Below are 71,806 nucleotides of genomic sequence, written 5' to 3' on the forward strand. Positions count from 1 at the left end.
ACAGGGCAGGCTGCATAAACAATTAAGATTAATGGTTTCAACTGACAATGAAACATGTGAATTGTAACAATTAAATTTAAATATGGAATGAATACGTACTGTAAACTGTAGGAACCAGGTCTTCGAAGGACCTGCTGCTCACGGGTGCGGGTTGATCGGACCTGCTTCTTCCACGCGGTCAACCAGGGCAAAACGGGCCTCCAGGTCATCCTTCCACGAGGCCGCCACCACACGCGGACCTACAGCCTCCCCGACGATAGGGAGGCCGAGGAGGTAGGCCACGTCCTGCAGCGTAGGAGTCATCTCCCCACACAAGAGGTGGAACGTGTGTGTCTCCGGCCTCCATCTGTCAACGAGCGCCGTCAGGAGGGATAGGTCGAGCTGAATAGGCCCAACCTCGACAAGACGGCTCAGAGTCAGTAGACCGGACTCACGTAACCTGCAAAAAAACAAAATTGTCGAAACAAAGGAATACCGACGAATACATAAGTGATAAACAATAATATTTCATTACATACCGGTCACACCAATCGTGGTGTATAGAGATCGCCTCTCCGGGTGGACGATGACGTAGCACCTCTAGGGCTCGGTGCTCAACAGCTGCAAAGTAAGACCTGTGGCTCGAGTCGATAACTGGGTCTAGCAAGGAGTCCATCTCCATACCTGCATTCAAAAATATATGAGAACACATAGGTAAATATATATTTCATACAAATTGGACACATAGGTACAATAATCTTTCATTACATACCTGCAATATTTCATTACTACATATTACAAATAATGAAATACAATTGTGGATCAAGACACCGAATGCCTTCCACGAGCAATTCTCGCCGATGCTCGTCTGAACGTAGGAGGTGCTCCATCTCTGGGATTTCCGGAAGGACCGACGTCAGTAGCATCGTGAAGTGCATTCTGAGGACACTTCTTGTAGTTGTGACCCAATGCTCCACATTGGCTGCAATGCTTTTGTGCCTTGCTTGCTTCCGACTCGTCCATACCATTCCGAATACGACATGTCTGACTGCGGCCTTTGCCTTTCTTAGTGGCTGGATCAGAAATAAACATCTTATTCTCATTATCCTGAGTGAAAGGCCCTACAATTCCAATCCCGTATACCTCATGTCCCCAAGTGGATACAGCTGCTTCCTTGCTGAAGTACGGTGAAACAAATACTCCTGGCTGCAACGCAAACTCTGCACATGGCGCAATGAGATGGGAGCATGGCATATGCAATAACTTTGTCTTCATGCAGGAGCAGAAGGCTTTGCCATCAACTGTAATCAAACTCTCCTATACCACCCTATCTCTACGGATAGCACGACCACTTCTATCCTTGCATAGAACCTCAAATCTATGCTCCATTGTACCTGTCGATATGACGCGGTGCAGTTTGCCCTTTTCAATCTTCTCTTGCATATATTGCGTCACTCTTTTGCAAAACTGAATTTGGGGGTTGCTGATGTTTATGCTTGCAGCCGTGTAACGCTCTCTGAAATACTTCATGCACCCATACATGATGAACTCAACAATTCCCACAAGAGGAAAGGCACGACAAGAACGCATAACCATATTGAAACACTCTGCATGGTTCGTTGTCTGAATACCATACCGTATTCAGTTGGTATCATAAAGGAATGACCATTTCTCCTTAGGTGCACCTCGAATCCAGTGTGAAAATGGCTTCTCAATTGAATCCCTAGCCTCTGCAGCCTGACTCGTGCCTGCTCCTGATGCCCTTACCTTCACTAGCTCTGCAGTCCACTGATCAAGCATCTGTCATAATGCATTGAATTTTCTCTGTTGATTTTGGGTGCACAACCTCTTAAACAGGTTCTTAAGATCCTTGTTCTTGAAGTGGTCATAGAAGTTTGCACCCATATGCCTAATGCACCACCTGTTTTGGACATCGGGCCATAATGGAGGCGTTGTCGCAGTTCCACGTTGCAATTTCAGTATCGATTGCAGGATACCTGCATGCCTATCACTAATAAGGCACACATCTGGACGTGCAGCAACAACATGAATCTTCACTCGTTCAAGGAACCAATACCAACTGTCTATGTTCTCATTCTCAACAAATACAAATGCGAGCGGAACTATTTGGTTGTTGCAATCTACACCGATTGCGGTGAGTATCTGACCTTTATACCTTCCAGTCAAAAATGTGCCATCAATGCAGATCACCGGAAGACAAAACTGAAATGATCTAACACAAGTACCTATGCAAAAGAAGGCTCGTTGCATAATTCTTTGTCCCCTAGTCAAGGCTGGTACAAGGTATGTGTCATAAAAGCTTCCAGGATTTCTAGCAGCAACCTGGGATAACATACGAGGTAGGTTATCATATGATACCTCGTATGTGCCGAACCGCATCTCGAACACCCTTTGTTTAGCCCGCCATGCCTTCAAATAACTGATGGTGTACTGGTAAGTCTGTTCAATGTGTCGAACAATCATTTTTGGCTCATAATTTAGGTTGTCCATAATAAACCCATACATTTTCTTTGCAACAAAGTCGCATGATATATTGCGATGCGAGGGAAGAACTTCTGACAGCAAACAAGTGTGCTCTGTGACAATGGAACATTTCCAGTTTGACTTCCATTTTCCTTTGAATGCATGTACTCGCCATGGACATCCAGCATTCACACACTTCACCTCATATTCTTTACTGCCAGACTTTACGACTATGAATTCTCGTTTCAATGAGATTGCCCATAGTCTCACAGCATCTTTTACAGCTTCAATGTTTGGATATGTTGCACCTTACACTACCTCATTCCCTCTGTACTCCCACTCCTGATTTCGTACATCTTCTGCGACATGACTGCCAAAACCATACTCCTTCCACTCTTTTGGCAATGAGTACTGCTCATCATCAGATGAGCCCTCATATTCTTCCATCTCTATTGCGGTTTGATCTTCTGCCTCCATCTCGTCCACAATGCTATGTAACCTCTCTCCCTCATCAGCAAGGCCTTGTGGTCCCATGTTTTGGTTCTGTCTCTTCTGACTCATCTTGCTCAACATAATTGGTCTCTCTTCGAATACTCGGAGTTCCTTGATCTGCACAATATTGTATTTCATTTTGTGTCTTCTCCCGGATTTGAACAAGAATGGCCAGAGGCCACCCACGCTCTAGAGTTGCTTGCATGTATTTCTGCCAGTCATCTGTGCTGTGTATCATCATCAATTCCCATAATTCACTTTCTACCTCCCAATTAACAAGAGACTGGACAGTGATCACATGTGTCAACGGATCAACACGGAACCCACGCTGCAGCCACTTACATATGGAACCAAAACTCCTTTCCAGAGGTTTATCTATGCCGCTAGATGTGCACTTAAAGGCAGAAAGATCTACTCCATTTGGCCCATACATAATATTGTATTCACCATAAAATACTTGAAATTGCATCTTGCTCGACATATCTGTATATCACATAATACTTATCGAGTTATACTCTTTACTTCACTACCTTATTCAATAATCCATAAAAACTAAGTATGAAATTCAACTACAACGTATAAGTATTCATAACTACGTGATGAGACTCAAATTCTATACTGCATATGCCAAATTCTATTCTAAATCATAATTAATTTATAAACACGTCTCTAATAGTACTGCAATTGTAATAATAAATGTGTAGTACTAATTTTCTAAACTAATTTACTACTACGTAACTACAAACTAAAGTATCATTAAACTCCTACTTAAATGGTTCTACTATACCACTAATTAAATTAAATTACTCACCCCTACTTAAATTACTCATACTTAAATACGTAGTACTTAAATATAACAATATATAAACTAAATGTACTAACCTGTAGATCACAAGTGCTGAATCTGACAGGGCTTCGCCGCTTTCCTTCTCCTCACTCCTCTCTTTTTTTCTGGATTTTTGGTGGAATTTTCGGGCTCAAATGAGGAGGGAAGGGGAGGGTTGGAGCTTATATAGAGGGGCTTACCCCGGTCGCCCGCGGGGGGGGGGGGGGGGGGGGGGGGGGGGGGGGGCGACAGGCCCCCCCTTTTTTTTTACTCCAGGGACTTCGTTGCAAATTTGAAAAAAAATTATATTTGAACCCTGTCGCCCCCATAGGGCGACCGGGGTATATTTTTGAAATTTTAATTTTTTTTAAATATAAAAAAGAAAAAACCACAAGTTGATTGTGATTGACAAATGCTACTGTTGGCTGGCCTGCCCTCCCTCTCTGGACTCTCATCATCCGCAAAGCTTTCCACCATTTAACTGAAACTGTTGGGTTAAACTATAGCAAGGTTGTTGCTTCAACAACACATTGCCACACCGACCGTCGTCGCAAGAATCCTGCGTTATCCCAACTGAACACAATGCGATGAGATAGGCTATTGCCACCTAGGTATATGCGACGCTCATATTCTTTTCCCAACGACCCTAAATTTGTTGATTTTCCTTGATATTGCAATGAAAATGGGCTTGTTGCGATGATTTTGGGGCGTTGCCCAACATGCATTTCCTGGTAGTGTAGTGAGCCTGTTATTTTCTGTTGAAATGACTGCTCTAACACGTGACGGTGCATGGAGCCATGGCATGGTGCCATGGCGATCAACACAAAGAAACAAAAGGTGGTGGTTCGTGGAGAGCGAGCCCTTGACGGAGCGAGCCACCTTCCGCGTACAGCGACCGGATGTACGATCAGGACCGTCACACTAGATTTACGATCGAAACCGTCACACCGGATTTACGATCAAGACCATCACACCAGCCTTTGCTGCAGTGAGCCAAAGATGTCGAATCCAGTCGACGAGCTCTCCTCCCCGCCGAGCCAGCACCTTTGCCCCCCCAAGGCTAGGGATGACTGGGCACCGCCACATGGCCCGGCGAGGGATGTCCGGAGCGGCGCGTAGATGAACCCGCGTCTCTCGCTCGATCTTCACGGTGTGGTACTAATTAAACTATGATGATGCAGTGCATGCGGTGGTTCTGCAGGCGAGGCGAAGGATTGGAGTGGGAGTCCGATCGGAGAGACTGTATTGCGTGCGCGGTACGCGAGAAGAGATGAGTGGCGCGCGTCGGGCGGGGGGCTTCCTTGCTAGCAGGAGCCAGCTGAGATGAGCGCGCGTCGGCACCGCGTGGTTATATACTCATCTGCATAAGCGTTCAAGACCGTAGCCAACGCATGCATGCTTTGTGCTGCCTGCACACGTGATGATCACACACACGTATACGTTTGCATGCATGACCTAAGCTAGCTCTGCTGGGGTTTCAGATCACCGGTCAAAGACAAGATGTAGCATGCATGTAATTAGCTCTGGTCTGTTGGTAGCCGGCCGGCCGGCTCGCGGAATCCAAGTCGGGGCGTGTCCGCCGATCCCATCACCGCATGCCGGCGAGGATGATGCTTTTGCTTTACCACCACTTGTCTCTCCCGACGCGTTCGAGTACGTAGTTGGCAGTCAGCGGGAGCAGAGCCGGCAGCCGGGAGGTTTACCTGCGCACACTGCACAGTGACAGTTAGCCGGCAGCTATACATGAGTGCATGACTTGACGAGCCACCGAACTGCGCATGTGGGCTTAATACAGTTGGGATCCAGCAGGACGCGCATCTTTGTTCGGTCCCGAGACATGCCACGACGTAAAAATTCATCAGGCCCATATTATGAAGTCCGGGAAAGTTCTTATTTGGGTCACTGACGGTGGCAAATTGGGCCCACTTATGTCACTGACGGTGGCAAATTAAATAAGGGTCTGACAGATTTACAATGGTAGGAAAGGAATTTCTTCTATAATTTCTTAGAGTAAGTATAAAGCACAGTCGGCCGGCGAAATGACTGACCACGTCATCCAAATCTGAGGTGGAGGAAAGAGAAAGCTAAAGAGAGAGTAGGATAGGCGACTGGCGAGGCGCTCGCTTGAAGCAGCAGAACCGAGGAAAAGCTCCCTCCCAGCCTGTTGCATGCGCACTGAGCCAGCGGCTCCTCCTCTCCCATTCGCTACTAAGGGTGTGTTTAGATTCGCGAAAATCTGGTAGAAAAAAACACATCGGACATTATATCATACTGTAACACTTTTCGTTTGTTTATGGTAAATATTGTTTATTATAGGCTAACTAGGCTCAAAAGATCCGTCTCGCAACGTATATCAAAACTATGCAATTAGTTTTTTTATTTACCTATATTTAGTACTCCATGCATGGGTCATTTGCTATATTTAATATTTCGATGTGATGAAAAATTTGGAGGAGTTTGAGAGAAGTGAACACAGGCTAAGACATGTAAGCATTAACTCTTATAGCCAACCTCCACACCAATCCACTATATGGAATAACTTTCTCAAAGACTGAAAGCGACATGGCACCTCGTTGCGCGAGCAGCTGTCGAAACCACTAGCAATGCTCTTAGTGCTACAATACATTAATTACTCTTACATGCTAAACGACGAATGCATTCATCACTTGTCACATGTGAAAACCTTAGGGATTTACATAGTTAAAAAATTGTATATCTTAGCACCGAATTTTCTTAGAACTCCATGGCCAAAATATTTTTATGTTGTACATTCGAAATGATTTTGAATCTCATGAAACTTTTGACAATATGGGAACTTTAGTTAATGCATGTAGTAGTTTTTTAAGTAACATATATAGTTAAGATAAATCCGTCGCTTCGTTATTTTCACATAGGTGTCATGGTCTGCAGCTCGATGTTGCACTTGGTATATATTTTGGGCATTCTATTATCGTGACGCTATTGTTATATTATTTCGAGTATTGAAATGGAGCTATGGCATTTGTTGATGTACTTATTGTAGTGAAAGAAGAAGTAAAGTAATTTATTAGGGAGAGAGGAGCATAATTAGTTGGAAACTTAATTTATTTGCGAAAGCATGTTGCAACTGATAGACATGTTATTTTTTTAAGGAAGTAGTGGTTATATTAAAATATGAGCGTTATTGTGGAGGTAGTATGAGAAGCCATAGAAGAATGGTGGTACAATATTATTTTTTAGCAAAATAAGATGTTATGTAACGATTTAGGAAAGTAATTTGAATTTACAAAACTTTGCTATATAATAAAGTTGTAGATTTTAAAATTCTAAGCAACTTTTATGTTGATTATTATTTTTATTTGAAAACATTTTGATGTCCAAATTGCAGGTATAACGAGTCGCATGTAAGCGTTTGTGCAAACAAATTGCGAAAGTGTATTGAATTTTAAAATTTACTCTATGAAAAAGTTGTATTTTTTGAATTCCTCGATCAAAGTCTATGTTGCGCAACTTTTGATTCCAATGTGTTTTAGTGTTCGAATTGTACGTATAATGTTGCTCGTGTAGAAGTAACGGATTGGATGGGTTGTAGTTTGATTTAACTAAAATTAGAGGGTTTTTCTAAAAAATTATAAGAGAGGATCAGGACGGCGAGTTGATTTTATAAAATTTAAGATTTTATTTATAATTTTTTCTAAACCTGGACTGTTGGGTTGATTTTGAGAAAAGTTGAGAACTTTTTCATAAAATTTTCTGAAAGAGGGGGCCGGACCGCAGGTCAATTTCACTAAACTTTGAGGGCTTTGTTGCAAAATGACTGGAAGATGCAGAAATGTCCACCTGGTCGATCCAATGGTCGAGAATTGCGGGCGACGTCCACCTGGCCGATCCGATGGCCGAGAATTGCCGGCGACGTGGCCACGCTCCCTGACCCTCATATAGAGATGTGGATCAAAGAGTGCCGCTCGATCAGGGAACAATAGTACCATCTATTCCATGTGTCCCGTCCAAACCAGAGCTCGCGCCAAGCAAGCTAAGGATTCACCAAAGTGAGCGCGACGAGGTTCTAGTTCGACAAGGTGTAGGAGTCTAGCTCCTGTCGTAGCCCAGTAGCCTGCACCGCTGCGCGCTTTCGCCTGGGCATCGCCTGCTCTATAAATACCGTGCGTGTGACCTGACACCTGAGCCAAGAGCGACCATGCATTCAAGCCGCAGGTAGCTTTTTTGTTTTGAAATAAAAGCCAGGAGCATTGCCGGATTATATATATATATATATATATATATATATATATATATATATATATATATATATATAAGAAGGAGCAGAATGCTGGTGATTACATAGGTTTCGATTACATAAAAAACAAAGACACTCACTCTGTGGAAGCTAAGATACATGATTAAACTAATTCACATCACGGGGCTCACACGCACGCCTTCTTACTTTCATTTCAGATTGAATCATGTCCAGCAACCGTGTTGGCGAAATCGAAATCCCAGTGAAAATGCGTCGGTTTCTTTCATTCCAAACATTCCAAGCCGTGTAGATGAGGATGGCCGCCACCTTGTTCCTGTCCTGAGGCCCAGCTTCTTGAATGGCGAAATTCCACCAGTTTTGCAATGTAAGACCTGGTTCTGGGATAGCAACAAGGCCCTCTGTCCAAATGTGAATCAGCCACCAGACTTCACGAGCATAGCAGCAATGCAGGCACAGATGGGCTGCCGTTTCCTGCTCCTGATCACATAATGAACAAACCGGATTACAATGGACTCCTTTGATCAACAGGACATCCGCCGTGTGTATCTTTTTCTGAACAAGAAGCCATGCAAAGAAGCGGTGTTTGCCTTCATCCTTGGCCTTCCGGATTGCACGACAATTGAACGTGCAATATCTTCCTGCAAACTGGATATTATATGCCGATTGTGAGGAGTACAATCCATTTGCCGTCCATTTCCAAGCAATTTCATCAGACGATTCAGAGAACTGAATCTCCTGCACTGCCTCCCAGAGTAACACAAATTCAGCCATCTCAGTAGCATTGGACATCCGCGATAACCCTCGTGTCCAAGTCTGGTTCTCAATTTCCTCCCGAACCGTAGGGCGTTTTCTCCAGGCAAGCCGCAGGTAGCATTTTCTACTACTAGTTCGCGACGATGGCTTCAGCGGTGGTGCATGTGTTCGGGCAGCCGGCGTCGACGGACGTGGCCAGGGTCACGGCATGCCCTCCTCGAGCGGAAGCTCGAGTTCGAGCTCGTCTGCACCGACGCGTTCAGGCGCGGCCACAACTGCACAAGCTCCCCGATCGAACTCGTCAAGATGAGGGCACGTTCAACAATAGTGCTTCGAACATAATTCTTCAGAACTCTGATCATGTTCTGCTCCTGATCGATCGATATCCTGATCTGTCCCTGCGTGCTGGATCCCAGCGGCAAGGTGATGCTCAAGCACGGCGACACCACCCTCACCTGTCAGGAAGGTTTTGAATTCTGAGAACCGGCCAGCTTATCGATGCTGCCCAGCTAGCGATTAGTGCCTCATCATCACTGTTCCTGCCAACTCTTCTCTCCTCCGTGCTTGTACATTCCAGGGACATTTGCCGGTACGTGTGCACCGAGTTCCCGTGGTGGTGCACCAGGGTCCTGTACGGCGCGGTCGCTCTGGAGCGCGCGTCCGTCGAGAAGTGGCTGCAGGCGGAGGCGCAGAGCTTCGACGCGCCGAGCGCGGCTCTGGCGTTCCACCTCGCGTTCGCGCCGCGGGTGGTCGGGGCGCCGTCATCATCTCCGGCCGCCACGCCGGGCGGCGTCGTCGGCGAGGAGGAGGAGGAGGCACGGCGCCGGCGCGCCGTCGCGCGCGGAGAGCGAGCGTCTGCTGTTGCGCGTGCTGGACGTACGTGTACTATACGAGACCACTCGCTCGCTCGGAGCGCGTACACTATTAGAAAAGAGGCCATCGTTCCACCTCAAAGGTACTAAAACCAAAATGACCCGGTACCAAAGCTTCTTTTGAGGTGCATGAAAAGATCCAGGGATCCTTTAGTACCGGATGGTAACACCACCCGGTACCAAAGGCTAGACATTGATACCGGGTGGTGTTAATGGATCCTTTCACATTAGTATCGGGTGAAAACATCACCCGGTACCTATGTCTAGCCTTTGATACCGGGTGGTGGCTACCACTCGGTACTAAAAATACTTCACATGTTACTTCAAAAGAAAAATATCTTCGCCTCGAACCGGTACCAAAGGCCATCCATGACCGGTGCCAAAGCAATTTTTCCAGTAGTGGTACCTGACCGGCGGCGAGTTCACGCTTGTCCCACCTCCCGAACGCGCACAACGTGGCGTGCTCCGCGCGGGGCAGGGCGCTGCTGGCCTCCAGGGAAAAAACGTGCCGCGGTGGTGGTACGCGCCTACGCGGCCATCTCGGCGCCCCCGCGCGTGGAGGCAGGTGATCGGGGTACAGGGCCGGAGCGTGCACTGCCCGTACGCGTTCGGGAGGCCACAGCGCCCAGTGTTGTTGTGTGTGCCGTGTGCCGTGTGCGTGCTAACGTTGTCGTGTCGGTTACAATAACCATGCGATCGATGCATGGAAACGGAGCCTTTGGGTGCGTACGTATAGCGTGTGCGTGGAGTACGTCCCTGTTAACATGGGCTTCAACTGCTTCAAGTTTCAATCCCCATGGGCTGCGGTCCGCTGCCAGTTGTGTTACATAAACCCAGATACAAGATAGTTTTTAGAAAAGCTGTCCAGATGATTTGTTAGAAATTTGTTATTTTTATATCTCACAAACGAAGTCGAGTTTGAACAAAATATTTTTACAAGATTGTGTATCATCATATCATCTACATGTGTGATTTTTTGGTGAATTTAGACGACTTTTTTGCCGTGGTTTTCACGGATTTTCATGAACGTTGCGGTTTCCACCAAATATGTTCCCTCTGAAGTATGGGCTGAGTTTACGTTTCCACCTTGAAACTCGAAAACGAGGTATTTTGGCTCCTCAAACTCGCAAAACCGGATAGATGACCTATCTGGGGGGGTTTTTCTTAGTGGTTTTTCTCCTTTTCTTTTATGTTTATTTTGTATAAATATTAAAAAATCATAGTGAATCACAAAAAAATATAAAATGGAAAATTTAATTTTGTTGGACTCCAAAAGAGTATATATATGCATTGAACATATTGTATGATACAATTTAGTAAAAATTATTTTTTAGTTTTAAATATATAATTTTTTGTAATTAATTCGTATATACATCTTCCTTAATCCAATTATGGTGAAATTTTTATAGTGAGCTAATTATTATATTCTTAAGTTGCAGTAAAAATTTTTTGGTCATTGGATCATTTATTCTTGACAAACTAAAGAGTTTGGTATATCTTGGATTTAAACTCCTGAATCTATAACTCAGGCATACATGATCCAATGAGTATGAAATTTTTACTACAACTCGATCATTTAATTATTAGACCACCATAAAATTTTCACCATACTTAGACCACGGAAAATATAGATATGAATTAATTATAGAAATATATATAGAGAGCTAAAAATATAATTTTTACTAAATTATATCATATCATATGTTTACTGCATGGACCTACCCATGCAGAGTCCAACAAAATTTAATTTTTAATTTTATAATTTTTTTGTGATTTACTATAATTTTCCAAAGATTTATCCAAAATAAACATAAAAGAAAAAGAGAAAAACCACTATATCCAGGGAGGTCATATGTCCGGTTTCGCGAGTTCAAGAAGGCAAATGCCTGGTTTTCGAGTTTAAGGTGGAAATGTAAACTACTCGACGTTTAGGGAGGTAAATAGGATTTTTTTTCTAATTTTTATTGTAATACCCAATCGAAGCCACCGGAAGCCCATGTGCTCTAACTTAAGGCCCATGTCACCTGGAGAACGACAGCCCAACATGTTCATGCTGCACAACCTTGTTAATTTAGACGTTAGAGGCTTTCTTCGTATTTTGGGCTGGGCTCAAACCTCGGTCACATGGTATGAATATCGCAGGCTTTCTTCGTGTATAAAGGTGTCGAACTAGAATTGGCTCGTAGTCCAATGATAGGACGTTACAGTGGGACGCTACCCACTAAGATTCAAATTCTGGTGCTCGCACTTTTTCATGAGATTTTCCTAGGATTTACTGGTGTTATGCATTAAGTGGTAAGCGACGTTCTCCTCGACAACGAGGCGCCAGTGGTGACTTCGGGAATCTTCTGCCGGTGCTCAGTCCTTCTTAGGTGCTCATAGGTGTAGAGTAGAGTTTGCGTACGTGTGTTCATAGGGGTGAGTGCACATGCGTGTTGTTGGCGTCTACGTTGTACTGTGTAATTCTAAAAAAAGTTAAGCTCTATAATTTTTATTGAAAAATTGATATTATTTTGAGCTTGTATGGAAAATTATGAACAAGCTGACTTAGAGGGATCTATATCCCATCACATTTTCAGAATATACAATTTTGTAGCTGATGAATTTTTCTTTCGGAGCCATGTGGATACTAAAATAGTCGATAAAATTCAGACATATAAATAAATATCTGAATATTGTCTATTTCAGTAGCAAGATGACTTCAAATGAAAAGTGATGAAGTTATGGATTCTAGATCTTATTGAGCTTTATAATTTATACGAATTTTATTTCCATTCGAGCTTATAAATAATAAAGTTATGATTTTCGAAGCTGCGCTATACAATGGAGGAATAATTGGCTCCTCACAGAGGAGACTCATATAAATCGCCACTTGTATTGCTGACTTATTAATTGGTGATACATTGTTTCATTTATGGCAACATTGGTGGATGATTTGTATATAGATGCCCCGGAGACAAGAAGGCGTGTTTGATGTTCTTTGGAAGTGTTATATAATTTTGCTAAAATTGAAATAAAAAACAGAGGGCCCTCTTTTGACAATGAACAGGGAAACATATCCGTGAAAATCATATGTAGAACTTATTAGTTGATACTTTACCTCGAAATAAAGACAAAACTGTCTGATGCTGCAGAGTTGGTAGCAAGGCGAGGGAAAAGAACATGTCCTGAACTTCCAGCGGGAAACAGGCTAATCGATAGCTAGTTAGCTACAAGCATATGGGATTTCTAGTTTATTCGATGGCCGTGCATGACATGCTCTAAGTTAAGGGTAGGTTCACACGTGCCGTCGAGTTTAACCAGCCGTGTGGCATGGCCCTAAAAGGAAAAGAGTTTAACAAGTAGTTATGGTCTTCGACGATCACAAAGGCAGTCAACCAGTCAACAATGAAAATTCCATGCACGCGGCTAGATCACTGCCGGTGCCAGCCCTGCTTCGTTCGATCTGTGTTTCTCATCAGTTGTTTCCTTTGTTCAAAGGTAAAAGCTTTAGTTTGATTTGATAGTATCTGTTTCTTTGGCACAGATTAATTAATGTATGTAATGAAATGAAAAGAAAATTCTTGACTCGATTGCTTGCGGACGCCATGATACGCAGACGACAGCATCGCGGCAAACCTGAGGCCGCCTCTTTGAATCGGCGCTTTGCCTCTTTATCTCCCTTTCGCTTTTGCCCGTATGGACCTGCTGGGAAGCAAGCTGCTGAGGCATTCTGATCAATCTGATCCCCCTTCTCGCTCTCGGATGCGTATATATAGCCACCAGAACTTGCAGACCCAGCACCAAGCAGCAGGTTCGTTCTTGATCTTTTGGCAAACCTCTGCGGCTGCGGCAGATCGATCCACCGGCGCCGGGGAAGATGCCGGTGAAGGTGTTCGGGTCGCCGGCGTCGGCGGAGGTCGCGCGCGTCCTGACCTGCCTGTTCGAGAAGGACGTCGAGTTCCAGCTCATCCGCGTCGACTCCTTCCGCGGGCCCAAGCGCTTGCCTCAGTACCTCAAGCTCCAGGTATGATTTAGCTCTGCAATCATCTGCTGCTCCAACGCACATGCAGGATCGAACGTGCTCACTTCTGACGAACGAGCTCGAAATTCTGCAGCCGCACGGCGAGGCGATCACCTTCGAGGACGGCAACGTCACCCTCGTCGGTACGTACGGGATCAATCCAATGCAGGAGCAAGTAATTTCTGAAAGCTCTACGCATCGATTGGCTTTCTGAGATCTGAGTACAATGCGTGGATGATTGTAGAGTCGAGGAAGATCCTGCGCCACATCGCGGACAAGTACAAGCAGCAGGGGTACAAGGACCTGTTCGGCCCGGGCGCGCTGGAGCGGGCCTCCATCGAGCAGTGGCTGCAGACGGAGGCGCACAGCTTCGACATCCCCAGCGCCGACATGGTCTACAGCCTCGCCTACCTGCCGCCGGACATGCCGCTCGACGGCAGGGGCGCCGGCGGCGGCCTCCTGCCCGCGGCCGGGATGCACCCGTCGCACCGGCAGAAGATGGAGGAGATGCTGCAGCTCTTCGAGAAGAGCCGCAAGGACCTGGGCAAGCTGCTGGACATCTACGACCAGCGCCTCGGCGAGGAGGAGTACCTGGCGGGGAGCAAGTTCACGCTCGCCGACCTGTCGCACCTGCCCAACGCCGACAGCCTCGCCGCGGACCCGCGCTCGGCGCGCCTCATCGAGTCGCGCAAGAACGTCAGCAGGTGGTGGTACACCATCTCCTCCCACGACTCCTGGAAGAGGGTCAAGGAGCTGCAGCGCCCGCCGTCCGCGGAGGCGCCGTTCTGAGCCGCCTGGCCCTGCCCAGTGGCCATTGTTCATCGTGTTTCTGTTGTTCCTGGTTTCTGCAAATTTCCACTGTTCTGAATGAATAAACACCGCCCGGCCAATATAATGCAATTTATTTACAGGGTATACTGCTGGAGCTCGGGCTCGATCTTGGGTTAAAATCAAAAGAAAAACAATGTAAACTGTCGTGCAGCTCACAGGAACAAGTTTCCCGTGTTCACTAGCACCTCTAATCCAGATGGCCAATCCGTTCCGAGTTCGCCTTCACCCTGATCGACCCGGGTTTTGCGCAGTTGATCTCTGCACGTGCACCTCCATGACTCATCTGCGAGACGGCATCAACCGTGTCTCCATGACTCATCTGCACGTGTCACACATGCAGTGTCCTAAGCCTCTTGGCCAGCACCTCGGCAGCATCGTCGGCATGCCGGCAGCTGATCTCCTGAGCACGGCGGCCGCGCTTCTGGCCTACGTGCAGCGTGGTACTTAGCCTCTTCGCCAGCGCGTCTTCGTCGTCATACGCCCGAGCCCGATCCACCACATCCGGACGGGAGGCGACCTCTTCTTGGATGAGCGGGCGGAGCATCTGGCAGCGCCGCCTCCTGCGCATGATCGCGTCGAGGTTCACCGCCGCCCTCATCTTCTCCAGCGCCACGCCCACCTCGGCGATCTCCCTGAGCTTGGGGATCGGCGGCTGGCATCCGCTGTCCCTCGCCATCCTGAGCAGCGAGGACCCCAGACGGATCGGTGCGCCCACGCGCGCCCTTATCGTCTCCAGCACCCCGAGCAATCCCCTGTTGGAGACGTCCGGCCGGACGTCGGCGCACGTCCAGTGGTCCCGCCCCGCGCCGCCGGCGGCGGCGGCGGCGACTCGGCGGGCCAGGTGAAGCGTGCCAGGCGAGGCGGTGATGGTCGCCCGGGGCAGGCGGTACCGCTGCGCCCTGCCCTCCTGCTCCGGCGAGGCGGCGTAGCAGTAATCCGGGGCGCTGGCGCCGCCGTGTAGGCCGTCGATCAGGCGGATGCAGCAGTGCGTGGCGCTGGCGCTGACGCTGAGCAGCGGCGAGGCGGGGTCGGCGGGGTCGACAGGCCTGGTGACCTGGACGTGCCCGTCGCCGGAGCGCGGCGCCTCGGGCCCGAGGATCTCGAGCAAGGCATGGTACGTCTGGTGCATGATGATCAAGGCCATGTTGTCCACCATCTCCCGTGGGCGGTGGTCGTCGAGGAGCTGCCGGACGCGCGAAGCCGGTGGCACCGTCGCCGGCGCCGACGTCCCTGCTGCACTCCCCACTGTCGTAAAGGTCATGGTGAACCGAGCAGCCATTTTTTGCAACGATAGATCAACCAAACAGTTTTATGGCGAACCAATCACAGTATACTTAGTACCATCATACTACGCTCATATTCAACACAGGTGGCAATAATCGAATCCTAATCGAGACCGGCCGGATTCGACTCCGACTCGCTTCGCCGTGCGGGCCCGCACGCGTGTCTGTCTCCTCCCGTTTTGGGCCGTAAGCGGTAATAAGCCCGTAACACGCTTGTGTTCTGCCTGCTACCATCACCATCCGGCCGTGTTGTTATTTAAAACTTGTAACACTAGACACAAAAACAAGATACAAAAATAAACAAAAAACAAAACAAACCAAGACACACAGACCAATTTTGGACGGAATCCAACGGTCCACGTTGGTGACTTACACAAATACAAGATCTAAATCATTTTAAAAGAAATAAATCTCGTTATTTAAACCCCTTTCTTTTCCTGTGGAATACTTCTTATTTCTTGTATCTATACTATAAAGTTGAAAGAATTGAAATCCTTTCTCATCTAGATTAGATCCATGTATCTTTCACGGAGACCCCACTCGCCAGCTTGGAAGGTTCGACAAAATAGGATGAAGTTTCATTTTTTAGTAGAAGAAAAATGTTTCCACCCAAAAGATAATTTTTTTTCACCAACGGCTGGAAGGTCACAAATCGCCAATCCGATACGCATCCGACACGGATACGTGTCAATGGAGTATTGGGAAAAAAATTAAATCACGATTAACGATATGTGGGCTGGACACGTATCTGTACATTTTTTTGGATACAGCCCAGCCCAGATAGAACTCCAGTCTCCTATCCATGCCCCTTACCGGAAAATCCATTCGTGCCATCGCGCGCTAGTTATATTGCCAACAATCGATCCTGGGAGAGAACTTAATCAATTTGAATCTGCGTGACAGACACGGCCCACAATGGCCTCCATTCCGCTCTCCAGCCACTCTCGTGATACCCCCGACGTATGCCGTTGTTCTCTCTTTTTATTTTTTACTTTTCACATTACGTTGTGCAAGTGCTACTATTTCTTTTCCTTTCTAGATTTTTTCCTTTTTACATTCTATTATGTATTGAAGTTCTCTTGACAATTATTTCATAAAAAATATACTATGAATTTGTACTAAAAAATTGTATGATAAACTTGTGCGTAAAAGATTGTACGAGGAATCTTCCCAATAAAGATAATAACGTCACACAAGTTGTGCTAAAAAGTTGTCCTCCAAAATTATTTTAGAAAAAAATTATGCACTAAAATTATATATATCGTAAAATTTATGCTAAAAATATTTTTCAAAAAGTTGTTAAGAAAAAATTGTACGTAAAAGTTATACGCATCGTAAAAGTTATGATGCAAATTTATCTCTCAGAAGATCTATGTAAAAAGTTATACATAAAATTTATACTTAGAAGTTATAAGTTTCCAAAAAAGAAAATTATGAAGACATGCAGACCCGCTGTCGGAAAGCGTTTGCCAGAAACCCTTCTAGCGCGCGCTCTGATTAGCAAATCCCCCTGACCTCCTCTCAAAAAAGAAGAAAAAAAATCCATGCCCCTGACCTCCCCGACGCACAGCTCGCTCGCACTCGGACACACGCCCGCAGGCGCCGCCGGCACAAGCGCCCGTCCGCACGAGCGTCGCCGCTCGCCGGCGCCGGCTCCGGCGACGAACCGCCGCCCACCGATAAGGAGGAGCTCCGGCTGCAGCATCCGGTGAGTTTCCCGTTCCCGTCGTCCTCTGAATTGATTTCTTCCTTCCGTTTCTTTTCCTCCCTAATTTCCTCCTCCCCGATCCACGTTTCGGTTCTAGTGGCCTGTTCTTGGAGCAATGCTAGTGCTGGTGCTCGCGCAAGTGCTAGTGGTAGTGTAGGATCTGCAACCACGACTGATATAAAATCCAAATGGCTGAACTCATTGAACATGATGATTTGGTCTTTGTGCGCTCAAATCTGAGACACGTCAAGCAAAAATAAAAGCATAGAGACTAGGAGAAACAAGAATGTGGGATGTAGGCGATCCATTCGACCTATTTCTTATTGTTGCGAACTTTGCTATGTATTGTTTCTTATTTATTTATTTTTAAAAAAATTTGAAACGTATCCACGTATCGGTGGTTTTGGGGGAAATGTCGTATCGTATCGGCCTCATACTGATACGCGTATCCGTATCCGTGTAACATACCATTTTTTAAATGGTTAAAATAAAATGTTTCAATTGTTGTATTTCAGTATACTTAAATAATGAGGTATTGATTATGTTTAATTGTATATAGACATCGAACAGAAGATTATATTTTGGTATTTTGGCAATATAGATATCAAAGAATAAAAATCAATGCTTCACTATCCATTATGCATTGGGCTGTATTTAGGATGTTGTGGCCTTGTTTGATCCCTTTTCCATTCCAATTTGTTCAGTTACCTTATGATCTAAAATGCTGTAATGAGACCGACATTTGAAAGGATTACTTTGATCCCTAGGTGACGTGGATATTTAGCTCCTTCTGTACTTCCCTTTATTCAAAAAATGGAAATCTAAAGCTCGACTGTATTTTATCTTCAATCCTTCACCTGATAACATTTTGTAGTGTTCTTGCAAGAAGAAAAAATATTATAGAATGTCGCAGATATATAGAATGTATTTTGCACTTCAGTCCTCTGGTAGGATCAAGACTTTGAAAGGTGTGAGTAGCATGTTCAACAAATGTTAAATCTTTGGCACATGGAATTTAAATATGACGGTGGAAGGTTTTATAGAACATCTCTTGTACAGTTGGGCTCAGCTTTAGTAGAAATTGTATATTAGCGTATCACTAGCTGTGTTAACTGTTAAGTATTGTGGCCTTTTCTTTTTATATATCTTTTTAGGTGATAGGCACTACAGTCTTATGCTTTGCTTGTTGCACACCAGGTAGTGCAATGAAGGTCAAGATTCTTCAGTGGCATACGGTAGCTTTTTGGACGTGGGATGCACAAGATGAGACATGTGGCATATGCAGGATGGCATTTGATGGCTGCTGCCCTGACTGTGAGTTCCCTGGTGACGATTGCCCGCTGATCTGGGGTGCCTGCAACCATGCTTATCATCTTCACTGCATACTGAAGTGGGTCAATTCTCAAACATCTACACCCCTTTGCCCCATGTGCCGTAGAGAGTGGCAGTTTAAGGGCTAAGGCACAAGGACACATCTGGAGCTGTATTATCACCAAGTGGCTTCCATTTCTCATTGGAGAATGCTGTATTATTTATTTATTTTCTGAAAAGTAGAAATCCTGATTGTCAGCACCTTCATAAGTGACCCTGTGTATGCCTTTGACTTTGTGACGAAGCAAGTGAACCACAGCTAGGCACCTGCTGAAGTGACACAGTACGCTCCCTGATTTTTTCAAAAGTTTGTTTGTTCTTATTGTTTAACTTCTGAAGGATTCTAAGTGTCAGCCATAGCTATGCAGTTGATTGAATTATCGCTAGATGAAAGTAAATGTATGGTTTTTCTTTGCAGAATCTACCCCAGATTTGTTTTCCTTTTCTAGAGTGAGCAAGCTGTCACAGAGTTTAAGTTGTTGGGTGGGGGGGATGCTAATTTAGAAACAATTTATGTCTGTCTATTTCTCTCAAAATATATGAAGTTCTCCCTTTTCAATATAGCCCAAAGTACTCAATACTTGTGGCATCAGCAAGCCTTGTGTTTGTGTGCCGATGATCTGGGACATCCAGACTGGATCTTGACCTTTTCAGGGTCCTTCGAACTGAATCTATTTCATGTAGCTGCTCAGGGTGGCAAAAAAACAAGTATCAATGGTTTTTTCTCTCTCTCGTATAGCAGTATAGCACCTCTAAATTGATGCCTAAATCGGTCACAAATTGTTGTGATGTATATCTGGAAATAATCTAACAGTTTCAGGATTTGGCATATCGGCATATCAGTATATTATTTGTGCAACTTTGTTGCTTCAAGTGTTCAATCTGATAATGTTCTTTCTTAAAAGCATTGCAGGTCATGGCGTGGCCAGGAAGGGAAGCAAATATGCATTTTTCCTCTAATGTTATTTGCTTGTATATTTACTCTAATGTTATTTCTAATCAATCTGTTTTATTTTGTTTGTACATTTATTCTAAATTGCTTTAGAGTTTATTATGTTATGCTTTCAACTTTTAATAAAAGTGTTTTTGGAACTGCATGATAAAAATATCATCGAAATATACTGAAGTGAGATCTTGTTTTGATGTTTTTATTGAGGGCAACTCAATGGTGCAATCAGATTTTAATTTCGATGCTCAGGCGTAAAATTACAACTTTTAAACTTGAGATTAATTTTGCATGTGCTGACATCATCTTTTTTGTCCTTATCCTGCTCCGATAACGCAGTTGCTAAAAAGGGAAAACCTGATACCCAGTTTGCCAAAAAAAGGGCTGCATCCTGAAAAATATAGCTCATCTTCTATGTGCCATCACAAATTAGCATATTCCTTATATATTATCATTTAAATTTCTCATCTCTTACGTGTCCTTACTGATGGCAAATAGGGGATGAGAAAATATAAACGATGACATATAGGGGATGAGAAACGATGGCATAGAAGAGATATGTGCTATGTGTAGCTAGGATTTTTGCATGGGGTATGCCAAACCAAAATATTTTGTATGCAAACTGGTAATTTCATTTATTAATTTGGTAAAATTTCATAAAAATTACTCAACAATTCCATAAACTACTACGAAATAGCATAACAAGAATTAAATTACAATCTTGATAGTTTAAAATTGCACAATAATAGTTTAGAATATAAACGACACAACCTTAAATAACAAATAGAATTACAACACTATTTTTCAAGCTATGATTTCTAATAGCCATGAAAGTCTTGACTACACCATCTTCATCCACATTTTCGAAAATGTCTCTCAATTAAGGTGCCTTGCATCCAAGAGATTCACTCATCCAATTAGTGTGTAATAGACCAATGCAATACATCCCTAATTTCTACTATATGCAAATTCAAATTAGATCGACCAATCTAACAAGTAACAACAACTACCTAACAAATCAGATCACAATAACAAGAAATTAGAGTTAAGGATTTGTCAGATCTGGGATTGCGGGATTACTTACAGATGTGGAATATTGTAGAATAAGGGATAGCGCATGGTATGTACCTTATTCTGGTGTAACTACTCATATAGAAGTAGAATTAGTCAAATAAAAGAAAGCTACCTGAAAAGTAAACTACCGGATATACATTGGGAAGGACTTCTTGAGTAGTATTCGGCTAGGATTTCTATGTAACCTTGTCATTCCAGACTATAAAAGGGCGGGCAGGGTTCCCCTCAAAATATATCGATCATCTAAGGCAATATAAACAAAACACAGGACGTAGGGTTTTAGGGATGCCACTATCCATCCCTTCGGGGTGCCTCTCTCATCTCGCGGCTCAAACCTGTTTAAAGCTTTGTGTTCCTTGCACCATCGGTTTCAGACTTGTCGATTCCCTACCTACAATTCTACTGCTTGGGGTATCTTTGAGCAGACTTGGCGGCTAAACACCGACAGCTGGCACGCCAAGTAGGGGAATTCGTCAAGATCAACACCGACAACTGTGCGGTGCCTGATCGTGGCACCACCTTCATCTTCATCTCCTGAGTCTGCGTCGCCAATGGCTCGGATGGGTTTGACAGCCACCTAGCCAGCCCCAGGGAGAAGGAGGCATCCCCGGCAAAAAAAGAGCGACACCACCGACGAACGCCCCGGCGATCTTGGCGAGATGCTACTTCCTGACCTCGCCAAGGAGATCGAGGAAAAACTCGTTCTCAACACGAGTTCTACTCGCTCTCCGATCAATCTTAGATCGGAATCTACCCAATCTAAGATTCATTGCGTCCAACCCACTTTCGGGTTATGCAACGTATCTTCTGTCAACCAGAAGATGCTAAGATCCATCTACTCCACACAGGAGGCAGACCTAGACGACCAACGCCACGTCGAGGACGATGGCACCACCACTGGCCGGGAGGCTCTTGTTTTCGACGTCTACTCAGACTCAAATGATGGCACCGAATCACCTTCGGACAACAATCTGGATCTGATCTTTGCTGCCATGTCCCAACTCAACGCTAAGTTCTGGAGCCCAGACCACAGAACTACCCACAGAACTACCTGACTGCTCGCGAGTAGTGGCCAACATCGAGGATCTACCATACCAACATAGTAGGCCTCTCTCTTCTATTCAGGAGGGAAGATCAGGAGAAATTGTCCTAGTTGACTCCAGCTCAGAATTTGGGGACAACTTGAGAAGAGAATGGAAACATAGAGGGGGAAAGCTCACCAGGTCTAGAACTGGGCGCCGTGGCCGGCCTTCTCCCCACGGCTGAACGCTGTCGCTGGTGCTGGCAGCCGGCGGGAGTGCCGAGCCGGGGTGGCGCGGTCAGGACGCAAGGCCCTGGGCGCCTGGCGCCGGCCAGCAGGAGCCAGGGAGGGGGAGTGCCGAGCCTGGGTGGCGCGGTCGGGACGCAAGGTCCTGGGCGCCTGGTGCCGGCCAGCAGGAGCCAGGGAGGGGGAGCACCTGAGCAAAGCACTAGGGTAGGGAGCCGAGGCGGCTGGGGACAGGGCGCGCCGCACGCCGGGGGCCGGCGCCGAGGCGCAAAGGCATAGCGCCGCCGCTGGCCGCCATTGCGCAGCCGATGGGAGAGGCAGAGAGCGGCATTCCTGGAGAGCGGACAGGGTCACGGGTAGGACTGGTCACGGAATCAGAACATGAGAGTCGGCGAGGCTGGAGTCCGGAGACAAGGGAGTTTTTTCTTTAACCTAAGGAGCTTATTGGACTGGGCTGCATGGGTATGCCGTGCCATACCCATGCAGCTCTCTAGCTCCGCCCCTATGCCATCACGTGACTTGCGACGTGCGATCGTGTGGCTGCAATTCAACACATATTTTGCCACTTGTGTTTCTCACATTTAAACCGTTGTGCATTGATTAAGTGTTAATCAATGTCCGGTTAATTCCATATTACCCAGTTAATTGTCATGATCATCCTGGATGAGTTTTAATATTTTTTATGGGCGACAAGAAAAGATAACGGCTCCTTGAGAGCAGCCACGCCTATATAAACGGACTGAAAGCATTCAGATGACTCATACTCTTAATTTCTTGCTATTTTTCCACCTCTCGCTATGTTGTGTCATTGAGCTGCTGAATCTCGTCGGCCCTTCCCGTGGCGTGCACTCAGGAGGAGGGTAAGAGGTATCTCTGAGTCCTTGTCATCATAAAACCTGCACGAGGGGCAGCAATAAGGTTTCTAAGTAGCGTATTTGCGCGACTACAGGTGTATCCATCAAATTGGAGCAATTATAGACAGTACAGTTTGTTTTAGAGCAGGTAGGTAAAATTCAATATGACCCAACACCACATATTACATTTTTCTTCAAATGGTTTTGTATATATAGTACTCCCTCCGTCTTCAAAAGAATGCAACTCTTGCTTTCCGAGAAGTTAAAAAAAAAATCAAATTTGAGTAAATTTATACAAAAAAATTACTAACTTTATATATCCAAATAGGTTTAGTATAAAAGTATATTACATGATTAAATTAATGGTACTTATTTTGTAACATAAATTTTATTCATATTTTGTAAAAAAATTAATCTAGCTTGAATTTTTTTGACTCAGAAGCGAGAGTTGTATTCTTTTAGGAATTGAGGGAATTCCTATGAATACACATACGCAAACCCTACCCCTATGAATACACGTACGCAAACCCTACCCCTATGAGCACCTTCGAAGAACTGGACCGGCAGATCTGGAGATTCCTGAAGTCACCATTGGCGCCTCGTTGTCGACGGGAACATCGCTTACCACTTAACGCATAACGCCGGAAAATCCTGGAATAAATCCAGGAAAGTGCGAGCACCCGTGCCAAGTTGAGGACTTGAACCCGGGTGGGTAGGTTCCACCACAAGAGACCTAACCAACTTATCTATGATCAATTCGCAGGAATGGAGGGAGTGTATATGTACTAAAAAAATCAAAAAATACACAATATAACAGGCCTGCCCCTCCATACCCGACGGCCCAACATGACCCAACAGCCCAACTTTAGGACTCGGAAGAAGCCCGCTTCCCTCAATCCAATCCCTCCCCGAGACCCCGATGCCCGACTCCCTTCCCTTCGTCGTTCCTGTTCCGAAGTCCGAACCCTAGCTAGGTGGCCGGCAGCTGCAAGAGGCAAGCACGATGGCGAAGCTTACGAGGCAGTAGAGTGCGGTCAGCAACGCGCCACGGCGCCAGTGCGTGCCCCCGATGCTGCATAGGGCGGGGCCGCAGGGGGCTCCGCGGCGGGCAGCGGTGGCCGAGCACCAGAGCCGAAGCAACTGAGTTACTAAGGTGAACATGTAAATGTTTTGTAAATTTGTGATTTATGATTGCAATTTGCGAACGCTTGTGTATTTGTGACAATGTGGTAGTGACAATGATGCTAGTTAGGATCAATTTTATGAATCTATAATTTTATCTGTCAAAATTGTCATTTCAAATTTTGAATATTCATGCTCCATATCCTGAGACCTGAGCCATGCCTGTAGGTGATGGCATATAGGGGATGAGAAACGATGTCATAGAAGATATATGTGCCATCGCGTGACTTGTGACCTGCTACGTGCGTCCGTGTAACTTCAATTCAACATATATTTTGCCACTTATGGCTCTTATATTTAAACTGTTGTGTACTGATTAAGTGCTAATCAATATCCGGTTAATTCCATATTATCCAATTAATTGTCATGATCATCCTAAATGAGTTTTAATATTTTTTATGGGAGTCATCAAAGAGATAACAGTGATTTTGCGAGCGCACGGGCATGTGGATATTTCTTATTACAGACCCAGTCCTCGACGTCCTCAGTTCCCCACCCGGCACGCACACCCCCCGGACCTGCCCGTTGGTGCACCCTGTTGACAGCCACCCGCCGGCGCAGTCGGACGTGAGGTCCTCCGAGTTCGGGAGCCGCCCCTCACCGCCTCACAACACGCTTCGCTGCGCTCCAGCAAGCACCTCGTGCCGCAGCGCGGACGCGTCGGGCCCGTACAAGTACTCCGACGGCACTGACACCGGTGAAAAGTCGTTGGTGCTGTACAGCGCGACGGCGAGCGCCACGGGCGCCAGGATCAACACTACGATCTTTAGATAAATCGAGCCCAGCTGTGGCAATGTTTTCTTGGTCCGTTAATCGGAATTTTAATCGGAGTCTAGATAAATTAATTTGAATTCTAATTGCAATCCGGACAAATCAATTGAAATCTCAATCGGAACACAGACAATCAATGTCTTGTATCATCATGGCACGGTTTGTACAATTACTCATAGCAAAGTACATGTACTATATATTTTTTTTGGTGGAAAAGGACTTTCCATTAACAAAGAAATGCAGCACGATCGCTGGCCACTAGGTCCTCGACAAAAGTCGGAGTGCTCTCCCAACGGAGGCCGGCACTCGGAGGACACTTAAAGACACTTACAACCCAAAGCCGCTAGGGCATGTGCCACCCTATTACATAATCTAGGGACTCAACAACAAAAGAATTGAAACTTGTAGCTAACCGGTACTATACTAGTTTAGTTTAAAAAAGGAAAGAAAAAGGTAGCATTTTTTGGCAGAGGTGTTACATCCCGTCCGGCGCGATATATGTATGTATCAGAGTTCTCTTTGTTCAGAAACTGAGAAACGGTTGGACAGTCAACCGTCCATGTATATTTAGGAAAAGGCATCAGCAAGAAGACTTTGTGGTACTGGTTTGAACGGGTCGTGGAAGACTAAACATTTTGGTGATGGTGAACGGCTGTTGTTTGAGAGGGTGTTGGATTGGATGTCCACATGGTACATGAGTACGCCGCTGTTTAACGGTGGCATTTCTGTACTCACTTTGTGCACAACGTCCTTGGCTCCTTGCCGCCCAAGAGCACCGCACTGTTCTGTTTTTTTTTTTTTGGGCACAATCTTGGAACCTTGGAATTGAATTCCATTCTAATAATTATAATTTAAATACGAATCTGTTAATCTAATATGATTACTATTGTTGGTTATACAAAGAAGATACTTATGTGATATGTTTCTACTATAGAGGAGTGAGCCAAAAAGTGTGTTATAAGTTACGAAATAAAAACATTGCTTGGTTATGTAAAGAATCAATTTCCATCTCCCACCCTATGAATTTATGATAGGCTTATATCTAAACTTTGAAAAGTTGTTGGAAAGTGGGGATGTCAAATTCTTTATTAAGTAGATTTCAATTCCTCCAAAATGAGAGGATCCAAAGGGTAACTTAATGAAAAGGTTGCGGCTTCAGACCCTTCAGGGAGGGTATCAAACTATCAGTCCACAATTATTACAGGCACATTCAAAATTCAAATCATGTTGGGTTTAACATTATCAACCAATCTGTAGAGTAAAATTAAGACATCTGTGAGGCATGAAGAACTTCATAATCAAAATTTTAATCATTCTTCCTCGACTAGCTGCGCCTTTGGGTTGTTTTTTTTTGGGAAGGGGAGATCTTCGGACTCCTTTGTAATTTTACTTTTCTTCAGGGTCCTGTTTGTAAAACGGAGGCTGTTTGGGTTGTTAATGCGCTGCACAGAGTCTAGAACAGAAGCCAAATATATCCCTTGAATAGTATTGACAAAGAGGTTTTCTGTCTGCACAAGTACGACAGACAAGTTAGAAAACTTGGACTGACTTTTCTTTTACTTTTTTGATATATCTTCTATATTTTAATGAGAATGTGAAATCAAATTTATTACTAGACTCTGCCCATCCTTTAGCCTAAGCATAATAGGAAGATGAATTGGCAACCTAATAATCTTGTAACATTCGTCATATTCAAATACCCGGCTTAAGACAAATGAAGTACCTTGATCTATGGCTAAAGGTTGTGGTATGCCTAATGTATGAATGATATGCTCTATATCCTTGTTTTTCATGTTTTTGAGATGAACAGTTCCGAGATTCACCGAGCCATCAACATGAAGCAATGTATGAATGGCCGCCTAATTATTCATCTTCTCAGCGGATGATCACTCGTGGAGTTCAGCTGATGATTTAGTGAGGTCGATCCTGCTGAGGAATGTCTCCGTCAGTGAGCCGTAGTACAGATGCTTGCCGACCTTGAGCCAGCCGGTGGTGAGGGCCAGCCGCGGGTCGGTGTACATGGACACCGGCTCCCCGTCCGGCGTCACGCTCACCGTCCCCGAGTTCTTCAGCCCGTGGGGAACCGCCACGAACTTCTCGATGAGGTAAACCAGCTTCCGGACGAACGGATACTTCGTCAGCAAGTCCCACTGAAGAGTTCTCCCCTGCAGATTTCAAACGATTATAGTCTAGGCTCCTCGAGATTTTTTTTTAGCAGATGCAAAAAAAAGTTCTTTTTTCCTGATGATGACACATAAGAAGATGAGATTTACCGCAGACAAGGCAATCCAGTACCGGCCTTCTCCGTCGTACCGGATGTTGTCAGGGAATCCCGGCAGGTTGTCGATGAATTTCTCCACCGTGCCTTTCTTGTCGCCGGTGATGTGGTACCTCGAGCACCGCCTCCTGCGGCAGAACGTGAATGGCAGGTCAGGTCACATGCCGTAGTGAACATCCAGGCACGCAGCGAGAGGCTTCATCACAGTATACAACTGATTCGCTAGCTGCTGAACTGCAAGGTAACGTGCGTGAACAGTCGGGCACTCACACCACCGTCTCGCAGTAGATAAGGGAGGCCTGGTCCGGCGAGACCGCGACGCCGTTGGCGAAGTAGAGGCCGCGCGCGAGCACGGCCGTGCGCCCAGTGGCCGAGTCGAAGCTCATGAGCCGCCCGTGGGGCCGCGCCTCGAGGATGTCCGTCATGTGGTTGGCGAGGTTGTACTTGTACGACGCGTCCGTGAAGTAGACGGTGCCGTCGGCGGCGACGTCCACGCCGTCGGTCAGCTTGAACTTGAGGCCCTCCGCCGTGTCGGTCAGCAGCTCCACCTTCCTCTCCGGGCTCACCTTCAGCAATCCCTGTCATGCCAAGGGCATCAGATCAGATGTGATGTTTTCTCAAAAAAAAAAAAGAAGATCAGATGTGATGTTCCATACGAATCCTAGAGCGGTTATGATGAATGGAAGTAGAGCTGTTTAACTAACGATGTCCGCGTCGGCCACGATCAGGTCGCCGTCCGCGGTGAGCACGACGCCGAGCGGGCGGCCGCCGGTGCGTGCCCAGTCCTCGACGTCCCCGCCGGGCACGCTGACCCTCCTGACCCACCCGTCGGCGCACCCGGTGTAAAGCCACCCGCCGGCGGCGTCGTACGCCAGGTCCTCCGGCCCAGGGAGCCGCCCCTCGCCCACCCGCTCGCTCCGCGCCAGCGCGCGGGCCTCGTGCCGCGGCGCGGACACGACGGGCCCGTACGAGTACTCCGGCGGCATCGGCGCCGGCGAGAAGCCCGTCGGGCTGTACAGCGCGGCAGCGAGCACCACCGGCGCCAGCACCAGCGCCACGGCCTTCAAGAAACCGAGCCCCGCCGCCATGGTTGGACCGGAGACTGGACACGGCGGCGCCGCAGCTCGCACGGCGGCGGCAACCGGATCACAACTCGAGCGGGTGCGGGTTTGTTTTTGTGCTGTGCTCGGCACGGAGCGCTGACTCACGCCTTGCCTAGGACTAGGAGCGCTTGCTCTCGAGTCTCGGGGAGCGCCGCGCGTCCACACGTGCCCCCCATGTGGACGCTTTTATCTCTTCCTTAGATCGAGATCAGGCCGCGACATGGGATGGGAGGGCATCACCATCCTCCGTCTCGGCATGTCGCGCTCGCGCGAGCCAAAAGCTCAACGGTGGAGTGTTCGGCTAGGACACGACACGAAGCTGGCCAACGAATGAGTGACAGAGCAAGAACAAAAGGGCGAGTGCAATAAAGAGATTCGGATCGATCAAGGAAGATTTTGATTATCCTAGACTTGGGCGATAGTGAAGGATAACCGGCTAGCGATACTCTATTGCAAGCTTACCAGCAGGATATGCATGGCCAGTTCACACGTCGCTGTTTTTATTTTTTCGTTAGGGCCACACAGATGCAAGGAGCGGGATCGTCGCAAACTGGTCAAAATTTTTGGGTCCCACCAAACCTGCAAAAAATGCTAGCCACTATTTATAGGTTCGCAGATAAACCCATTTGCATTCATAGACTCAGAGTATTATTGTATAGTTAGCAAGATTGAAAACTTGGTAACTATACTAGAGGAGTGTCACGGTGTTAACACTCCTCTCTTATACTATGAAACTCTCATTCCTCTCTCCTTATAAATGACTCAACCATATCAACAAATTTGCTAATGTGGTAAGATATTTAATACTTATAACACTTCTATAATACTCCCATACATTGAGATTGACCTTATGTCGATCGTGGAACATTCAACCAATATTTTAGTGATAGGCAAATCAGGAGCGTATCCAGGCTAAAAATACCATCGATGCATGTCATCCGGGCCCACAACATGATGTATCATCTTCACATATGAAGACTAATCTGCAGTTAAACTTCAAAACTTTATTGCTATCGTTGGTTACATCGGCAGCTTGGATTTGTTTTTTGGGGCGGGGTTTCTTCCACATGTTGCGTCAGCACATCGCTGTATGATGGTGACATTTCATTAATCAGTTGATGATGAGGCTCAGCATGCAGTATGTGCTCTGATAGAGAGGTTCAAAAAGTAAAGTATATCACCTTTTCTTCACCTCACCTCACCTCACCCCAAAGCACACAAGCCAAACTCGACGGGGTGTATAGCAGTAGCAACGTCGCATGTATATACGAAAAACATAGTACGAAGGAACCACAAAATAAAAGATCTACGCACTCTGTAAAACAAATTAGTATACGGAGTACGGACACCTCGGGCACTTACTCTATCTAAGACCAAATTAAATAGCCTCTAAAAGATACCAAATTAAATTAAGCCGTTGACTTCCCGAGGTCTTCCCGCTTCTTTTCAATATCGTTCCGCAAAAAATATCGAAAATATACCTCTGCCACGACCCGCGAGCAGTGGATCTGGTTAGGATTTAAACCACGTTTGGATCCGTGTACTGGTCCATCAAACGGAAGTGCTAATAAAGTGAGCGAAACTTTAGTCTAGATTTAAAAAAATTTAGCATTATATATAAGTACTAATATTTGTAAAATCAAGTACTTAGCTTATCCAAACAAACAGCTCCGTGGAATAAGTACGTGCAAGTCTTGTTCCACGGAGTCACGAGGACCGGTTGCCCAACGGGCCGACGGTCTCGATTTCCTTCGTTGGGTGGGGCCAGCCAACATCTAACGTAAAGCCCGCAGCAACTTTTACATCTTGGGCCGTCAGGATAAAGCCCAACGAGACATCAGCAGCAGATTGACAGCGTTGCCGTGGGGCCCAGGTAGACGCGTGTGCGGCGGAACCGCCGCGGGCGAAACCGGGGATTGATCCAGCGGAACTGAGGCCGACCAATCTGCGAGCACCGAGTCCATGCAACGGGGCTGCCTTTGGTTCGCCTCCGCTCGCACCATCGGACGGCTCCGCAGGCGCGACCTCCATGGATGCGGCGGCTCTCTCTCGCGGTCGGATGGTCAACGCGCGAGCTGCGAGCCCCTCTCCCCTCCAAAGCGGGAAGTCGGCAACAGACAATGCTATTATTCTAGGCTTCTAGCTAGCTTGTCGCTGCACTCCACTTGTTCGGCCTCCCTGTGATCCTGCCCCCCACGACCTCCGTCCTCCGGCTGGCGATCGATCGCCTCGGCTCCGGCCACCAACCGGCGGCGTCACTCGCCAGGTACTCCAGGAGAGGACAGAGGAGAACGCGATCGGGTTGCTAGATCTAAGCAGGTCAGTCTCAGTATCCGACGAACGTCTGATGATGATCGGCTTCCGGTTGCTTGGTAATCGTAGTTGGCAGCAAAGCCTGCAGGCCAAGGAGATCCGGATGGGGGCATAGAGCAGCAGCTTCGGATGGGGCCCTCGATCATGTTATTTCCAGCTGCTCATGCTCTTCTTTAGTATCTGTGTTTTCTCAGTATTAGCCTGACATGTTCGTCTGCAGTTCATTTCTGGGCCCCGACATTCAAGTGGTGCCTCAACGTCGCCAACGTTGCTGACTTTGTTAAGCCACCTGAGGAGATTTCCTATCCACAGCAACTAGGTACACAGACTTACGTCGTTGCAAATGATCCGCTTAATTTGATCGTCATTTCAATATGCCGCTGCTGATTCCTTCTTGAAAGAAGGTTTGTCTACCGCTAATATAGTGTGATTGTCTCTGCTGTACTCTGTAGCTTTGGGCTGCAGCGGACTCATTTGGGCGCGCTATAGTATGGTCATCACACCGGTAAAGCCACCGTGCTATTCTATCTATATCCTCACCGGTTACATTTATATTTTCTTAGTCAATTTTACAAATGCTGTTCCAGCACGTAATATTGGTCGAGGTTTATCTCGTGGCTTGTCAATGTAATATTCATGAAAATAGTTGAGTCTGTGAGGCCCGGCCTGTTTGAAGGAGCTAAAGTTTTAGCACTCATACATGCATATGTTAAAGTTTTGAAGTCTTTGCTAAAGTTTAACACACTCTATTAATATTTCTGTTTGGATGAATTAGTACTAAAGTTTAGTACTTTCAACCATTAGCACTTGGATCCAAACAGGATCTAAAACTAACAAATATGATCCGCATCTGAGTTTGTTGTTGAAACTGCATGCTCGGAGCTGTTGAAACGAAAGTGACTGCAAATTGAGTACCCCACAAAGACCACGTTATGACCTTTCGATTTTTGGCAGCATGCATCTCACAGTTTCATGCCCTGTTTACACTTTCAGAAAAGTAGGAGTATTTCCATATCTATTACTCTTTCAGACGAGTAGGAGTATGCAGTAACCTACTAATTCCATTGCTTCCAAATTCAATGTAGAAAAATTGGAACCTTTTCACCGTGAGCTCCGCATTGGCTGCTACCTGCACCTACTAGATCTCACGCAAAATACGGTACGCACGTTGAGCCACGGACACGTTGTAATTTCTTTATGCAAAATCTGACGAACAAAGGCATAACCCCCGTTATTCTCTTTCACAGGAAAGATTTCTTCAGTAAGGAAGACAACGCTGTGATGGCGCTTGTGGAATGATCGACGAGAGACGACGACCACAGTGTTATGTCCCTGAAATAAAAACTTTTGATATACCATTTGTGTCGTTTCATTCAATCTCGACCATTAAACAGCACGATATTTCCACACCATCCAGCGATGCAGACTGTGTGCTGAAATGGGAACGAGTATGCTGACATGGTTGATGCAAAACACGAGCATGCCTGGTTGTGCATTATTTCCTTATGATTGTGACCAATTTCTCGCCAATCGGCATGCGCGCGCTGGACATTTTACTGTTTTTCCTCTGGCAACGGTGGATTTCTCGCCAATGGGCATGTGCAGGACATTATTGTTTTCCCTTCGGCAATGGTGGTCAGCTCAAGATATTGTGTGCCAAGATTTGCCTGCTATAGACAGACGATAGCCTGAATCTTCTGAACATGGAAAAGAGTTGGACAACCCAGTGGCTGATGATGTGCATTTTTCGTATCGTTTCAGAGCTTCAGGTGATCGCTCGACACATACAAGCCCCACAAATTTGAAGAAACTGAAGGGATTGCGAGCTGGAGTTCCTAATAAGGGCACAAAGAGGGGTGGGGGGTACACTACCGGAAACCGTGCGTTTGCTGTGTGCTAAAACATTTGTCGTGTGCCAAAACGTCTGCCGTTATCACCTTTTTTGCCGAGTGTCGGGTTATACATTTGCCGTGTGCCCGACAAAAAAACCCACGGCAAAGAAAGCCTTTGGCGACGTTTGGTTGCCGTGGGGCTTTTGCCGTGTAAAACCTTTGTCGTGTGCAAACTGGGCTTTGCCGTGTGTTTTTGGCACACGGCAAAGTGCCTGTGTCCCATAGTGGTAATAATGCATTAATGCTGGGGCTAGTGGGCTACCATTTTAAAGACAAGCCTAACAAAGTTTACACCATGTTACAAGATCCAAATTCGACTTGTTCGTAGAGATGACACACGCACACACATGATCAGAAATGCTGCTGGGAGTAGCAGTCGAGGTTGTCGCCATAGCCGGCGCCGAACATGTCGCAGTAGCGCTGGTAGTAGCCCATGCGGATGCGGTTGACGTTGGCGTCGTTGGGCCCCACGCCGCACTCGATCCAGCCGTTGATGATGTTGGTGATGGCGCCGTAGCCGGGCACCCGCCCCCGCTTCGGCGTCAGCGTCCGACGGCGCCCAGTTGCCGAGGATCACGTCGTGGCACGACAACTTGGGCGGCTGCGCCGTCATCCAGAACCAGATGGCCGTCTTGAACGAGATCACGGCGTCCGTCGACACGAGGTCCGGGTTACCGACCAGGTCCGCGCCGATCGCGTCCCTGGCCTGCTGGTAATTGGCCTGCCTGTTTTCGTGGAAGAACATTCATGGAATTAATTAAGAACGGTCGGGATGGACGAACCGGTGGCTAATAAGATGTCAACGCTCGTGTACCTTTCAAGGAGACGTTCTACTACTACTACTACTACGTGTGATGGATCGATCGTTTAGATTAACAAATTTTTCTCCTAATGTTGTACGTTATTAGAGCAACTCTAGCACATACTCTAAACAGCCCTGGATCTCCAATTTAGAAGGTTAAACAAAAAAAGATACACTCCGGCATAAACTCTAATAAGCCCTCTATTTTAATTAGAAGGCCTCCAAATCCCCTTATCCACCCTTTATTCCTAGGGGATCACTAGGAGCCCTCTTTATAAGGTAGAATTTAAAGTTTTTTTTAGGTTACACAGTATAACTCAGACCCCCACAAAGGTAGAATTGAGATCTATTGCTGAAGCTAAAGCAAATTTGAAAGCTCTTAAAAAATAGAGATAACCCTCATTTAACATTTGGAGGGTCTGATTTGAAAGGATCGTGGCCCAAGAAGGGAGGTTTGAATTAGGACTTTTTAAAATTCCTACCAAGTCCTCAGCCTATCACTAGTGTTGCCCAAGCCTATAGTTCAAAGACCTAAAGTCTAGAGCACACTAGCATGATGAAACTAAGTAGGTAACCACACTAACAAAGCCATTTTCCTATGATGATCACACTATCATGCAAAGGCTAGCCCAATGGAAGCAAACTAATAAGTGCAAGTCCTAGTTTCAAACAAACAAGCAAAGAGCAAGAACTGAAAAACAACTAAGTAAATTGCTTGAAAGTAAATGAGAATGGACAAGAGACAACTGGATATTTTTCCGTGGTATCGAAGAGTTGATGCTCCCCCCTAGTCCACGTTGGAGCACCCACAAAGGGTATCGCTCCCTTGCATCACGAAGAGCAAGTATCCACTAAGAATACCCATTCTCCATCTCCGGAATGGTGGGCTTCAAACCGTGTACAACTTCTTCTTCTTGGGGCTCCCACAAACTCCAAGAGCTCACCAAGAGCCTCCGATCACCAAGACCGTCTAGGTGTCGTCAAACACTAAGAGTAACAAGCTCTAAGCCTTCACTTGACCATCACTCAGTTGGCCCTAAGACTCTAGCACACTTGCACTCTTACAAATGATTGATTTCTTGTTGAATTGCTTGATCTCAAGTTGTGGATGTGTTCACTCAGCTCATGGGGTGGCCTCTGATGTCCAAGGGTTCAAAAGGCAGTGAAAAGACCCGAGGTACCCCCTTAAATAGGCTAGAGATCACCAAGTGGTCGTTGCCCACTTTCTGGAATAAGTAGACCAGGTCGGATAATCCGACATAGCTGGGTCGGATCATCCGAACCAACTAGATTTTCCAGTTTAGCCGTTACAGTTTAAACCATTGCTGATGTAATCATTCCGACCTGTTTATCCGAACCGTACTTGATCAAGCTTCGGATCATCCGGATCAGCTAAGGATTTGAATTCCAGATCAACGTCTCTTGATCATTGCCACTGTGTATTTATCCGACGTCCAGAGAAGAACCAGTCGGATTATCCGGTCCCACAGAGACAAATCCCCGCTGAAAACATGCTCTCTACAGAATCACCCGACGGTTTGTCCGACGCCCAAATGTTTAAGGGTCGGATAATCCGAACCCAAAGGATGTTTCCAGACCCTGAAAACATGCTCTCTGAGTAATGCTAGTACTCAAAATCCGATGTGTATCAAATAGGGTTGGATAATCCAGGTCTTTTGGTGTTCTTTGCTTCGGATAATCCGAGCCCACTGAAGATTTGCTGTTTCTGATTTCTGACTCGGGGTTGGTTTGAATGTCGATTCTTTCTGCTTTTCTGAGTTCCATGGCATGTCGTGAGTTGGTCTTGAGCAAGTGTGCATGAAATCTAAGGCCAACTCTTTGGATGATCAAGCTACTCTCTTAGAACCCCCCTAATAGTACGGCCATGAACTAAAAACTATAAACCCTATACTAAATCAAGTGTCCTTCATCTCCTTATGACACTTGAGTCTAGAAAGGTCCTTAATCTTGTGAATTTGAGTCCATGACTTTGAATGTTGATTTTGAGGGGTATCTTTTCATTTGTGACTTTAACAGTTAAACGATAAGCGCTACAAAACACACGTTAGTCACAAATGTCGTCACGAATCACCGAAACATATCGAGTAGCATCTACGGGCCTAGATGCTTTCAATCTCCCCCTTTTTGGTGATTGGTGACAACACAAAGATAGAGATAGCAAATAAAGAATTTAAAGCGCAAACAAATAACTGAAGCAACTGAACTAATGTATCGCCATGTCAACACAGAGTCATACACAAGAACCAAATGACATGTCTAATACATCAAAATCCATGAAAAGTCCAAATCACGCCACAAACCTCCCTGAACCCCCTATCTCTACTCCCCCTATCTATCTCCCCCTTTGGCGACAAAGCACCAGAAAGGAAGGCTGGAGCTAACTAATCCTGGGGCGGAGAAGACGGTGTCGGGGCAGTCGAGCTCGGAGCGGCTATGAAGTGGTCGACATCGCTGTCGTCGTCCGGCACTGCTACCTGAGCCACTATCATTAGAGGCGGTGTCGGGGGCCTAGTGTCGTGGCGTGGTGCTCCTGCCCCAGACTTATCGGCTTCGTTGTCGTGAGCTCATCAGACGGGAACTGTAGGAGTATAGTCCTCGTCGTCCTCGGAGTCCTCTGATTCTGTGGTGGCCAGGTAGTGGGGTAGCTGGGCCTCTGCAGCTGCAAGAGAAGCATCGGCGGCTGTGAACGGGTCCTCATCGACTGCTGCCTCTACCTGAGAATCCTCTCGGAGCCTCTACTCGGCTCTCCACTGACCACGAGCTCCTCTGCGACCATCATTCAGTGAAGTAGGCGAGTAGTCTTTGAACGAAGTGGTCGAGCTCTCTAGGTTGTGCATCATCCGACGCTGGTCAAGCTGAGCTAGGATCCAACTAATCCAGTGAGCGTAGGGCTGCCTCCTGCTAGATGTGAGCCCCTCCATAATCATATCCTCGAGCTCACAGATAAAGAAATCAACGATATCGAACGGCAAACCTCCGAGGATGTAGACTAGGAGCCACTACTGAAGGGCTGTGATCCCCTCACTGTACCCAATCCTGAACAACAAGCTCCTCTTTAGTGCAAAGTGAACCACGTAAGCAACTGGAGTGAGCCGGCTGGGAACTCTGGGAGTGCCTGGGAGGAAGGGCTGATGGAACAAGAAACTCACGTCCTCGTCGGAGGGAAACATCGGCTCCTTCGACCGACGTGGTGGGTCTGCGTCACCGTAGGTGTGAAAGTGTAAAGAGTAGGGCTCCTCCGCTGGGAGTGTCACACCTAGGTACCTCGCCAAGCTCTCCCTGTTCAACAGATACTGCTTCTTGTTGAACATGAACATGATGTACTTCCGGTCCTCTCCAACAAACAGAGTGGCGTAGAACACACAGACCCACTCCTGGACGTACTCACGTCTCTCTGACAGGAGTGATGGCAAGCCGGGGTATCTCTTGAAGAAAGGCTCAATAGGTACACCCCTGGCTGCTACTCGTAGTGCTCCCCAGTGCAACATCATGTGCTCGCTCATCATAATCCCGAGCTGGGCGTACCCAAAGTAAAAAGACTCCTGGAGGAGTGTGTGGAAGTATGGGTCTGCATCCCTATCCTGCTGGTTAGGAAACCAAGTCTTCTCGTCCACATATCGAAACTTCCTGACTCGGTTCACCGTGAACTCCCGGACATCTATCAGAAAAACTGACCTATCCCTATCCCCAGACTGACCCTCGGGCTCACTGTCTGCCTGCTCCTCGGTCTGAGCTGCTGTCTAAGGCTGAGTGTGAGCTCCAGGCCTCTGAGGGCGTCCACCTCAGGTGCGAGGACCACCTCGAGCAGGTGAAGTCTAAACTATGGTCTGAGGAGGTGGGCCACGACTGCGCGCAAAACGGCGCAAAGTCAGAGTGCCTGGCGGTGGCTCTGCATCTGGCTCTAACTGCCCCTGAGTGTCTGCATGGGACTCCCTGATCTAAAACGGCCTCTGAGGGCGGTCTGCAGCAGCTGCGGCTGCCTGTGCACACTCCCACTCTCGCTCATCACGAGACCGCTTCTTCTTCTTAGGCTGCTCGTCAACCTTGGCTTTGCCCTTTCTGTCACCTGCCATCTGTTTCAAATAGAACGGTGGAAGATAATAGAATAAGACAGGGCTATATATAACAAGTACTAGAAAATAATCTAGAGATGAGAAGGTCCTAAGCAAAGCATAGGATAGATTGAGCCTAAAAACATGATTCTAGTAGATGTGCACTTGCCCTGATGATTTTCAATGAAACATGTGCAAGTGAGAGTGTGCTAGGAGTGATAAGTGATGTGAACAAGGTGCAAGTGTACTCCTAGAGACAAGATGTGCTCTAAAGTGTAGGCAGTGAGCATGTGTTATGTGAGCAGAAAGTGATTAGAGCATGTGCAAACATGTGTGAAGAGAAAAGGTGCACAAAGACTCCTAATATGTCAAGAAGTGTGATAAAAAGTGTACAAGAATTAGTGACACTCCCAGACAAGATATGTGCTCTAAAGGTGTAACCATGGCAGTGTACAAATGTGTGAGCATGTGTGTGTAGATCAAGATTTAGGGATATGTGAACATGTGTGAAAGATGATCTACATGAAGTGCATCACATGTTAAAACCAAACTAGGCCATACCCTGAGAGATCCTGAAGCAAACGTAGAAGAATCAACGAAGCTTGCCCCTTGAGGCAATTGGTCGAGCACCTTGAGTGCTGACCTCGGAGTAGGACAGAGAGGCATCACAAAGGCGCGAGCTCGGCTCCCCTGGTGTGCGCGCGGTCTCCAGAGAAGGCTGCGGGCGGCTGTGGTGGTGGCGCAAGCCGGCGGTGGCAGCGTCGGAGGGCGGTGGCGACACGAAGCGGCGCTAGGGTTTGGCATGCGCGGCGGCGGGTGGAGTGTCGGCCCGGCGGCGCTGCTGCGGTGGAGCGGTGGCGGCGACACGGCTGTGCGACGGTGTGGGAACGAAGGCGCGTGGGTGTGGAGGCGGTGGCGTACGGGAGCGGAGCGGTGTACGGGCGGCGGAGTTGGGGTGAAACGGTATGATGGAAGAGAAGAAACTGACGCCTAAGGCCCACGGGATTAAGCGGTGCTGACAGCTTGGGCCCGCCAAATTTGAATGCGTCGGATAAACCGATGAGTTTCAGCACAGAGGCGTCGGAGCAACGCGTCGGATGAACGTTGACTGAAGCTGACGCAGTCAAACACTGAGCTTCGGATAAACCGACCGGAGGGGCGTCCGATAAACAGTTCAAAGAACTCGGATAATCTGACGCTGGAGCTCAGAAGGGGTCGGGCTAAGTTTGACTGAGAGCTCAGAACAGGAATTAGATGATGGGATCGAATAATCTGACATGAGAGAGTGCCACACGTCGGATAATCCGACCTGAAGGAAAATTTTCTGTTGAACTAAGTCTTTACTTCTGATACAAATCTCAAAAAACCAAAGCAATAAACACTCAATTTGGACCATTTTCAAGTGACAACCTCACCCCCTCAAACACTCATACTTAGAGATGCTCAAAGAGCTTTTACATAACGTAGGCAAAAGAAGATCCAAGCGATTAAGAGCTTAAAAATGGGAATGTATGAGTCATTTTCCTATGAACTTAGAGATTGAAACTTTAAGTTCGCTAGGACATGACTCAATAGGCATGAAAGCGCAACATTTGTCTTATCACTCTTGTTGAGTTGTCAAAACATATTGGGCATGTATGACATTCTCTGAGCGTGATATCTCCTTTGTGATGCTACTAACGCAATGCAATGCTATGCAAGACAAGAATTAAACATGAATGCAATCTATATGACAAGAAGAATGCATTGCAAGAAATTTAAATCTATCTTGTCAAGTTTGAACCCTCGGCAAGCTTCTTCATGATGAACCTTTCTTCATGCCATGAGCGAAACAAGTGGTCCACCGGCTCATGCAAAACCCATGTTCATCACTATCTTGATAAGGTTAGACAAGCCCCTAATATGTACATATGAGATGCAACTATATGACAAGGCAATTACATGACGTTAGAAGCATCTAAAATATTAAGCTCACTTCGCAACCTACAAAAAGTGCTCTCATCTAGGGGTTTTGTGAAGATATCCGCCAATTGATCTTCGGAACGAACACCACAAAGTGTAATGTCATTCCTTGCCACATGATCTCTTAGGAAGTGATGGCGAATATCTATGTGCTTCATGCGAGAGTGTTGAACCGGGTTGTTAGCAATTTTTACGGCACTCTCGTTATCACAAAGGAGAGGGATCCTATCTAATTCCACACCATAGTCCAAGAGGCTTTGCTTCAAGTAGAGGATTTGAGCACAACAAGCCCCGGTGGTAATGTATTCTGCCTCCACGGTGGACAAGGCCACGGAATTTTGCTTCTTTGAGGACCAAGAGACCAAAGAACGGCCTAGCAAGTGGCACCCACCCGAAGTACTCTTACGGTCAACCCAACATCCGGCAAAGTCCGAATCCGAGTACCCTAAGAGAGTAAAGCTAGCACTTTTGGGGTACCACAAACCTATGCTAGGCGTGTGCTTGAGATATCCAAGGATCCGCTTCATGGCACTAAGGTGTGACTCCTTGGGATTAGCTTGAAAGCGAGCGCACATACAAACACTAAACATGATATCGGGCCTAGATGCGGTTAGGTAAAGAAGCGATCCAATCATAGAACGATAAAGAGTTTGGTCTACCGATTTACATCCCTCATCAAGGTCGAGATGTCCATTAGTTGGCATTGGAATCTTGATCGGCTTGCAATCATCCATCTTGAACTTCTTGAGGATGTCTCTTGTATACTTTTCTTGATGGATGAAGGTTCCTTCCTTCAATTGCTTGACTTGAAAACCAAGGAAGAAGTTGAGCTCACCGATCATAGACATCTCGAATTCCCTAGCAATCATGTCTCCAAATGTTTTGCAAAGAGTAGGGTTAGTTGAACCAAATATGATATCATCAACATAAATTTGACATACAAAGAGTTCCTTGTTGATGATCTTGGTGAAGAGAGTTGTATCCACCCTCCCGATCTTGAAGCCCTTGTTGATGAGGAAGTCACGAAGGCGTTCATACCAAGCCCTAGGTGCTTGTTTGAGCCCGTAGATCGCCTTGTGCAACCTATAAACATGATTAGGATATCTAGGGTCTTCAAACCCGGGAGGTTGTTGTTGGCACTTCTTAGCCTAACGAATTACTCCGCAAACGCACAGAGACCGATTGTAGCTTTCACTAGGGAGTACACCTGGGATATCGAATCCAAGGAACGGTAAAGCTTCAACCAAACTTAAAGATCGTCAGCCGGACACAACCAACAAGAAGAAGATACGGGAAGAGGGCCTAACTCCAGATAACTTACTACTCTGACTAGCTAACGAGCTAACTACTAACTTGATCTGCTTCGGCGGCTGGAAGAGGAAGGACTTCAGAAACGGATGAGAGGGAGTCCAACGGCAACCTGCACTACTGCTATGAAAACACCCGAACGTGGTGGACTACAAAGGACGGATAGGGCTATCACTACCTACCGACTACCACAACGGTTCCGTGGGGTGGAACACAACCTAAGGTAACTATCAACCCTGGGCATCACGCCCACAGCCCTCGAGCTACTTGCTCCTACCGTGTACTTAGATAGAAAGCAACCTCAGATAAGTAGAACTTGCTACTTACGTAGACTCAGGATCCCGCAGATCAAAGTAAGTACTTAACTAGTAACTAAGACAGAAAGTAAAGCTAGCAAGAAACTGAAGTTGAGACAAGGAATTTACTCAATTAAATTCCTCTGAGGTGGATACAAAGTGGAGTAAGACCAAGAGAACTCGAGTCCGCTCCTTTCAGCTCGGCTTTCACCAGAGCACTCACCTCACTCTCTTCCTACTCAACACAAGTGTACAAGAGACTCTCTTATCTATGGAATGGTGTGTGTTACAAGAGGGGTAAGGTGCTCTATTTATACTACTCTGAGGTTGGTACTGGGCTGAGCGTCAGTTGCACGCAGGTAAGACGGTTACGCTTGTCTTTCACGCCAAGGTAGAGCTTCTGAGGCCGCTAAGTGGGGCCGGCCGGCCTCCCCTAGGCCGGCCGGCCTGGGCATGTGGCCGCGTGGCCACCGCCTTTGCAGGGACACTCTAGATTGTTTCTGAAGGTCGGTAGCGGTTGTGTAGCTCCAACAGCGGTAGTTAGAGGCTGGCCGACCTCTCCTAGGCCGGCCGGCCTGGCTCTGGCTTGGCTCAGGCTCGCGTTGCATCGACTTGTTGCTCTCCAGGCCTATGTTGCTTCCTAGGTTGAATTGGGCTCTGATTCTTCGAGTTGTCTCGGGTTTTGATCTCCACTTAACATGGTGCAGGACTTTCGGTCTTAACTCATGAACTATACAAAACCCATCTTATAGTGCCTCCTCCTCAGGCTCAGGGAACTCTCCACAAAGTTTCAAGGCCAGACATGACAGGGGTAGGCCGGCCGGCCTGGCCTAGGCCGGCCGGCCTAGGGTTTGCCCCATTTTGGCCCAACTTTGCACCAGTTGCTCCTGACTTCAAATAAACATCAAAACTTATGGAACTTGTTAATGTTAGTAGAAATCATAGTAATATAGTTCCAAATGAATGAAATCTAAAGGAATGTTGGCGGTAAAAATCATTGAAATCGACCGCCAACACACCCCCACACCTAGACTTTGCTCGTCCCGAGCAAAAGGGATCGATAAAGATTCATGAGGATCAAGAAAAGTCCAGGGTTCACAAATGCTAATATGCATAAGAATTATTTTAGAGCTTTCCTTTCATACCTCGGATTCTGGGTAGCTAACACTTTCATGCTCACATATTGTTCTCCAGAACAAATCGATGAAGATAATGACTAGCCCTGCCTTGTAGTACTTGGAGTGGTTTTTGTTTTTAAATAAACCCAAGACATACTCTTTTTTGCTCAAGTCACTCATTCACTCAATTTTGTTCATACCTCACTTTTCCAAAGTTTGCTTTGTAATAGAGTATGTGGAGCTAAGGATGTTGCGTATCCATAACATTTATATTGCAAGATCAAACCTGGTGTCTCTTAGGAATCTAGATGTTCATCTCTTGGGGTCAAGTGCAAGTGATAGATGAGAAGAGATCCATGGTGGTTTTATATGTAGCATTACACATCTCCCCTTTTCTTTCTCTCTCTTTTTTTTTGAGACAAGGTATGAACGTTGTTCACTCTTTTCTTTCTTTTTAGGGGAGCGTAGTACTTGTTTTGTTACCACACTTCATGGACTCGAGTTGATGGACGTGTACGTGAATGATCCCGTTGAGATGAATCAATCTAAGCTTCCTTGGAGGCACTAAATTTGAGCAAGCTCACAATGCATAGGATTGCTATGTGTCTGGATTTCAAGAGTATGGCTCTGGAATGGGTATGGTAAAGTTGAGCAACAGAGTTTTGCCTGGTTTTGTATTTTCAAATTAAAAAACTTCCAAGACCTTGAGGCAAGAACTAGCATAACTCCATGTCCTTATATCGTAGAGTGCAATAAGCAAGCAATCAAGTGATCCTAAACATGAGTTCCAGAGGTATTTCGGTACTTGCATAAGAAATAAATCTTAGCACATCATGGTTGTGAGAAGATTTCACTCTTCCTAGTCATTTCATTCAAGGATTTTATTTGTTTTTAATTAGCAAGCATTTTAAATGAAATTGAACAAAACCAAGAAGGAGCAGGGAGTAGAAGTGGCAAACCATGAGTACGCGAAAGGGGGCCAGAGGATGGCCGACAGGTGGGGCCGGCCGGCCTGGGAGAGGCCGGCCGGCCGGGGCTTGTGGCCACTTTCGGTGGCCCTTTTAGCACAAGCTCAGGCTCGGTCCATTCTGCTCCAGTGAGGGTGGTTTTGTAGTTTCTCTGAAAATCTCAGGCCGCTCGGCCTAGTTTGAGCCGCCCGGCTTGCGTTTTCTCCGGAATTTATTCAAATTTCTCTGACATCTGGTGTTCATCTTCCTTGTTTGATTTTTTTGCGCAATGATGAAACGTGAGAGCAGGGGGTTGTGGTTGGCACACACATGTGCACTAACCACATAAACACAAGGAGGAACAACTTGAGATTTTATTTTATTGAAAGGAAAATGGGGGTGCTGCTGATTACAAATTTGAACTAATGAAGGAAACAAAGAAATGAAAGCACCCAAGACTAAACCTACTCTAAACCTACACCTACTTGGGATCCGGGGATCTATAAAGATCCTCGTTCCCGGTCACCTTCGCAAGACGCTTGATCTTGGAATAGACCGCCTTGCAAAGGGTGTCTACCCTATCCCCCAACTCCATCCGATCTATCTCCATTTCGGCTACGCGCTCATCCATGTTGTTGAGGCGTAACTGGAGAGCAGCAAGCTGCTCGCGGAGAGAGGCGACGTCGTTGGGCTCCTCCTCCTCCTCCTCGTCGTCCTCGGAGTCGGTGTAGGCATGGACCTCAATTAGTCCACGGATCGGTGGCGGCGGGATGTGACGGCGCACCGAACTCGGCGGGAGATCCATGCCGGTACGGTCCAACGGGGTAATGAGCACCTTCCCCCTACCAACCTTTGCCCTGGTCACACGATGGCGTGGAGGACTAGGGCTAGCGGGAGTGTACTCCGGGGAGTACGTGGACAGGTCCTGCTGCACCATTTGTAGTGCAGCGACCTGCGCAACGCGTGCCCTGCTCGATGACGTCCCCGCACGCTTCGTCACAACCTTCCTAGGGGAAAGAATCCCCGTGGTTGGTCATGTCGGACTGCATGTGCGGGAGCGCACGGGGGCCCTCGACACCGGGCCCTGGACCGAGCTCTCCATCGAACCGGGGGACAAACGGCCTTAAGGGGAGGCCGGCCGGCCCCCCATAGGCCGGCCGGCCAGCCTGGGGCAGGCGATGGAGAGAACGCGGCGATCTCCACCGGCTCTATGATCTGGACGCTGCTGGATGAAGCCCTTGTCTTGTTTGATTTGGAGGGTGCTTTGGGAGTGGGTGTATTCATGGCCTCGGATCTTGGGGTTTTGGGTGAAGTTTGCAAGGCCATGATGGTGAACTCGGAGAAGGGAATGGAGTTTGGGATGGAAACTCGTGAATGGCTCGAACTGGGGAAGAGAGGGGAGCCTTCTGATTTAAATCACCTCATCGGGCTCCGAACACTTAGGATCAAAGAGTTTGAATCCTGAGAGAACATTGCACGAAAGGATGAGGCCGTTTGGCCGAGGGGCTAGGCCGGCCGGCCTGGGGTAGGCCGGCCAGCCCCACTCTGTCAGGTGTGGGCCCCAGGCTTTTGGAGACTTCTCTAATCCCTTTCCCTTCTCGGGTATGTAGGTGGGTTTGTCCATAAATGGAAAGAGAGAAATAGAAAGAGAGATCTATCCTGAGATAAGGCACATTTTAGGTACGGCGACGACCGTAGATGATTATTCTATCTCGGTAAGCTCATAGACATCTACTTCTTCGAGCTCGGGAATTTCGGGCTCGAGGAATATTTTCAATCTCTGACCATTGGCCTTGAAAACATTCCCGTCATCGTCCTGGAGGGTTATGGCGCCGTGGTCAGCGGCGTTCAAAACTAAGAAGGGGCCTTCCCATTTGCTCCTAAGCTTACCATGACCGAACAAGCGAACACGGGAGTTGAAAAGGAGTACCTTATCGCCCAGCTTGAACTGTTTGATCTTGATACGCTTGTCATGCCATCTCTTTGTTCGCTCTTTATAGAGTTTAGAGCTATGGTAGGCCTTTTCCCTCCATTCATCCAACTCCGCCAACTGGATTTGTCTCTTGATTCCGGCTAATTGGAGATCCATGTTCCACCTCTTAATAGCCCAATGGGACTTATACTCGAGTTCAACTGGCAAATGGCAAGTCTTGCCATAGACCAGTTGATACGGTGTCATACCAATCGACGTTTTGTAAGCTGTTCTATAAGCCCATAGTGCCTCGGGTAGTTTGCTTTTCCAACCCTTCCCCATGGCATTGACTGTCTTCTGCAAGATATTCTTGATTTGCTTATTAGACGTCTCTGCCTGACCACTTGTTTGGGGATGGTATGGTGTCGCAACCCGGTGGTCTACTCCTAGCTCGCTGAGGCACTTCCTGAAGGTTCTATCGATGAAGTGTGAGCCTCCATCGCTGATCACGATTCTTGGAACTCCAAAGCGAGGAAATATAATTTCCTGAAATATTTTCTTGGAGCTCCTTGAGTCGGCCGCAACACAAGGAAGTGCTTTGACCCATTTGGACACGTAGTCCACAGCCACCAAGATGTACTCGCATTGCTCCGACATTGGGAAAGGACCCATGAAGTCGACTCCCCAAACATCGAAGATATCCACCTGAAGATTATTCTTCAGGGCATTGCGTCTCGGGAATTGATATTCCCATGTTTTTGGCATCTTGGGCAACGCCGCACGAATTCCTTCGCATCTCCATACATGTTTGGCCAAAAGAATCCACTTTGCCAAACTTTTGCATGGGTCCGGAAAGCTCCGTAATGTCCTCCATAGAGTGAGGAGTGACAACTCTCTAGGATCTTGCGGGCCTCACAAAATGGGATACAGCGACGGAGTAAGCCATCTGTGCAGACCTTGAACAGATATGGGTCATCCCATAGATGAAATCTGCTGAGGTGAATCAATTTCTTCTTGTCTTCTCTCGGAGGTATGTATCCAGTCGCCATAAAGTTCACTAAGTTTGCATACCATAAACTGGATGAGGTGACCTTCAGGAGAGTGTCATCTCTCTAGTAATCATTGATCGGGAGGTCCGATCCTTGTATTTGCATCCTTGAGAGATGGTCTGCCACGCAATTATCTACTCCCTTCTTGTCTCTTATTTCCAGATCAAATTCTTGTAGGAGCAGAATCCAATGGACAAGTCGTGGCTTAGCGTCCTTCTTGGTTAGAAGATACTTTAGTGCTGTGTGATCTGTATACACAATCACCTTAGCACCGACCAAGTAGGATCTGAACTTGTCCATGGCGAATACTACTGCCAGGAGTTCCTTTTCCGTTGTGGCGTAGTTGAGTTGGGGTCTAGTCAATGTCTTACTTGCGTAGGATATAGCATAGTGTTGCTTATCTCTACATTGACCGAGCACTACGCCTATGGCATAGTCGCTTGTATCGCACATGATCTCGAAAGGAAGTTTCCAATCGGGAGGCTGAATGATGGGAGCGGAAATGAGCGCCTTTTTGAGGGTATAGAAGGCTACGAGGCATTCCTCATCAAAGTTGAATGGGGCGTCCTTTTCCAGCAGGTTGGTCAAGGGTCTGGCTATACTGGAGAAGTCCTTAATGAACCTCCTGTAGAAACCAGCATGACCTAGGAAACTCCTGACTCCCTTGACATTAGTTGGGGGTGGCAACTGTTCTATAACATCGATTTTCGCCCGATCCACTTCTATCGCTCTCTCAGACACTCTATGTCCGAGAACAATTCCTTCTCTAACCATAAAGTGACACTTTTCCCAGTTAAGAACTAGGTGTGTCTCTTGGCACCTCTTGAGAACCTTTTCCAAGTTCTCAAGGCATTGAGCGAAGTCTTTGCCATAGACGGAAAAGTCGTCCATGAATACTTCCATGATGTGCTCAATTAGGTCCGAGAAGATTGCCATCATGCACCTTTGAAATGATGCTGGTGCGTTGCATAGACCAAAAGACATTCACCGATAGGCGAACGTACCGTAGGGGCAGGTGAAGGTAGTCTTGCTCTAGTCATCGGAATGGATAGGAATCTGATGATAACTGGAATATCCGTCGAGTTAACAAAAGTACGAGTGCTTTATCAACCGTTCAAGCATCTCGTCGATGAAGGGAAGAGGGAAGTGATCTTTCTGAGTTGCCTTGTTGAGCATCCGGTAATTGATGCACATTCTCCATCCAGTCACTCTCCGTTGAGGTATGAGCTCGTTCCTCTCATTACGGACTACCGTCATGCCTCCCTTTTTCGGGACCACTTGGACTGGGCTGACCCACTCGCTATCTTGAACGGGGTATATGATGCCCATGTGCAACAGCTTGAGTACCTCTTTCTTGACTACCTCCCTCATCGCATCATTAAGCCGCCATTGATGTTCTCGTGACAGCTTATGTTCCGGCTCCATTAGAATGTGGTGGGTGCAAAGATTGGGGCTGATCCCCTTCAAGTCTTGGAGAGAGTATCCTATGACGGACCGATACTTCTCTAAGACTGCAACGAGCTGTCGAGTTTCACTCTCTGTCAGCTTGTCACTGATGACAACTGGCGTAGCTCTGTTGTCGTGGAGGAATGCATACTTCAGACTAGGAGGCAGCGACTTCAGCTCAGGTAGAGGAGGTTGCGGAATCTCCTCTCCGTCAAGCTTACTTTTGCCAGCCGGATCTGTCTTCTGGGTGAAGTGTGAGACATCTTCTTCAAGAATGGGCTGAGTTAGCTCTTCTTGGCTGATGTTCACCGCATCCTCCAACGGGTCTTGCTCCGGCCTAGCCTCAGCAATGGTGTTGCATGAGCGAACTAGGCTGACCGGGACTTTCTCTTTGCCAATCTTAACCTCGAGCGTAGCTCGGTCTCCATTCAGGTTGACAAGGGGCTCTATTGGCTGACCAATCAAGACGAACTCCTCACCCTCCGGGATATCGAAGATGTGGAAGTCCAGGAAAACCTTGTTATGTCCCATCTTTAGGGACATAGCATGGAGAATTCCCTGACTTTCCACGATCTGGCCGTCAATCCACTTCAGGTGCTTACGAGAAGAGGTCAAGGGCTCAGATGAATTGTGATCTGCCAAGGTTTTGAACATCACGTTCACCCCGACCTTCGGGTCGTAAAAGGTTTCTTGTGGTTCAGCGTCCCCAATAGTGCAGAGGAGCACTCTAGGATTACAGTAGATCTGAACGACACTACTGTTGGCCTCGGCTTCCTCTGTCCATTCCTTACTTATAATCGCAGAAAGACCCTCTATCTGCGATGAAACTTCGGGAATGAACGCCTCAGATTTTGAGCAAATGCACTTATGTTCCTTTGGCATGCTTGTCACATTGCCAAGTTCCAAATACTCTTCCTCCATGAAGAGGTCGGGTACGAACGTAGGCATATCCTCGATGAAGGGCTCATGATCTGAGGACTTTGATGTTTCAGTTACTTCCTCTATGTGTGGTGGAGGTGGAGAGGATGTGGCTGAGAGGATTCAAAGTTGTTGTGTCTCGCTGGGCTGTTCTAAAGGCTCTGGTGGCTCGTCATAAATACCGGTGTATGCAGTGCTGTTCAGAACCTTCTCTAGGATAGTTCTGACCTCAGCCACTGTCTTGTACACGACGGATCCCTCGGAAGCCACATTCATGAAATGTGTGCTTTCCGGTTTAAGGCCATAGAAGAAGTGCTGCATAAGTATTTCCTCTGGTATATGATGTGGTGGCCCGGAGTCTACTAAATGCATGAATCTAGCCCAGGCTACTCCAAGTGATTCATCGTCTTGCTTGAATGATAGGAGCTGTTTCCGATGGGGAACCACTTTGGAGATGGGATAAAAGAACAAGCAAAATTCATCCTTCAGTTGTATCCAATCTCCTCCGACTCTCCTTGCCGTCCGGTTGTACCAGAATTTGGCTTCTCCCGTCAGAGAGAACGGGAATAGCTTCCACCGTAAGGTGTTTTGGGACATACCAGGTATAATCAGAAGAGAGCAATTCTCTTCGAAGGTTTGCAAGTGAGCATAAGGACACTCGTCTTTCTTTCCAAAGAAAGACTGTGCACGAACCATGGCTACGAGATTGGGATGGATCTCATAACCATCAGATACTATGGGATGACAGGATGGTGGCAGTTCTAAATACCCGCGAGATGGAACTGCCGGATAACTAGGAGAATACTCCATATGGAAGGATGGACAGTCGTACGGCTGATTAGCTCTAAGCCTAGTGTTGCTACCATTCCCCGGCAACGGCGCCAGAAAGCTTATTGGCACTCCTTAGCCTAATGAATTACTCCACAAGCGCACAGAGACCGATTGTAGCTTTCACCAGGGAGTACACCTGGGATATCAAATCTAAGGAACGGTAAAGCTTCAATCAAACTTAAAGATCGTCAGCCGGACACAACCAGCGAGAAGAAGATACGGGAAGAGGGCCTAACTCCAGATAACTTACTACTCTGACTAGCTAACGAGCTAACTACTAACTTGATCTGCTTCGGCGGCTGGAAGAGGAAGGACTTCAGAAAGGGATGAGAGGGGAGTCCAACGGCAACCTGCACTACTGCTATGAAAACACCCGAACGTGGTGGACTACAAAGGACGGATAGGGCTGTCACCACCTACCGACTACCACAACGGTTCCGTGGGGTGGAACACAACCTAAGGTAACTACCAAGCCTGGGCACCACGCCCATAGCCCTCGAGCTACTTGCTCCTACCGAGTACTTAGATAGAAAGCAACCTCAGATAAGTAGAACTTGCTACTTACGCAAACTCAGGATCCCGCAGATTAAAGTAAGTACTTAACTAGTAACTAAGACAGAAAGCAAAGCTAGCGAGAAACTGAAGTTGAGACAAGGAACTTACTCAATTAAATTCCTCCGAGGTGGATACAAAGTGGAGTAAGACTGAGAGAACTCGAGTCCGCTCCTTTCAGCTCGGCTTTCACCAGAGCACTCACCTCACTCTCTTCCTACTCAACACAAGTGCACAAGAGACTCTCTTCTCTATGGAATGGTGTGTGTTACAAGAGGCATAAGGTGCTCTATTTATACTACTTTGAGGTCGGTACTGGGCTGAGCGTCAGTTGCACGTAGGTAAGATGGTTACGCTTGTCTTTCACGCTAAGGTGGAGCTTCAGAGGCCGCCAAGTGGGGCCGGCTGGCCTCCCCTAGGCCGGCCGGCCTGGGGATGTGGCCGCGTGGCCGCCGCCTTTGCAGGGATGCTCTGGATTGTTTCTGAAGGTCGGTAGCGGTTGCGTAGCTCCAACGGCGGCAGTTAGAGGCCGGCCGACCTCTCCTAGGCCGGCCGGCCTGGCTCTAGCTTGGCTCAGGCTCGCGTTGCAATGACTTGTTGCTCTCCAGGCCCATGTTGCTTCCTAGGTTGAATTGGGCTCTGATTCTTTGAGTTGTCTCGGGTTTTGATCTCCACTTAACATGGTCCAGGCCTTTCGGTCTTAACTCATGAACTGTACAAAATACATCTTATAGTGCCTCCACCTCAGGCTCAGGGAACTCTCCACAAAGTTTCAAGGCCAGACATGACAGGGGTAGGCCGGCCGGCCTGGCCTAGGCCGGCCGGCCTAGGGTTTGCCCCATTTTGGCCCAACTTTGCACCAGTTGCTCTTGACTTCAAATAAACATCAAAACTTATGGAACTTGTTAATGTTAGTAGAAATCATAGTAATATAGTTCCAAATAAATGAAATATGAAGGAATGTTGGCGGTAAAAATCATTGAAATCGACCGCCAACAGTTGTTCAACATAAACCAACTCATTAATGAAGCCATTTAAGAATGCACTCTTCACATCCATTTGAAAGAGTTTCATATTGTGATGTGAAGCGTACGCTAAAAGGATATGGATGGCTTTAAGTCTTGTAATGGGGGCGAATGTTTCTCCAAAGTCCAAGCCTTCAACTTGAGCGAAGCCCTTAGCCACAAGTCTTGCCTTGTTTCGAACCACCACTCCATATTCATCTTGTTTGTTGCGGAAGACCCACTTGGTTCCAATTATGTTCTTGTCTTGAGGACGTTCTTCAAGAACATAAACTTCATTGCAGGTTAAGTTGTTGAGCTCTTCTTGCATTGCCATTATCCAATTCGGGTCCTCAAGAGCTTCATCTACATTAGCGGGCTCCAAACGAGTAATGTTCACAAAAAGAGGCATATTGACGTCTACGAGTTCTTGTACCACCCGTAGGATCACCCATGACCAAGTCAATGGGATGGTTCCTTGAAGTTCTTGTTGGCCTCTCTTGTGGTTGAGATGTTGAATCTTCTTGTGGTTCGACATTTTGTGCTTGAGCTTGGACTTGTTCGCTTGAGATGTGGGTGTCGTCAAAGTGGAGTTGTTCTTGAACCACTTGCTCATCTTGGACATCTTGAGGAGGAGGTTGTGGAGCTTCATCTTCTTCATCGGATGACTCATCATGAATGATAGTTGGTGAAGCTTCTTCTTCTTTGGAGTCATCCTTGGAAGGGGCTCCACCTTGAGTGGATGGTGAGATATTCACCTCATCCTCCTCCTTTGGCTTGACTTGTCCAATGGCAATGTTATTCATGACTTCCTGTAGTGGTTCATCACCTACATCATCACAAGCAAAAACTTCTCCTTGGGAGCCATTAGTCTCATCAAACTCCACATCACAAGTTTCTTCGATCATGCGGGAGGCATTATTGAATACTCGATATGCTTTGGAGTTTGATGAATAACCAACTAAGAAACCAGCGTCACACCTACTCTAGAACTTACCTAGGTGCTTCCTCTTCTTGTAGATGTAGCATTTGCACCTAAAAACTCGAAAGTAGGAGATGTTGGGCTTCCTCCCAACAAAAAGTTCATACGGGGTCTTCTTCAAGAACTTATGGATATACACCCGATTTGCCACATGGCAAGCGGTGTTGATAGCTTCCGCCCAAAACCTTTGTGAAATCCCATAGTCATCTAGCATTGCTCTTACTAGGGTAATTAAGGTCTTGTTCTTCCTCTCCACAACCCCATTTTGTTGAGTTGTATAGGTAGCGGAGAATTCATGCTTGATTTCAATTTCGTTGCATAGCTCCTCAACTTGAGTATTCCGAAATTCAGAACCATTGTCACTTCTAACCTTGACTACACTTGCTCAAACTCATTTTGGGCTTGCTTGATGAATATCTTGAAGATCCCGACTGTTTTGCTCTTGTCCTCTAGAAAAAATGTCCAAGCATATCTAGAGTAATCATCAACAATGACTAAGTAATAAAGATTACCTCCAAGGCTCTTGTAGGTGGTTGGTCCAAACAAGTCCATGTGTAGCAACTCTAGGCACCTTGATGTGGATAGGTACGCCTTCATGGGATGTGGTGAAGCAAATTGCTTCCCGACTAGACATGCACCACACAACTTATTTTTGTCAAATATAACATCTTTAATACCAACAACCATACCTCTTTTGAATGCCTTGTTTAGTTAACTCATTCCAATGTGAGCAATCCGTCGATGCCATAGCCATCCCATAGAGTTCTTTGAAAAGAGACAAGTAGACAAATTTACATCGTTAGAGGAAAAATCCACAAGGTAGATATTACCGTGCCGGAAGCCTTTGAAGATCAAACTCTTATCCTCCTTGCTTGTAACAACTACACCACTATCACTAAAGGTACAAATCAAACCAAGATCACAAAGTTGTGCAATTGAAAGCAAATTAAAGCTTACCGACTCCACAAGCAACACATTTAAAATGGAGAGGTCTTTGGAGATAGCAACCTACCCAAACCTACCACTTTCCCTTTAGAATTATCACCAAAGGTGACATGCTCGTGATCGCCCACTTCTTCATCTAGTGAGGTGAACATCTTTACATAGCCGGTCATGTGTTGTGTACATCCGCTATCAAGCACCCAATATTTTCCACCGGCTTTGTAGTTCACCTACACACAAATGAATTAAGCTTGAGGTTTGGGAACCCAAGCAACTTTGGGTCCTTTGATGTGAGTAACTAAAACTTTGGGAACCCATAGTTGGCAGGGTAGCTTCTTCTTCTCTTGTGTTCTAATGAACTTGGCCTTCACCTTGCCGTTCTTAAGCTTGCTCAACAAAAAGTGATGGTTATCAAATTGAGACTTATAATTGAAAGGCAAGCTAGGAAGAGGGCGGTTAGGAAGAGGACACTCCCTTGTGTGATGTCCAACATCTTGGCAATGTTGATAATAGGAACCTACTTCCTTGTTGAAGCAATCCTTGAGCTCCGGACACCTTGTAACATTCTCCGGTGACTTTGGGAAGGATCCAAAACCCTTAGTACCAAAGTGCCTTGTATTGTTGAAGAGAATCTCCTTGTGCAAATATTCTCCTCTTGTCACATTGAACATGCACTTAGTCAAGCTTTCAAGTTCCTCCTCAAGTTCCTTTTCCCTATCATGGTTAGTCTTGGAAGAACTAGGGACATCGTGATTAGTGAAAGCTTTGGAAGACTCCACATGAGTTTCACAAGAAGATGATGCATTAATGTTCTTAGTTTTTAGAGTTTCAAGTTCATCATCAATAGCATCAAAAGCAAACTCAAGTTCTTGATATTTTGAATTAAGATTAGCATAGTCAAACTTAAGCTTCTTGTTGGACTCTTCAAGCGACTTATTGAGCACAACTACTTCATCATGTTTTTCAACTAGTTCATTGTGCTTAACAAGTAACTTATCATGATCCTATCTAGGTTGCTTGCTAGATACAACACATTTTTCATGAGTCTCTACTACCTTATTGTGTCTAACAAGCAACTCATCATGTGAAGACTTAAGCTCAACATACACATTTTTTAGACATTTGAGTTTGGACTTAAGCTTCTTGATCATGTCATTGTATTCATCCAGGAGGAACTTAAGATCACTAGGAGATAACTCATTATCACTATCATCATCACTAGAGCATGAGTCATCGAAATTCACCTTGGTGTTACCTCTAGCCATGAGGCACATGGGTAGTGGAGGTAGCGGTGGTTCATCATCATGGATGGCGATCCCCACAACGACGTTTTTGGAGTCATCATCATCATCATCGTCGAGGTCTCACCATCGGTGATCCACTCCCCAAGGAAAGCCTTGATCTTCTCTTTCTTCTTGAAGGACCTCTTCTTCTTGTACTCTTTCTTGTCATGGTCCTTCTTGTGCTCTTGATCTTTCTTGTGCCTTGGTTGATTGTCCTTATCTTGCTTCTTGTTGGACTCTTGAGGGCAATCATATGAGAGATGACCGTACTTGCCACAAACATAGCATATCTTCTTGAGATTGTCTTTGGGCTTCATTGTATGGAACTTGTTTTTCTTGGGGTCGAAGTTGTACCCCTTCTTGTTCAACCTTGACATGAGCTTTGTGGTCTTCCTCATGAGGAGAGCCAGTTTGGTGTCTTCATCACCATCCTCATCACTTGAGTCATCACTAGCTTCACTTGAACTTGACATAGGTGCCTTGCCCTTGCTTTTCTTGCTTGACTTGTTCTCGCCTTTACCTTTGAGAGCAAGATCACCTTTGGCTTGCGGAGGATCAATTTCACCCAAGAGAAACATCTCATGTGACCGAATCTTCCCAACCACTTAACTCACTTGCAATGTTGAGAGATCTTTCTCATATAGCAAAGATGTCACAATGTTGTACTTGGGCTTGTGCAATGAGTGGAGGATCTTCCGAATGATGTCACTAGAAGACAAAGGAGAAATTTCAAGTGCATTAATGTCTTCAACAAGAACATTCAACCTAGCATATATTTGTTCAATAAGTTCACTAGGATGCATCTTGAATTCATTGAGTTTTTTTAAGCACTTGGTACTTCTCCTCACGGAGCTTCTTAGACCCAACATGAATGTTTTCAAGCTCTTTCCACACTTCATGAGCGGTTTTCTTGCAATGCACACGAGCAAAGATATCTTGACTAATAGCATCAAACATAGCATTTTTTGCTCTAGCATTCCACTTAGTTTGGTCCTCATCCATAACACCCATAGCTTTGTCGGTAACCTCCCAAGCAAGAGGGTTAAGAGCCTCAAGGTAACCCGCCATACGGGCTTTCCAATAGCTATAGTTTCGCCCATCGAGCTTGGGTGGTACACTACTCCCCGGGGCCATTTCTTTAGGTTGTTAGACCCTAAAAAGAGAGCCTATTCTCTGATACCAATTGAAAGGATCGTGACCCAAGAAGGGGGGGTTGAATTGGGACTTTTTAAAATTCCTACCAAGTCCTTAGCCTATCACTAGTGTTGCCCAAGCCTATAGTTCAAAGACCAAAAGTCTAGAGCACACTAACATGATGAAACTAAGTAGGTAACCACACTAACAAAGCCATTTTCCTAGGATGATCATACTATCATGCAAAGGCTAGCCCAATTGAAGTAAACTAACAAGTGCAAGTCCTAGTCTCAAACAAACAAGCAAAGAGCAAGAACTGAAAAATAACTAAGTAAATTGCTTGAAAGTAAATGAGAATGGACAAGAGACAACCGGATTTTTTCCCGTGGTATCGAGGAGTTGACGCTCCCCCCTAGTCCACGTTGGAGCACCCACAAAGGGTATCGCTCCCTTGCATCACGAAGAGCAAGTATCCACTAAGAATACCCTTTCTCCATCTCCGGAACGGCAGGCTTCAAACCGTGTACAACTTCTTCTTCTTGGGGCTCCCACAAACTCCAAGAGCTCACCAAGACCCTCCGATCACCAAGACCGTCTAGGTGTGGTCAAACACCAAGAGTAACAAGCTCTAAGCTTTCACTTGACCATCACTCAGTTGGCCCTAAGACGCTAGCACACTTGCACTCTTGCAAAGGATTGATTTCTTGTTGATTTGCTTGATCTCAAGTTGTGGATGTGTTCACTCAGCTCATGGGGTGGCCTCTGATGTCCAAAGGTTCAAAAGACAGTGAAGAGACCCGAGGTACCCCCTTAAATAGGCTAGAGATCACCAAGTGGCCGTTGCCCACTTTCTGGAAAAAGTAGACCAGGTCGGATAATCCGACATAGCTGGGTCGGATCATCCGAACCAACTAGATTTTCCAGTTTAGCCGTTACAGTTTAAACCATTGCTGATGTAATCATTCCGACCTGTTTATCCGAACCATAATTGATCAAGCTTTGGATCATCCGGATCAGCTAAGGATTTGAATTCCAGATCAACGTCTCTTGATCATTGCCACTGTGTATTTATCCGACGTCCAGAGAAGAACCAGTCGGATTATCCGGTCCCACAGAGACAAATCCCAGCTGAAAAACATGCTCTCTACAGAATCACCCGACGATTTGTCCGACGCCCAAATGTTTAAGGGTCGGATAATCCGAACCCAAAGGATGTTTTCAGACCCTGAAAACATGCTCTCTGAGTAATGCTAGTACTCAAAATCCGATGTGTATCAAATAGGGTTGGATAATCCGGGTCTTTTGGTGTTCTTTGCTTCGGATAATCCGAGCCCACTGAAGATTTGTTGTTTCTGATTTCTAACTCGGGGTTGGTTTGAATGTCAATTCTTTCTGCTTTTCTGAGTTCCATGGCATGTCGTGAGCTGGTCTTGAGCAAGTGTGCATGAAATCTAAGGCCAACTCTTTGGATGATCAAGCTACTCTCTTAGAACCCCCCTTAGTAGTACGGCCATGAACTAAAACTATAAATCCTATACTAAATCAAGTGTCCTTCATCTCCTTATGACACTTGAGTCTAGAAAGGTCCTTAATCTTATGAATTTGAGTCCATGACTTTGAATGTTGAATTTGAGGGGTCTCTTTTCATTTGCGACTTTAACGGTTAACCGATAAGCGCTACAAAACATACGTTGGTCACAAACGTCGTCACGAATCACCGAAATTTACCGAGTAGCATCTACGGGCCTAGATGCTTTCATGATTTAGTGAGGGACTATTGTTAGAGTTACATGATCGTTATGTGGCTTCTATTTCTATGCATGGATCAGCTACTAATTTGGTACACGTTTCAATCACTTACCCTGTCAATCCCTTACTAATTTGGTCAAACTTGAGAAACTTTGACTTTCCAAGATTTTTGGAATGACTTATAATTTAGAACGGAGGGAGTATAACATAGTGGGTGTCGATGCACCTAAAAAAAGCAAAACTAGTGGTTAAGTAAATTTTTACATCGTATATGCACCTCCACAGCTCAACTTTATGCACTCGCAAAGCAAATGCACCACTTCAATTCACTCTAGCTTCTTTCGCAAGTTTTCTAGGGGCGGCGGATGAGCAGCTTCCAGATTCAGCAGATCCGGTCACCAGTAGTGACCATGACCAGTCCAGGCTGCCAACTCATGACATGAAACATTTTTCGCGCGCTAACATAGTTGATTGGCCTAACTTTTATTTGGACTAAACTTCGAAACCTAGCTAGCTACAACTCTTCGACAAAAATTGAAGAAAACTACAGCTCTTGGTGTTGGTGCCTAAACCTACAACTAACTTGACTATTACTTTGCACAAAATCAACAGAGACCCACATCGTGGGCCTAACTATAACATATAGCATTAATGATACGGAGGGGTCCCGTTTGGTAGGTTTTTGTGGTTGGTATAAGTCATTATAGTTTTATGTAAAGTATACTTTAAAGTTTTTTTAATATTAATATTAACATAAGTTAGTACATCCGTGGTGCATAGAGAAAAAAAAATGGAGCTTTGGTTACATCTAGGTGTACGACGAGCAACCTAAGGATCCACCTGACACATGATAGCTGAGGACGATCCACGAGGGTGTGATTAGTTTGGTGCATACGCCTATAATTATACCCAACTTAATAACCTAACATGTTTGTTGGTTGACTCCTTTTATTTCCCGACTCATGCAAAATTTCCTTTGAGGCGTTAGCTGCGGAGGAAGCGTGTGATTTGAACTTGGCTTCTAATCCTTCTAGCTAGGCTGATCCATGTGGGTGCCCCTTTGATGCATTATTTTGTGTTCCTATTATAATCCTCACCGTCCTTGCTGCAATCTTTGATGACTGTTCAAGGTCGCAGTATTATTGACGGTTGCAATTTCACCCGTTTTCTTGAAATCCACTTTTGAGGTAAGCTCACCATTGCAACCGGTCAACCAAACACCAATGACATTTAACATTGTTCATTCTAATAAGCAAACCAAATATAACAAAGTGCATCTCAAAACTTATGCTTTACCTAGCTTGCGTCTGACATACAGCCAGGCTATAACGAACATGGCCCCATTTAGGCCATTTCGAGTGATTTTGGTGATCATGTGACAACGCAATCAATGAGGCTAATGAGTTTGCGAGATCATATTTACAGGATTCTTTAGGTCCCTTGGATAGAGCCCAAATCATATCCAGGACGTCCAATGCACCGTCGAGGTGTCCAGCGCACCGTAGAAATATCAAGTCACAATGAAAAAGCAGAGATATAATATATTTGGAGTGCCCAAATGACCGCTGCGACGAGTTGGACAAGTGCAACAATGAAACAGGAAAAACACAGTGTGACCGGATAATCCGACACCCCCATGGTCGGACTATCCGACCAATGCAGACGGATGATCCGACACATGGATTCTGAGCATCGGACTAATGCCCGGAGCATTCACCAGAGAGCCCGTTTCTCAAGTTGGAAAATTTGTTTTAGGATCGGATGATCCGACGCGTGGTATTTGGAGCATCGGAGTAATGGTGGGATCAATGATCAGAGACGTCTTGGAATTCAAATCCAACCTTCAGCATCGGATGATCCGACATGGTATTCAAATAGCGTCGGACTAATGATGTCAGCAATTGGTTTGAAACTTAACAGCTACCGTGGAGAACACAGTGAGGTCGGATGATTCGACGCCCTTAGTCAGGCACCGTCGAATTATCCGACGCCCATGCAAAAAAAGCGGTAACGGCTCAAAACGGCTAGTTCAACTTGGTGGGCTATTTAAGCGCCTCACCCCGGCCATTTTGGAGTTGTTGGAGTTCAGAGAGACCCAAGACACATTGAAGAACATCTCCAAGCTATCCAAGGAGGAAATTGGTCACATCCTTAGGTTTAGTGCTAGTTTAGCTCATGAGTAAGTGAGTGAGCAAGGTTATGTGCCTTGTGCCTTGGTTCTAGGAGAGAACCACCTCTTGTACTCGGTGTGCCGGCCATCCTTGGAGTCTTGGTGGCTCGCCAGCAACGTCCTCGACCCTCCGGCTTGGTGTGGAGCGGCGACAACATCTTTGTGCGGGGGACGTGGAGACCCCCACCCTTCTTGGTGAAGCTCCTTAGTGGAACCCGGGGCCAAGGTGACCGTGATTGTGTTCACGGAAGAGACTTGTTGGCCGAGAAGCAATACTCTTTGTGAGTGCTTCAACAACGTGGATGTAGGTGTGCCTTTGTGGCTAACCGAACCACGGGATAAATCCTCGTGTCAAAGAGTTTGCTTTCTCTCATCCCTCCTTTAAGCTTCCGCATTTCATATTGCAACTTGTGTGCCTCTACTTTTCTAGAGTAGTTTCTTGATAGGATTGGCTATAGTTTGTATAACTCTTGTGGGATGAGAATTTTCACACTAGATGAACCGTAGTTACACATCTAGATAGTATGATCTAGTTTATGTTTTGTACAAATTAGTTAGAGCTTAAGGTTAAGGTTTTTAGTTTTCCTAATTCACCCCTCCCCCTCTTAGGCTGCAAACACCCGCTTCCTTTCACAGGCCCAAGTTGGCTAGCTGGGTTCGGTAGCACTTAGGTTTGGGGTTCGATTCCCGGCCGGGGCAAATTTCTGCTTGTGGGTTAAAAAAACTCCCTCGCTCGCCCCACGTCCAAAGCGTAGTTGTAGGACTGACTCAGGCAACGGCAACTACAGAGACGGTCCGGTCTTCTCACGAGTTACGGGCCCTATGTATGGGTGGAGCGCGACTTCGTGGATTTTCTCGACCTGTGTGAAAAGACCTTCTTCTTTAACACAATGTCATGGGGGTGGTCATACCCCTGCAGGTCGAGTTTCTTTTAGGCACAAGACTATCCACTTAGCTAGCCAATCACACCAAATGAAAGGAATAGGTGAGGTGGTGATCCGTATAGAACAGTACTTGGTAGCACAGCCTCTGCTAGATCGAGGAAGAAGAAAAGAGTGTCTCTGCCGGAGGAGGTAGCACAGCCACACAAGCTCAGCCTCTGCTAGCCATCAGCCCATCACCCTCTCGCTACAGCGATGATCGCATGTAGCGCGTATTGGCGGCGTTGGCGACCTGGCGGTGGGCATGAGCGGACCAGCGGCGGCTTAGAGGGATTATCTATGGTCATTTTCAGATTTTGTTTTATTATTATTGTAGCAGTGTGTAACTGCGTCCTGGTGGTCATACTTGCGCATCGAATGGATCAGTAGGCAACAACTTCTTCGGTTGCCAGACAGGCGCTGTTCAGGGTTCACGCGCGTGATCCGCGAGCAGAGTTGTCGTAGCAAGCGGCTCCACCAGGATTTCGCATTTTGGATCTAAAACCAGCCCAACAAATCAGCCTACATGTATGATTTAGTCAGATTTATGACTGGAATAATATTTTTTGTTGTGGAACAATTTTTCAGTTATTCAAGCAATAAAAAAACTTGTTCTACAACAATAAAAATTATTCTGCCTTATGGTTTATGTGATGATTTGACTACCGATTATATGGGTAACTCCTAACGTTTGCCCTCCAGACGACGAAAAAGGAACTGCCCAACAGCAGCAACGGACTTGGTCAAATTTGTTGATCCAAGCTGTGACCAGTCGGGCTACAAAATTCAATATATTTTTGTAGATTAAGGAATTGTTCCAAAACTCAAAGTTGTCCAGGGCCCAGAAGGGAGAGAGTTCTTCTCTATACTAGTGGTAGTGGAGAAAAGTAGCATTATTTTTGGGGGATTTGTATCGTATTTTTTCGGTTTATTATATATGTATAAAAAAGCAATTAACTATTACTCGATTTAGGCTCTTGGTCAGCGAAGTTCAACTTTTTTTTAAGAGGGTCAGCGAAATTCAGCTCGGCAGCATTCCCCAGGCCGTGTGTTTTCGGCCCATCCAGCTCCGGGCCGTGAGCGATCATCTTCTTTTTGCGCTCGCTCCACCAAACAGGCCCAATCCTCTTGGATTAGTAGTTCTTTTCATTCAAAAAAAAATCCAATCTAGGTAATTACATTAGTTATTTGTGATCCTCCAAGTGAGGTCTTTGTGCAACACTGTGACAGCAACATGGAGCAGCACAATCATAGTACACATTATTCAAAACGGCACATATTATCCCTACATGACATAACTTTTTTTAGTTGGAGCTGCCGAGGTTGCCATTGCTCCAGCACTTAGAGTGATAAAATTCCCCGTAGGGACGGATCTCCACGGGACCCGAAGTAATTGGGGCGGAGACGAGGGGAGCGTCGGGGTGGGGCCTGAATTACTAGCAGGTAGGGGCGGGGATGATATTTACCCCTAGGGGTGGGCATTCGGTTTAAACCGAGATTTCGGTTCGGTTTCTTCGGTGTCCTGAAACTTCGGTTTGCAAGAGATGGAAACCGATCGGTGCAAAGAAAAAGGACAAACCGACGAATTCGGTTTCGGTGTCTCGGTGCGGTGTTCGGTGTTCACCGAACTTTCTGTGTCGCTCACCTGTGCGACCGCCGTCGCGCCGTATCGATGTCGTTGCCCCCACGCGCCTGCTGCTTGCCGCTCGTCTGCATCTCCATTGACACGTGTGGCCGCAGATCGTCGCTCGCCGACGTTGTTGGTTGCCCACGTGGTCGCGCTCATCGATTGTTGCTCGCCCATGCCGCCGCCGCGCCATCCGGTCACGCTCACACCACTGCTGCGCTGCCGTGCATGCTGAGCATGGGGCAGTGGGCAAGGTACTGAAGCTACGCCTAGTGCGCGCACCGGAAACAAGAGCTGTTGGGTACCGCCGCCTCGGCGCCGCCGTCAGGGGACAAGAAAAGGTTAGGGCGAGAACAGAGCTGGAGCCGGCCGCGCTTGTGGAAGAGGATAAGGTCAGGCCTCGGGCGCAACTTCTGGACGTTGCTGGCTTGCTTCTTTTGACGTTTTGGGTCTGCAGCGATGTTGGGCTGGAGGCTGGCCCAATAGTTTGGACGTGCTGCTGCCTTGTTGGGCCAAGTGTGCTCTGATGCGGTGATGCCTCACGTTTGGAGTGCTACGCTGTGTCTTCGGTTCCTCGGTATTTCGGTGTGCAGAAAGCTAAAACCGAAACCGGACCGAACTCTTCGGTTCTCTAAAACTGAGAACCGACACCGAACCGAAAAACCGAAAAAACCGAGAGTTCGGTTCGGTTCGGCTCGGTTCGGTTCGGTGGTCGGTTTTCGGTGATGATGTGCCCAGCCCTATTTACCCCCATGGACTTCATGGGGCCTAATAACAGTATATCTGTAGCAAAAATCTTAGCACCATATGGCCCAACAAGAAAACAAGGCAACCCAACAGACCTTAACATATAAACTCTAGAACTAAGATATAGAGCATCTCCAAGAGACTCTCCAAATAGGACTAGCTAAATTCCTATTTAGCTAGTCATTTAGCTAGGATTCCCTCTCCATATGTTGGTGCATTCCAACAGATTATGCAAATTTGGACTCTTCATATGATTTTTTCCTTTTCTTTTTTTCTTCTCCTTTATCGAAATCAGACGTAGCATCTCCTTTGTCCTCTACTTCTACCTCTTCCTCTACACCAAGCGATACCGCGGGGCATCCCTGACGGTCGGGGGTGGAGGAGGCGCCTGCACCGGCGTGGGCAGGGGCCGCTTATAGTTCGTCTTCGCGGGCGCGGGCTGCCACGGTGCCGCAAGACCTCGCACTTCTCCCCCGGCGACGGCTTCGTAGCATACGACCACCGCACAGGTGGGCTAGCCTTCCACGCCGACACCTACGGCCGGGGCCAGGGTGGGGTGCAGCATTGGCATACGAGCTTGTGCTGCTGGGCCCGGGTGGGGAGCTGCTCCTCACCGTGTGCCACCGCCGCCCATCGATGCACCAGCACTGGGAGGGCTTCCTAGGCACCCGCGCCGACGGCCATAAGCCACTCTTCTCGGCCCGTCGGTCCTCCGTCCTCGGCAGCGCGATACCGGCGGAGCCTCCCCAGGTCCGGGTGGGAGTAGGGCTGGGGGCGCGGGATGGAGGCGGGGCCGGCGTTGCACCCGAAGGTGAGGGGTGGAAGCCGAGAGCGGGAGGCGGGGTGGGGACATGCGGGCAGGATACCAAGCTGATGGTCTCAGCATCTTTGCCGAGCGAACCCAGCGCGAGAGCCCACGTGCAAGAAGAGCATCTGGTCCTTCCTCTACGACTCGACCTCGCATTCTCATCCATGTATGCACACGAGGTCACCACGCCATACACCGTCAGTGGGGGCGCCGCCACCGCGAGGTGGAAGTTGGTGTCCGTGGCGTCGGTGTCTTGGGTATCCAAGCCAAACACTGGCATGCAGGACCTGCAGCCGCGCAACGGGACGACGGCGTCCTCCACTCTAGGGCAAACCCTAGATGCCATTGGCAAGCCCGAGAGCCCTAGCAAGAGCCAGGTGTTGTCCTCCTCATCCTTCGGCAGGAAAGTGGTGCGGTCGCGGCGACTTCTTGGGGCGGCTCTCCAACAGATTCGGCGACTGCACGCTCCAGATGCGTGGTGGCGGCGGCAGAGAGCTCGGCCACTATGGGGGCGCCAGCGCGGACGACGATGAGGAGGACAACGTGTATGAGCATTAGCACCGGATCAAGTGCGCACGAGGTTCTTCAGCGGCCTGGGACCCAAATTCTTCTCCTAGTGGCCCTCCGCACCAAAGGCGTGACTGGCGGCGCCGGCAGCAGCATGAGGAAGTATGACTTGAAAAAAATCCTTCACTTTTGTGAAGATGAACAATCATCATCCCTCTCGACTGAGTTCGAACCTCTTCCCGCTGGCCCCGACTACGTTGTTCTTGACCACGATCCCGACTCAACTATGATCTTTCACGATAAATCTCTTGAGATGGAGAATCCATGGGCCAAGGAATTTTGTAAGGCGCTGACTCTAGAGATTGAAGGAAGGAATTCCACATATGTGCATGGGATCGTCATCCTTGAAATACCACAAGAACCATGCTCATTTAATGCATCTCAAGAGTTAGGCACGTTTTGTGCCCTGAGCACACATGAGGATTACAACCACCTCAAGGTCCTCTTATGTAAAATCTTTGAAGGCTGGTTGTCGATGCATATGTTTATGACAAATATTGCAAATTCCGTGGATGCTCTGTGGCACTAACCCAGCTAGAACTCCAATTGGTGGTGAAACAAAGATACGTCATCAATGACAGCTGCAAGATTTCCCATGGTCGAGCATGTGATCATAAACAAGGCACTACTGGAAGATAGCCTGGATTATCATTTATTTATTTCCCTTCCAGAAGAGCAAGATCATGTTCTAGCTAAAATTCCTTCGGGTATTTTTGGTCGATAACTATTTCAGGTGGAGATAAAAAAAAAAGAACGAGGCACCGGTGACGCCTACAAGCATGGGAGCTACACCAACCTCAACACCTTGGTATGTCTTGGTGAGAGAACAATTACGAAAGGGAACTTGAACTCCACACACTTGGGTTGTGTTGCCAACAATGCGAACTCCAAGTGTGGGGGAGGTAAGTCAATACCCCAAGTAAGTTTCTCTTATGTAAATTCATGTCTTGGTTTGGAAATGGTTTTGGTTCTTTCATCTTGCACCACAAAAAAACAAGGAGTCACCACGGCAAAAACAAAAATATGAGTTTTCATCAACAATACACCAAGGTAAGCACCTCCGGGTATATCCTACTTTTGACTTTAAACAAAACCCTTCCGGGAGGTAGCCCGAGGATCACAAGAGTAAGTCTCATGGCGAGAGCAAAGTTTTAGTTCCAATAGAATTTAGAGCCCTCTAGTTCTTAAAACCGGCAGAGCCATTGTTTTGTTTCCACCATTTTATTTGAATACAGAACCAGGTACAAGTACAAGTGCGAGGGAGATCTCTCAAGACCATCATTGCTATACATATTGGAGATCTGCCACAGATGTATCACATAACATCATCTGCACCAACATGACAACGAACAAGGCAAGGACACCAGAGTCAGTCGGCCACCTAGTGGTTTGGCTGAGTCACCACTGCCTTGATCCCCATCTTCTTCAAGAGCGATGGTATGTGCACCCTCTATCTGTCACTTTCTTTGATTCATGAGTTTGAATGGATTTTAAATCGGACCCATTAAAATCAAACTCGAAAATGGAAGGGATTAGTGTGTTCCACCTGCTCCACATGTTTCCTATGGTTGGCTTGCATATATTTTATTCCATGCTTATCACCTTAATTCTTGTGAACAAAAATTATTAGGAAAGCATACTCTTCTAAGTAGTTGGTATTTGCGATATGGTTTGAATGATATGATCTTCACATTTAGTGTTTAAGTGCTTGGGAAATTTATTTGAAAATTAGGAAAACCTTTGCAAAGCTCCTTTTTGATATACCAAAGTCCTACCAAAGCCATATGATGATACATATTGAAAACCATTTACACATATGTTGCTTTGTCAAATTGTTGTGACCCTCGAGAAAAATTTTTGTCGTGCTTTCGTGATCAAGATTCGCGTGCACACCATATACATCTTGTTATGCTTCTATGAGAAATTAGCATTGTACCATCGATCCATTCCACAAAATAAATGCTCCACAAGATATGTTAGGTCTCTCACTCTAGTTATTGTTACAAAGGAGACATGGGCTATTGGAAAAAAAATTGGACACATGAAGGTCCAAGTAAAAAAAGAAGAAAAAGAGAAAAAAATGGACACGTGAATGTCCAAAGAAAGAAAAAAAGAGAGAAACAAAAAAAAGAAGAGATAACCATATCCTCAAAAGAATTTATAGAGAGAGATCATACAAAAGAAATTTCCATTACACTCACCATAATTCATACACGTGCACATCTTAATCTGATTGTGTGATTTGTTTTTTCTCTTTGAATCTGATTTTTGACTTTGTAATAAATTCAATACAAGTAGGCCTTATCCTTCATACCGTACCCTGAGCTCCACATATAGCCATCACTAAAACCAGGGTGAAGAAAGGGCAAGTCAAATGCCTTGGTATGGATATATACACATTGAGCGATATGAGAATCAAATGAGGAGCTAAGCAAGGTTTCTTTTGAAAACTTATTGAAAAATCCCAAGCCACTTGACATGAGAAGTAGAAGTGACTTGATTCAAGACCATTCCATGCCTTAACTACCCAAGATAGTATGATAGACACTCCAAAGTTCATAATTACAAAATATGTTTTGGAATATCTCTTATGCTCGCTTCATGCCTTTGGATGTCATGTTCCACCTTAGGTCTATATCCTTCACTCGAGAACGAGCAAAGGCTAAGTGTGGGGGTGTTGTTGGCAGCTTCGAAATACCAATCTTAGGCCATCAAATTAGGGTTGAAAACGGACGGGAACGAGCGGGAAACACCCACTCCCGTTTTGTTCTGACCGAAAATAGGAGAGGGAGTGGGACAACCGGTAGCGGGACGGGAGCGGGATAGCTGGTTATATGAGAACGGATAAATACGAGAAAAAAATGCAATGAAAACGATCGGGAACCGAAAAATTAAGCTGGAATCACACCAGCCAGCGAGCTGCAAGCAGCTGCTAGCAGGGCAGCAAGCCTGCATCCAAGCACGATAGCACAGCACCACAACAGCACAGCCCGCACATGGCAAACAAATACACAATGACAGCTACAATTCGACAAGTGAATTAGACAAACAAGATCATTACTGAATTTCAGCACCACCACAGCATCACACGAGTCACAGAAACAAACAATAGATCCACAATTCCACATGATCAAACAACAAACGATAGGTCTACAAGAGGTAACATTATCTTCACAGTGTTAGTTACTTCATACACTGATTTGGAGCACAGATAGCTCGCTATGCTTTCTACAGCAGAATAAGATATTTTATGCACTAAATTAGTTGCAGGGCGAATTAGCAAGCTAATACCTCACGTACACCAATTAGCTAGCCAATGCCTCACGTACAAACAAATGGGCTTGGACTTACCTGTAGCAGATGCACAACTACTGCTACTCCTTTTGATGCGGCGACAGAGAGCCACGTGTGACATGGGGTGCGGCGGCCGGTGGCTGGCGGCCGGGGGCGGGTGGCCGGCAGGCAGCCGAGCAGCGGCCAGAGAGGGCGGCCGGCGGGCAGCGGGTGGGCGGCCGGTGGCGGGCGGGTAGTGAAAGGGATCTGGGGAAGGAGTGGTGGGTGGCCGACTGCTGGAGGAGTGGAGTGGAGTGGATTGGGTGCCTGGGCGAGTGGCTAAGGGGGGTGGCCTTAGGGTTTGCGTTTGACCCAAGGCCCAAGAGGGGAGTGGTTACTGGGCTTAACCGGGCAGGGCTGAAAACGGGATAAAAACGGGATTATCCCGGATGAAACCGGGATACCGGAAAAAACGGGCTGGATAACCCCTTTCTTTCGGTCCCGTCCCGCCCAATCCCATCCTGGTTCCCGTCCCGTTATCATATTTTTCTGGAAATACGAAAATGGGTGATACAGAAATGGTATACGGTATGGGATGGTACGGGATTTATCCCGTCCGTTTTCAACCATACGTCAAATCCTGCAAAAATGCTTAAAAGATAAACATCAACCTAGTGGTAGGGGTTTATTACATATCATTTCCACAAGTTTTGGTGAATTGTGTATGCAGGTCAATTAAGGCAGAAAACACACCCAAAGGAGCAAAGAAACACGCACCTCAATCCAAGGCAAAGGGCGTCGACCAATTAGAGTGGGCTGTTCAGCCTCACATGGATCCATGGCCCACTTTATTGACGCGAGATGATCACACACCAAGCCCAGGAGCCCCGTACGCCAAGCTCGGACTGCACTTGATTTGAACCAAGGCGTGCCAGTCAATTTGACCTGTAAATTAACAAGGAAACAGCAAACCGTCAAATTCAAGAGTGTATCGGCTGGATTTCCGAATCACTCTTACGCGAGGTATCGGCAAGGCTCTGCCGATACAGAAGGCGATAAAAGATCGTATAAGATGAGCGTGTAATAAAAGCGATCTACTACGGATAGGCAATGAGCTACCGATGCCGATGAGTAACTAAACGGCTAGATCTAAAGCCGACACGTGCCGAGTAACAATATACAAACCCACGAATGTATGGATCTGGACAAAGCTAAGCTTATGATTCAATCTAATCGGCTTTACAAGGTTTATCGTGATAAACAAGGAGCTTACAGCCGATTAAATAGATCACTAAGCTGGGTAGTTTGTGAATTAATTTAAAAGAGAAAATAGCAATGCGCCCAGAGAACAAAGCTTAGATAAATTTGATAAATTTTGAATAGATCTGAACGAAGCGACAGCGATGCGCCCGGAAGCTAAAGCTCAGATTTACTCGGTAAATGAAAACTTACCAGCAAATCAAGTCGCTCGAATGTGAGACGTCCTTGATCAGCTTGAAAGAACTCGCCGAAAAGAAAAAAGATGGTGAAGTCGCCGACGAGAAAGTAAATTGCAAGTAGTAAAGTTTGTTTGTTTGGATGTGTATCAATCTTTTACAATGGCCAGGGGTTCATATTTATACCCCTCGCTAACACAATCCTAGCCGATTACGGCAAAGCATGATTCTATTCTAGGGAATAAAAACTACTTCTAAAAATAAGATAATTCTAGCCAAACCGAAGCCAAGATATCTTGTTGGTTCCCACCTCTTCGGTCAGCAAGATCTTCGACTGTGGCACACGATCATCCCTCGAAATCTACCGATCGTACAGCGCAGAACCTTTTCTCCTCTGCAACACTCCTCCTTGACACGTGCCAAAAGCTGGTGTCAACACATGCCCCCCAATTTCGGAGTAAAAATGTCATTTTTACTTTGAAATTAAACCTTGCCATGATTACGCTGCTGAACGGTCTCTTCACTTACTACCGCATCGCTTCCTGTGCGGGTGGCGAGTTAAAATCTCTTCTTTGCCCTCAACTCTTCACCTTCTCGTCCGCACAACGGGAATCTGCCAATTCACCTTCCATCTTTTTACCCATATGTCCTCCGATTAGTCCCAAGAGTAAAGACCGCATCGGTGCACGCAACCGATTCATCTCTCCAATCTTGGGCTATAAATCGCCCCATCGGCACTATAGTCTCCTCATCGGCCAGAGCTCTCTTTGCCTTCTTCTTCTTCAAGCTCCAAAAAACCCTAGCCTCCTCTCCTTCTTCAGAACAGATGGCCAGCAACAAGCGCACCGGTGAGGGTCCCTCCGATGCTTCTCCGCCGCTCCGTCCCCGTCTGGGTAAGATGCCATTCTTTTCCACCAATGTTGCATTTTAGTTTTGCCCTTCACCATCTATTCTTCTCTGCAGGTAGGGTTGAAAACAAAAATGAAAATTTTCTATTACCGGGAACTGTTTTCGAGATTTTATCGAGATTCTGGTGTAAACAAAAATGAAAATGGCTACCGAAAATATGAAAACAAAAATGGTATTTTTTTATCTGAAACTGAAAGCGAAAACGATTTCAGCTTCTATCGACCGTTTTCAAAAATTACTGTATTTATCTGGTAATTTACCACCGGTATTATTGTATTTGAAGCCCAGCACTAGCACTAGTCTTAATGGCATGCTAGTCTATGTTTAAGTCTCTATTTGAATTTGGTTAATGATCATGTATGACTATGTCGCATATGTTGTGTGCAACTTTGTGCCATACTATCATGCATGCTACTATGTGTCAGTTATCACGGACTAGTTCGATATTTGTATTAATATCTTAATTGAATCTTCACTACTTGCGTATGAGATGTGTCAAGTCATATAGTTAATGTTATGCTCTATTGTTTAATATATTTATCGTTTTTTAAATATCATTTTGATGGGTTTCGACCGTTATTGATGTGTTCTCGATCATATATTTCCGTTTTCGAAATTACCGGAATACCGGTGCTATTTTCGTTTCTGAAAATACCGTACCGCTTTCGTTTTCGATGAAAAAAATGTGAAAGTAAAAGTGGTAGAGTCTTTCGCCGATCGCTTCCGACCGTTTTCATCCCTATCTGCAGGTATGCCGCAATGGAACTCCCCCCCCCCCAACTTCCTGTCCCTGGATGAGGGTACCCAGGACTACATCCGCGACCTCCTCTGCCAGCTCAACGAAGCTCGCCGTGATCTTGACTGGGTGCAGACGGATCAGGTCGTCGTCTGTATCCAGCTCACCAGCACCGACACCAAGGCCGCAAGTAAGTTCTCGGACCACGCCTTCCTTGGTGATCTTCTCCAAGTTTTTTGTTCTAATCTGTCTCTTCCCAGACCTGGAGTCGCAAGTCCAGAACCTCCTGGACGCCGCCCGAACCGCCATCGATTCGGTGAACGCGAGGGGAAGCACCGTCGCCGCACTCCTCCGGAACGTCCCGGCACGCGTCACAGAGGTCTCCCGCTACGGAGCTCACGAGGGCGCCTCCAGAGCCATCGCCGTCATCTCCACCATGTCCAGGGCGAATTATCGGCAGTGGGAGCCGATCTTTCCCGAGCCGGGCCTGCGGCGAGATGCTTTCGAGGAGCTTGTCGATGACCTCTACTACCCAGCTGACGCCGTTGTTGGCGATGTCAGCTTGGATGGGGTTGTCAGCAACATCTTCGGGGCAGAGTCAGATTAGGATGTAATATAATAGCCTATCTGGCTTTTTGTAAATATAATCAATGAACTGGCTCCCCCCCATTTGCTTTTGTTTCCTGTCTTCAATGTGTCTTGTGCTGATCTCTGCTTTGCAATTGCGCTGAACAAACCAACACCTTTTTGCTTTCCCAAAATCGATCAGAAAACCTAATCAAATCTGAACCACATGTTTTAGATTTGATTTTTTTTAATCTAAGGGCAATATATGTCATATTGGCCACGAAAACACTCGAACGCATTACGATACGATCAAGCCTTTCCTTGTTTTTGCACTAAAGGTGATACACTTTCTGTATCGGCTACTCTGAACCCAACCGATCTTCTCATGTAATCGGCTATGCATCTACCCAAACACTTGGGTAATATTTCTTTAAATATTTTCCATTAAGTGTGCTGAAAATTCTTCTCCTTTCAAAGTCTCCAGAATGTATGCGTTTCCAGGAACACATCTGCTAATTTTGTATGGCCCCTCCCATGTCAGAGACCACTTGCCGAATTTTGGGTCCTTCGTTCCTATCGGCAAGACCAGCTTCCACACCAAGTCTCCTTGGTCAAAAGATTTAGCTTTGACTTTCTTATCATACCATCGGCCCACTCTAGCTTTATTAGCCTCGATGCTGATGAGAGCATTCAGCCGATGTCTAGCCAAACTTCCAACTCATCCTTCATCAGCGTAGCATAGTCATCGATTGTCAGCTGATCTTGAAATGTAACTCGTCTGGAACCGAGTCCAGTTTCCCAAGGAAGTACAGCTTCATGTCCATAAACCAGTTGATACGGAGACACTTTAGTAGCCCCATGGCAAGACATCCTGTAGGTCCACAAAGCTTCATTAAGAGTTGTATGCCACCTCTTTGGTTGTTCTTCAATTTTCCTCTTAATCAACTTAATGATCCCTTTATTGGAAGCTTCTGCCTGGCTATTGGCTTGAGCATAATATGGAGAAGAATTCAATAATTTAATTCCCATACTTGCAGCAAACTCTCCAAATTCCTCTGAAATAAACATACTGCCATAATCGGTCGTAATGGTTTGCGGAGTACCAAACCGATAAACAATATGCTCTTTCACAAATTCAATCATCAACTTGGATGTCACAGTCTTCAGAGGAATTGCATCCACCCATTTGGTGAAATAATCTGTGGCTACTAGTATGAACTTG

General features: G+C 46.5%; 3 protein-coding genes and 3 pseudogenes across 3 annotated transcripts; 4 read left to right on the forward strand and 2 right to left on the reverse strand.

The window, feature by feature from the left end:
- The first annotated feature begins 8,914 nt into the window (after window positions 1–8,914).
- Window positions 8,915–9,733, forward strand: LOC120689131 (annotated as a pseudogene).
- A 3,672-nt stretch (window positions 9,734–13,405) lies between these two features.
- LOC120693373 (glutathione S-transferase F11-like) lies at window positions 13,406–14,561 on the forward strand. Its single transcript, XM_039976791.1, has 3 exons — window positions 13,406–13,649; window positions 13,741–13,789; window positions 13,891–14,561. Exons 1-3 carry the CDS (start codon window positions 13,503–13,505, stop codon window positions 14,433–14,435), a joined length of 741 nt encoding a protein of 246 aa, XP_039832725.1. The 5' UTR covers window positions 13,406–13,502; the 3' UTR covers window positions 14,436–14,561.
- A 2,846-nt stretch (window positions 14,562–17,407) lies between these two features.
- Window positions 17,408–19,138, forward strand: LOC120692060 (anaphase-promoting complex subunit 11-like). The gene has a single exon (XM_039975270.1). It carries the CDS (start codon window positions 18,674–18,676, stop codon window positions 18,926–18,928), a length of 255 nt encoding a protein of 84 aa, XP_039831204.1. The 5' UTR covers window positions 17,408–18,673; the 3' UTR covers window positions 18,929–19,138.
- Window positions 19,139–26,387: 7,249 nt separating this feature from the next.
- LOC120693084 (protein STRICTOSIDINE SYNTHASE-LIKE 5-like) lies at window positions 26,388–28,526 on the reverse strand. The gene is made up of 4 exons (XM_039976488.1): window positions 27,916–28,526; window positions 27,482–27,789; window positions 27,207–27,339; window positions 26,388–27,098 (listed from the first exon to the last, which is right to left on the reverse strand). Exons 1-4 carry the CDS (start codon window positions 28,297–28,299, stop codon window positions 26,820–26,822), a joined length of 1,104 nt encoding a protein of 367 aa, XP_039832422.1. The 5' UTR covers window positions 28,300–28,526; the 3' UTR covers window positions 26,388–26,819.
- Window positions 28,527–28,534: 8 nt separating this feature from the next.
- LOC120689132 lies at window positions 28,535–32,070 on the forward strand (annotated as a pseudogene).
- Window positions 32,071–32,870: 800 nt separating this feature from the next.
- Window positions 32,871–36,833, reverse strand: LOC120689133 (annotated as a pseudogene).
- Between the last annotated feature and the right edge of the window lie 34,973 nt (window positions 36,834–71,806).

The sequence above is a fragment of the Panicum virgatum genome, chromosome 9N (assembly GCF_016808335.1).
Source record: "Panicum virgatum strain AP13 chromosome 9N, P.virgatum_v5, whole genome shotgun sequence".
Lineage (NCBI taxonomy): Eukaryota > Viridiplantae > Streptophyta > Magnoliopsida > Poales > Poaceae > Panicum > Panicum virgatum.

What these genes read in the sequence shown, in the direction of transcription:
- LOC120693084 (XM_039976488.1), bottom strand. Translation starts at nt 28,299, where the DNA reads ATGGCGGCGGGGCTCGGTTTCTTGAAGGCCGTGGCGCTGGTGCTGGCG. An exon ending in ATCTACTGCGAGACGGTGGT is followed by an intron (nt 27,340 to 27,481) that starts GTGAGTGCCCGA and finishes GTTCTGCCGCAG; the next exon opens with GAGGCGGTGCTCGAGGTACC. An exon ending in ACTGGATTGCCTTGTCTGCG is followed by an intron (nt 27,099 to 27,206) that starts GTAAATCTCATC and finishes TGAAATCTGCAG; the next exon opens with GGGAGAACTCTTCAGTGGGA.
- LOC120693373 (XM_039976791.1), top strand. Translation starts at nt 13,503, where the DNA reads ATGCCGGTGAAGGTGTTCGGGTCGCCGGCGTCGGCGGAGGTCGCGCGC. An exon ending in CTCAGTACCTCAAGCTCCAG is followed by an intron (nt 13,650 to 13,740) that starts GTATGATTTAGC and finishes GAAATTCTGCAG; the next exon opens with CCGCACGGCGAGGCGATCAC. An exon ending in CGGCAACGTCACCCTCGTCG is followed by an intron (nt 13,790 to 13,890) that starts GTACGTACGGGA and finishes GGATGATTGTAG; the next exon opens with AGTCGAGGAAGATCCTGCGC.
- LOC120692060 (XM_039975270.1), top strand. Translation starts at nt 18,674, where the DNA reads ATGAAGGTCAAGATTCTTCAGTGGCATACGGTAGCTTTTTGGACGTGG.